Source organism: Juglans microcarpa x Juglans regia, chromosome 3D (genome assembly GCF_004785595.1).
Source record: "Juglans microcarpa x Juglans regia isolate MS1-56 chromosome 3D, Jm3101_v1.0, whole genome shotgun sequence".
Classification (NCBI taxonomy): domain Eukaryota; kingdom Viridiplantae; phylum Streptophyta; class Magnoliopsida; order Fagales; family Juglandaceae; genus Juglans; species Juglans microcarpa x Juglans regia.
The window spans coordinates 8,329,698-8,397,368 of NC_054598.1; the positions used below are offsets into that span (position 1 = coordinate 8,329,698).

The 67,671-nt window shown below is 35.3% G+C and overlaps 5 protein-coding genes and 1 non-coding gene across 7 annotated transcripts; 2 read left to right on the forward strand and 4 right to left on the reverse strand.

Annotated features, from left to right (window-relative positions):
- Nucleotides 1-11,267: 11,267 nt before the first annotated feature.
- LOC121255609 (NAC domain-containing protein 83) lies at nucleotides 11,268-13,240 on the reverse strand. The gene is made up of 3 exons (XM_041156003.1): nucleotides 12,536-13,240; nucleotides 11,976-12,262; nucleotides 11,268-11,797 (listed from the first exon to the last, which is right to left on the reverse strand). Exons 1-3 carry the CDS (start codon nucleotides 12,714-12,716, stop codon nucleotides 11,498-11,500), a joined length of 768 nt encoding a protein of 255 aa, XP_041011937.1. The 5' UTR covers nucleotides 12,717-13,240; the 3' UTR covers nucleotides 11,268-11,497.
- A 7,679-nt stretch (nucleotides 13,241-20,919) lies between these two features.
- Nucleotides 20,920-22,932, reverse strand: LOC121256338 (delta(3,5)-Delta(2,4)-dienoyl-CoA isomerase, peroxisomal-like). Its single transcript, XM_041157105.1, has 2 exons — nucleotides 22,302-22,932; nucleotides 20,920-21,431 (listed from the first exon to the last, which is right to left on the reverse strand). The coding sequence occupies exons 1-2, from the start codon at nucleotides 22,930-22,932 to the stop codon at nucleotides 21,241-21,243; spliced, it is 822 nt and encodes a 273-aa protein (XP_041013039.1). The 3' UTR covers nucleotides 20,920-21,240.
- Nucleotides 22,933-36,482: 13,550 nt separating this feature from the next.
- TRNAQ-UUG lies at nucleotides 36,483-36,554 on the reverse strand. The gene has a single exon. It is a non-coding gene; the product is annotated as a tRNA-Gln (tRNA).
- A 4,327-nt stretch (nucleotides 36,555-40,881) lies between these two features.
- LOC121255612 (bidirectional sugar transporter N3-like) lies at nucleotides 40,882-43,611 on the forward strand. 2 transcript variants are annotated; one of them, XM_041156007.1, is made up of 6 exons: nucleotides 40,882-41,088; nucleotides 41,945-41,981; nucleotides 42,145-42,355; nucleotides 42,503-42,664; nucleotides 42,750-42,869; nucleotides 42,997-43,611. In XM_041156007.1, exons 1-6 carry the CDS (start codon nucleotides 41,037-41,039, stop codon nucleotides 43,303-43,305), a joined length of 891 nt encoding a protein of 296 aa, XP_041011941.1. In that variant the 5' UTR covers nucleotides 40,882-41,036; the 3' UTR covers nucleotides 43,306-43,611. The 2 variants fall into 2 exon arrangements, with proteins under 2 accessions (XP_041011941.1, XP_041011942.1); XM_041156008.1 differs by having other exon boundaries at nucleotides 42,572-42,664.
- A 4,928-nt stretch (nucleotides 43,612-48,539) lies between these two features.
- Nucleotides 48,540-53,094, reverse strand: LOC121255611 (serine/threonine-protein kinase PBS1-like). The gene is made up of 5 exons (XM_041156006.1): nucleotides 52,577-53,094; nucleotides 51,699-51,916; nucleotides 50,569-50,758; nucleotides 49,580-49,971; nucleotides 48,540-49,433 (listed from the first exon to the last, which is right to left on the reverse strand). The coding sequence occupies exons 1-5, from the start codon at nucleotides 52,695-52,697 to the stop codon at nucleotides 48,948-48,950; spliced, it is 1,407 nt and encodes a 468-aa protein (XP_041011940.1). The 5' UTR covers nucleotides 52,698-53,094; the 3' UTR covers nucleotides 48,540-48,947.
- Nucleotides 53,095-58,422: 5,328 nt separating this feature from the next.
- LOC121254996 (exocyst complex component EXO70B1-like) lies at nucleotides 58,423-60,463 on the forward strand. Its single transcript, XM_041155293.1, is given in 2 exon segments — nucleotides 58,423-58,594; nucleotides 58,597-60,463. Coding segments are annotated over 2 exon segments (1,947 nt in total). The 3' UTR covers nucleotides 60,372-60,463.
- Nucleotides 60,464-67,671: the final 7,208 nt, after the last annotated feature.

The following is a 67,671-nucleotide window of genomic DNA, read 5'->3' on the forward strand; positions in this document are numbered from 1 at the left end:
GACTCATTCTTCTTCGTGCACCAACGCTAAGGAATCGGCCTAAAGGGAGACCGCCAAGTACAGGGTCAGCGTTTCTCCGCACCGGGGTTGGCTGAGGAGCGGTGGGCATGTGAGGTACTTTTTAAGGGTTTCGAACTCCTAGTCACACTCATCGTTCCATGCCTTCGCTTTCCGTAAGACCTTGAAAAAAAGGTAGGCATCTGTCAGTTGATCTCTAGACGAACCTATTGAGGGCCGTTATTCGCCTAGACCTTCTTGAGGTTGGCTTCGATACCGCACTCGGACACCATGAACCCTAGGAACTTCCCTAGACCTTCTCGAGGTTGTCAGTTTATTTTGTACTGTCGTAGTATCACAAAGACCTCCCTCAAGTCATTTAAGTGTTGTTCTAAGGTTCTACTTTTGAACAACAGGTCGTCTACGTTGACCTCCATGTTTCTTCATGTCTGGCCTTTGAACAAACGGTTGACCAACCACTGGTAGGTGACCCTTGCATTCTTAAGCCCAAAGGGCATCGCCGTATAGCAATACAAGCCTCAATCAGTGATGAACGAAGTTTTCTCTTCGTTTTCAAGGTTCATACGGATTCGATTATATTCAAGGTAGGCATCCATGAAGTTGACCATGCGATGATCTGTTGTTGAGTCGACAATGAGGTCGATGTAAGGAAGCAGGAAACTATCTTTCGAACAAGCTTTGTTGAGGTCAGTGAAGTCAAAGCACATTCTCCATTTGCCGCTAGACCTTCTTTACAAGCACTACATTAGACAGCCACTCTGGGTAGTGAGCTTCTTGAATGAATTCCGCACTTAGAAGTTGGTCCACCTCATCTGCTATGGCAGCATTCTTCGTTGACGCTTTACCGCTTCTACCTCACTTCTTTAGCCTTTGGGTCTACACTTAGGTTGTGCTGTATAATCTTGGGGGCTATTCCGGGCATATCTCCATGACTCCATAAGAACACATCTTGCTGCTTAGCGAGAAGTTGCCGCATGGCGCTTCGGGCTTCAAATGCCATATTGCTGCTAATTGTCACCTTGGCTTCTGGTTGATCTAGGTGAAGAGTAACAAGATCCAACGGTCCGATTGGCTCTGTCTTGCGGAGTTCCTACTCATCTCGAACCTCGCTTATGACCTTTGCACGGTCTGGAGCTGGCGGCAAGGTGTTGGCATTCTCTGCCGGATGTATCGCCTCGCCAGCGCGTGTATGGCTTCCTTCTATTGCGTCCTTCTCATTCCCTTATACTTGGTTCTCTGTCTGGCTTACTTCCATGCCTCTGGTAGTCCTGGTAAGCTTCTGAGTTGCTTGGAACGGGTTATCTCATGTGAGCGAAGTACACGCAAGATCTATAAAGATCCTACATACGGCACCACTATTAACGTCGTGTTTCGTATACCTTTGGGCCAAGTTACGACAACTCAAGTCTTTGGAAACGAACCTGCAAAAGATTGAGAAAAATGCAACTTGGAGAGAGAGGCCTTGGGGTCGGGTAACCTCCGATGCCAGTCAATAAATATTATTGGAAGTTTGTAAATAAGTAAAGCAGTTTAGGGATCAAAGAGCTTTTTCGTATCTAGAGCTGGCTATTTATACCATGTGTTTGGGAGGGGATAAATCGTTTTTGTCTCCACAAAGTCCGTGCCTTACTTTTTGTTTCTGTTGTCAGACCTTTTTTAATGCAGCGCTGTTTTGTGACAACTCCATAAATGTGGCGTATAACTCGGTAGTAGTGCCATTAATGCGGCGTATTTTTTGACTTCATGTCTAGTCTATATTTGCCGTGGATAGTCTGTTGCAGATGAATCGAGGGCCCTCCGCATTTCCCGCTGTGCCCTATGCAAGTCTCTGGGTTCTAAAGGCGACCATAGACTGTCAGGCTTATCTATCTTGTCAACTATTTGACGCTCCTCCTTGGTAGATGTTCCGCCCCTTGCACGAGCCTGGGGGCCCTCGGGCCAGGCATTGGGCTGAGGCCCAGTGGGTTTTGTGCAGTGGGGAAAATCCCCTTACATATCACCATTAAAAATATAAAATTTTAAATATGTTATTAACAAATTAATATTCTATCAATTAACTAATGTATAATATCAATTAACTAATTGTATAGTAATTATATAAGTTATGAATTTAATTTTCATTTAATTTATTATCATTGACCATATAAAATAATTTGTTATTGAGTTAGTTATATAATCTACATTAATAATTCACTTAATTTTAATCTAGCATTTTAAATCATTTTTTTTATTAATTTATTTAAAAAAAGAAGGAAAAAAGTAAAAATAATTGGGTCGGACTGATAGTTACCGATGTAGTCCGGTCCCTAGGGATGTTCGGTTCGGTTCAGGGAAAATGATGGACCGAAATTTCAATCCATCCCCCCAGACCGGACTGGACCGATTTACACCTCTTAGAAATGACACACAAAAATAAAACCCAAATCACAACACTTCCAATCCCAATCCAAAATCACAAATGCTCAAACAACCTCAGAGTCTTTGAAAATCATGCTCGTTCCAAGGTTTCCACAAAAGGAATTACGAGGATACTAGTGACCTAGCCAGCTTAGAGTGACGGGTTTTTTTGGTTTGAAGAACGAAAGCCATCGAATGAGGAAGTCGACATCAAGTGATGGGTTGCAGTAAGTTGAAGGAGTTGTCGTCATCGTCCAAACCAGGCCGTCGAGCGGAGGGTGTGAGTACAGTCCTATTTTGAGAAATGAAGAAGTTTGTTGAGTCACCTAACAAACTTTAAATAAAACAAACCGTTTCATTATGATGTGGTGACTACCCGACGGTTGCACGGGCGGTTGTAAATAGCATTTTTCTCTTAACAAAGAGCATACACCTCTAATTCCATGAGAAATATCATACCCGGCCCCATTATTAAGCCCTATTCCGATCTATTGAAGCCCACTGATACCTGGGCCCATAAAACGCATCATGACATGGTTTAGCCCAGCAATAGTCTAAACTCTCGAGGGATCTGGAAACGGTGCCGCTTTTGTTGTTACACTTGGTTGAAACGTGAAACTACACAGTTTTGAGAGTGACTAGGCCAGACGGAGAGACGGAGAGAGAGATTCAGACTCTGTCAGAGAGAGTGGAAGACCGATGGGGGGTGCGTTCTGGGGACGAGGGTGATGGAGATAGTGAAGAAGCACGACTCTGGAGGTCTGGTTTGGAAGCGAATTAAGCTCACCCCTACTCGCAAAGCCAACGCCAAGAAGCGCCTCCTCCGCGTTTGGCAGGTAGTACTCCCTCTCCAAATTGTATTAGGGCTTTATTGTTCTGATTCAAGTAAGAGTTGATGGTCTGATGCTTGAACATTTTTCTGTTGCTTATTTAACTTGTTCATATTCTTTCTTCATTTTCTTTGGGTGCTATATTTGATATTTGTTAGAAATATTTCGCGCGTGTATAAAGCTTCGTTTGTTTTCACAACACTTCTCAACTCATCTCATTTCATCTAATCATCACAACTTTCAGTAATTACCACACAAAATGAAATAAACAATTCAAATTTTTTCAAATCTCAAAATACAACAACATAATGGAGGCAGTCAATCAATATAGATTGATCCGAAATCTGATTCAAATCCAATATAACACCTGTGGGTACATAATAAATGTATTGAATCGATTCTTTTTAATGAATAGATCCGATCGCAGCTTCGAATATGGAATTCAAAGGGATCAAATAGGAAATGATACTCTGATCTTATTCATTTTTCAACTCTAATCTTAACTCAGCTCATGTGCCGAAAACAAATCAGGCAGAACGTTGCAATTTGTGATTATGTCAGCTGTGATACTTTTAATGATTAAATATATTGTTCCATTCAATTTTCTAGCCATGTCCTATTCCAAATTTACTTAGAAGTAGAAGTCAGACAGCTTCAGAGTTTTAGAACTCGTAGAATTGTGTATGGAGTGTGGAATTTGGAAATATAAATATGTTTCACTATACTTCAATAGAATTTAATGGGCTAAATCTACATAAATTTCTTTATCTTAATCTTCTATTAGATAGGCGTATCTTTTGTAATCTTCCTGTGTGCTTCTTTTGCACTTTTTAATGAAGAATTATTACTTAACAAAAAACAATTGGAAATATAGAACAATTCTGCTTTCATTTCTGAAACAAGTATGTCGATGTGGGATAGTGTGAAAATAACGTGGATCGTTAATATTTGAAGGTATAAAGATGAGGGAAGACTAATGGAGAGTTAAGAACTTAAATGTCATACTACTTATAAAAAAAAAATAAAAATTAAATGTCATACTGCAAAACAAGCAGATGAAGAAAAATATTGCTCACATACATATAAGGTTTTCAAGAGCTAGGTTAATTCTTTTTAATATGGCAGGTAGGAATATTTTTCTAACACAGAATGTCATGGTTGTGAATTTGTGGATTGATTAAATTTTTTTATTGATTAGTGAGAAATGAAATTTTATTGAATCAAGTAAATAGGCATAGTCCAAGAATACAGGAAATATACAAAAGATTACACCTAGTTACAAATTAGGAACTAGAAAAAGAAACCAGGAAATTGTGAACACTAGTTTCAAATTCGTGGATTCCTTACTGTTGTAGATGTAGTGGTTTGCAGATGGTCTTTTTAGAAATCTTGTGCCACAAATTTAATGATATAAAGGAATAACATATACCATAAGTGTCGCTTCATCTTAGTGGAATTATCAAAGAAAATCAGTGTTTGTTTTTATATTACATCATGTGTTTTGTACTGTTAGATGAAAGTTCCACTCTTTTACTGATATAATCTATAGGATGTGGTGTGAATTTATCTAAATGAAAAATAATGACCTTTTTTGCTCCTTTTATGAATTGAACTGACTTTGCATATATAAAAAAAATAAGGCCACATACAAATGGACTGTACTAAATATTGCATCAGGAACATCGAACTTTTTTAAATAGATATTGTAGGTATCTCTATCCTCGAAAGTGGTAAGAAGGTGGATTGTGGGAATTTAGATTAGTGTTACTTTAGTTAAGGGATTAGTAGGGGAAGGCCATACGTATATGGGCTTAAACATTGGAAACAGATGTTAAAGAGGCTCACTAACATCTTAGGGAGAAAACAAAATTAACTTTCGCTTTTATTGCCAGTTTGTGATACTTTTCTTGGATAGATTTACGGTTGCATATTTGTTATAAGCTGGGTTGGATTAATGTTAGGTGGTCTCCATTAAGTTTCTGTCACCCTTATGGGCCTTAGTTGGTGTAGGTCAACCTCCCCTGCTCAAGTACCTTGATGCGTTCAATAATTTAAACTTTTTTGGATGCTCTCTATAAAAAAACTGTCTGATACAAGCATAAATGAAATTGTTTTGATTACTATGGAACTTGATCGTATCAATGGGGACAAATGATGCTGGGTAGACAAAACTATTGTGTGCCGCCGCTCATCTGATTTAACATGATATACATAAGAAAGCCTTTTCTGCCATTGCTAGCTGCTTAGCATCAATGTGGCATCCTAAGTTTGTGAATTAAAGTTCACCAACTGAAGTTCCTGGTCTATGGATTCGAATATGCCAGAGTGCTGTCCAGCTCAAATTTATCTGTATTTGCCATCCGATTTGTACAAAACAAGAACTTACAATTTAAAGACTCTCATCTGAGAGGTACTTATAAAAATGACTCACCTGATTTAACATGATATACATAAGAAAATGATGCTGGGTAGACAAAACTATTGTGTGCCACCGCTCATCTGATTTAACATGATATACATAAGAAAGCCTTTTCTGCCATTGCTAGCTGCTTAGCATCAATGTGGCATCCTAAGTTTGTGAATTAAAATCCACCAACTGAAGTACCTGGTCTATGAATTTGAATATGCCAGAGTGCAGTCCAGCTCAAATTTATCTGTATTTGCCATCTGATTTGTACAAAATGAGAACTTACAATTTATAGACTCATCTGAGAGGTACTGAAAAAAAAAAGACTCATCTGAGTAGTACTTATAAAAAAAAGACTCATTTTGTATAAATGAGTATCTCATCTGAGAGGTAAGCGCATGCTAAATTGTCACCTTTGCATTTTTGCTAGCACTTCAAATTTTTGTCTCCAACAAACTTATGTACGAGATTATTAAAAGTGTTACTGGCCCGATACTTTTCCATAATTATTGAATGAATGAATAATCTAATAATTTTATATAATGCCATTCATGTGCATATATTGTCTTTGCAACTCTTAATTATGGTGTTGATTGTAGCATCCATTACTAGTTACTAACTTGTATCTAGGTGTTCTCTTTTTATACTTCCTTTGTACTTGGGCTACGCATATTTTCTTTTATCAATAAAATTTCATTTTTCCTATAAAAAAAAATTATGATGTTGATTGTAGTTGAGTTGCATCTTTACTTTGCTCATGAATAAAGGCAGCCAACATGGTTGTTTTTTTTGGGCGGTGTTCAAGTAATGGGTTGAACACCTAAGGTCCCGATTGTATTTAGGGATGGGTAGTTGGACATTGTCAACACCTAAAGTCCCAGAGATGACTCTTTTTTTCTGTCCTTCAGAATGGGGCTGTCCTGAGGGCATGTTCTGAACCACCTCCTTCAAAAACTTCAGGGGCTGGTACTGATATAGCTAGTGAGAAAGACATCAGGAGCAGCTAAGTCCGTTGACAAAATGAGTAAGAACACTAGGAAAGCCTGAAAGGAGTACTTTTGTGATTCTTGGCTTCATAGTGCAGTTTTTCTTTTCATTTGAAGTGTAGCATGAAACTTTAGCTGGATATTAATGATGACCGCTGTTTTGATCACTCTATAATATTAGTTATTGAGTGACTGCCATTTTGATCACTCCATAATATTAAACTTTTATACAGTCATGTCTCTATGATATAATTTCATGGTTATTACTTACTTTTTATCACACTATGAACTTTACTTGTTGTATGATCTTTGGCTTGGCAACTTCTTAACGAACGTCAGATGGTCAATAACAATATCTAAAACTTCATTGTCTACGGTGGGCATAAAAGATTTGAGGTTTACCAGTTTTGTATCTGTCTAGCTGTATACCCAATATTTGTGTGTCAATGATCATGAGTGCGATACTGAGAGCAGTAGAAGCCCTTTCTTACTGTGTAAATCACAAATGAGTCACATTTTCTGTTCGGGAGCCAAGTGTAAGATTGGTGGGAAGACTAGGACTCCGTTTGGATAGAGAAACACTCAATCCATTTCATTTCATCTCATCATTACAATTTTTTCAAATTTCTATACAAAATATAATAAACAATTCAATTTTTTCAAATCTCAAAACAATAAATAATATTTTATTTAATTCATCTAAAACTATCTCGTATTTTTTTATTTTATCTCAATATCTAAACCAGCATGATCATTTTGACTATGAACTTACTGGTCAAACTGCTGGTTTTTTGACAGTGGAAGTATGTTATTCGGTGTCAATTGTAATGTAACTTTGCTTCCATGTGATTGTTTGAATTTAGAGGTTTCGTGCCCCGTGCAAAGCCTAGATGTTTCATAGACGTTTCTGCTGGCCTTTAACTACAGAGGAAAACGTCCCCTCCCAAGCTGAAGGGCTGATGAGATTTTTTAATTTCTCTCACGGGGAATCTTAATCAATGGTCATAGAAAGGATAATACTTGTACGACGAGGTGGTCCTTTTTGTTGTTTGTTGAAGAAAAATGTGGTTGGATAGACATGTAGATACGAAAACCACCGAAAGAAAGGTTGAAAAATCCCTCCCTACTCCCCTTCTATATATACCCAGGTGACTAATTTTCACATCCAAAATATCTGAATATAAATAACTTTTAATTGTCAAGAATTGTATATAGCAGTAATATCTACAGTAATTATTTCAAGGGAAATCCTTTTGCCACTCTTGGTGAAGTTTGCCCTTTTACACGCAACTCTCACATGACGTTCTCACGCGTGGGCCCTTTCTAGAAAATAAGTTGTTCGTATGTTCGTCTAATGTGTACTTTTGTCATTAAGCATAAAATGTGACTTCCGCGGCTTGAGAATTTTGACATGTTTGTGCATGTTGCAGTTCTTTTGTTTCATCTGTTGCGTTTCCTTGGAAATGAGCTATTTACAAATATAGCGCATAGGGCAAGAAATCACAACCCCACAATAATGCAGGTTGTTGCCGTCCATGCATCCAACTGTTTCTGAGCTCAGAGTTCTAAATTTCTAATCCTTCAGTGTGTGTGTGTGTGTGTGTGTGGGGGCACCTTGGGAGGCAGCTGTCCCAATATCATTTAACATTTTCCCCCGCCCATTTATTTCAACTGTCGGGACAATTTATTGGTTTTTGGATTTTTTGGCCCGAGTTTGGCTATTATTTTAGGCTTAGTTTCTTTTCACAATTATTTTTATCTCATCTCATTTTATCTAATTATTATAATTTTTTTAAAATTTTCATATAAAATAAAATAAATAATTTAACTTTTTCAAATTCTAAAATAAAAAATATTAAAAAAAATATTCTAACAATATTTTATTCAATTTTTAATTTTAATATCAACTCATCTCATCTACGGAAAAAAATGAGGTTTTAGGTTACTTTTAGTTAGTGAGGTGATTTTAGATATTATATGATTAATAGTAAAAAAATAATGATAGAATATTAAATAGTAATAAAAAATAATAATAAAATAATAAATAATAAACTACTCAGATGTTTAGTTCATAATTCTCATTTGAGAGAGACTGAGAGAGAGATTCTTTTAACTTTGTAAGTCTTTGGATACCTTGCAGCTGTGTGAAATGGATGATTAAGATTGACAGGCATACCCATCTGGTTGGTGTAGAGGGAGAGAGTGAAAACCTTCAATTACAATCATGGCCCACAACCTTATATATTCATATTTGATCAGACCATATTAATGGAAATTTGGAATTAATGTGGTTAAAGAAATGGAGACGTCTTTGTTGCAGAGATACTAAGCAAGGTTTTTTTTTTTTTTTTTTAAATATTGATTTTGCGCAAACAAAACCACATATAAAAAAGTAGGTTGGCTTTGGGAACCGGTCAACATAATTGATAATTCATTGGCTTTCCTTTTCCCTTCCGTTCCATGCCTGTAAGGCAAAAATGTTTACAGAAGATGTCAAAACTGCACATCTTTGATACTGACCCCACATTGCCATCACCCATTTCTACACAGGTAGGGGTTTCTTTTATGTGATTGACCTAATCAGGTGAGCCTACTAAAGTTGATCCTGCGAGTGCGTGGTCTCCCATGACGGGCTGCCCACGTGATTGACAAAATATGTAGCCCCAGTCAGCAATCCACAACTCAACTCTCTCTCTCTCTCTCTCTCTCTCTCTCTCACATCTTGGGTCTCTCACGAAAATGAAATTTATATAGAAAAGGGTGACGTGAAGAACTCCAACAGCCTTAGATGGATTCTCTATACCACTGTCACAAGAAACTCTGGACCTCTGGTCGGCAATATTTTTCCTTATCTTATTCAAAATTTTAATCACTCTTTCCCTGTTATGTAATATAATTAATAGGAAAACAACTCAATGAGCTCGATAATACAAAACTAATCAAACTGACAAGGTTTCCTTTCCTACATGCCGTCCTTTGTCTGCCCGCTGTCCACTTGGCACTCTCTTGTGGGGTTTGTGTCCTTCCCTTTTAACCTATTTTTCACAATGATATCATCCTTGTTTGAGTGCGGGGACAACCTAACTTCCACCCTTTGTCCCACCATATTTTACAAATTGCCTGAATTAATTATCTTTTTTTAATTATTATTATAATTGATTTAATTTATTTGGACCTACATTGATAGATTAATAAGTATGGGATGATCATCTTGTATTTTCACCCTAATTTATATACCGATGATTGGGTGAGTCAACTATAGCCGGCTAATGGCCCATGCATGCGGACACGTCCACGACAATATGTACTTAATTTTAGTTTTTTTATATTAAGAAATGTTAAGGGCATTACTTCACGAAGAAATTAAAAAAATATATATATATAGATTGGGGTTTCGTTGGTGAAGTGCATGTTCTCAAGAAAATTTGATGATAGTAATTTATAAATACCTAGCTAGGTTACTTGCAAGCATTGAATTGGATTTAGAATTCACTCTCCTCGTCTTCTCTTACCTCATTCTCCACCCTTTCATTCTCAACACCAGTATTTTGCACAGTTAATTCAGGTCAAAGTTGCAGTATATATGGCTGGAAGATGGAGAATCTCTATGCCATGCAGATATTGGCTGTTTATTGTCCGAAAAATTCAATAACGAAAAACATAGCAGAATTGGGTCCACATGACATTCACCATATCGGGAATCTTAAAAAAATCATATGCTTTGTATGATCCTATACTTCTCTGAGGGTGCGGACCAATGCCCTGTCTTTGATTGCTTGCCATGTTGTACCATTGTTTACGCAAACTTACAGGAAGGTGCAAAGAATCATGTACTTGAAAGAATCCAACGCCATTGGATTAGTTTTCAAAGCCAGCTGGGACCCCCCATCTCATATTTTCAAGTCTCTTAATTTTCACCTACTGGTCTTGTAGATTCAAATTTTTAGTTAATTTTGATTCCCCACAGCAGCAATTTACCTACTCTGCTGGTTCCTTGTACTGGTATAAGAGCAAGACAAACGCAACAAATGTTGTGGAAAATAGCTTTCATGATGTCCGTGTCTTTGAACAAGAACAAGAACAAGAATCAGCCATTTTTCAATGCCCAGATTGGAGAGCATCTATAAAATTGTGTGAATTTTGATCAGGACGTCTGTTTCTGTGAACAAGAGTCGGCCATTTTTCCAAAGAAATAGATTGGTATATTTATGAAGGACGTGATATTATTGGACTTTGGAGACAGACTCTTATTTTTTGGAGATTCGTTCCATTTGGACACAAAGGGTTAGGGAATTTGATCTTTAAAGAGGTTTTGCCTTTCCCTAAAGGGAGAATGGAACCACGTGCGAAGCTGATCTAACAAAGATCATGTTCTCATTCTTGTTCTCCCAAGAGTTGGTTCTCTTTTGACAAAGTTATCATTACAATACATGCATATGCCTTCCCTTTCCCTCTCTTAATTTCCTCCCTCTTTCCGTCTTTTCTTTACTCTCATTCAATTATACTCAAAATTCATTTGCCTTTCGATAAAGAGGTGTACCTTTGCATGGTGTGCTTTAACAATGTCAGTTTATAATGTGTTCGTGAGAAACTTTGTTCAAATGCAAATAAGATCAAAACACCGCAATATTGTTGAAACTTAGGGAATTTCACTACATAGTAACCATATTGCCAATGACAAGTTGATGCCGGTTTGATTGTTTCTTGGTTACTCTACTGAAAATGGCGATAGTAACATACAAGAGACACGAAACTTCATGACCCAAGATCGGATTTCGGAGATGGTTATTCTGATTAGGGAATCAGAAGCCCAATTACTGGTACAGATTAAGAACGCCTAAGAAGATTACATAGCTTTGTTATGGTTTTCTTCTAAAAAAAGGAAGACTATTGCAACTACTGCTTTCTTCGTGATCATGATCCGACTCATTGGACGAGACCTCTGTGACTCCGCTTGAGCCAGAAGAGGATGAAGCAGGGGCAAGATTCAAGTCCGTCTTGTCCTTTGTCATGAAGTCATAGAAAACAGGCCCGGTAACCCCGAGTTTCCGGGCAGCTTTGTCGTTCCCGAATTGTACGTTTTCGTCATCGTTTTTAGAGCTTCTTTTCTTCAAAAATATGCGGCACAGAACCCAATTGTCCATTGGAACCGCAAGGCTCTGCAGAAGATTGAGATAAAATCGTTACCTTTACTAAAAAATTTAGGATAATCTACATGGCCAATGCTGGTAGTTTACGGAGCATAATTTGGGCATGTTTTTTTGACGTGGGTTTGTTGAAATTTGCATAAATTTGGTGTTCTGAATTGGGAAAAATGTAATAGAAATAAGAACTCACCTCGGTTGAGTTCTTCTTTTGTGGGGCATTGGCGGCTGTGGTTTCAGCATTAACAAAGCGGTATTCATGCATGATCCAATCAGTTCTAGAGCCACGTGGAGGCTTTCCTCTATAAAAAACCAGAGTTTTCTTCATCCCCACAACTTGGTTGCCCCTTGAAGTTACAATTTGCTTGTCGATTCCAGTGGCCTTCCAGTAACCGGCGCCGGTGGCTCTGTTGGATCGGTTCCCATTGGGATACTTGGCTTCCCTAGTGCTGAAGAAGTACCTCTCTTGCTCCAAATCACCTGAACCCCCAGAAGCTTCGTGAATCAGAAAAATTGGGAAAAAAATACAAACGAAAGAAACCGCTACTCCTAAAAACGTTGCAAGGCATTGATTTTGCAGTCATATGTTTTTGTAGATTGGTGATATATGAGAACCGAGCTCAATATGTTCTGCGATTGGGTAAATATTTTATAAAACTTACACAACTGCAACCCCCCTCCCCCTTCAAAAAGTAAAAGAAAGAATTGCAGCTGCAAAAGTTTTGATAAATTGTGTGTATCATGTAAACCAACCTGGCAAATCCCAAGGGTCATACTTGCAGACATCAACTTCAGGGATGATGGAGGCAGGCAAGGGGCAGGACAAAACCTTGCGCTTCAAGTATTGAACAACAAGCTCTTCATCTGTGGGATGGAAACGAAATCCAGGAGGCAGTCTCAGCACACCATTCTTAACAAAGTTGAGCTTCTCCATCTTATCTTGTTTTTATATACCTCTCTCAAACCCAAAAGCTCAGCTCAGCTCAGCTCAGCTCAGCTTGCTATTTTGAAAACAAACTCAGGCCCTTTGTCCCCAGAACCCGCCTTAAACAACTGAGCTAGCTAGCTGGCTACAACTCAAGCAAGCAAGCAAGCAACTCATGCAGACCTCTTAAATATAGCCCCTTCTTGATGAAGATATGCATATATATGTGGAATAACAAGAAAGGAAATCAACGGGAAAAAGAAAGGAAAAAAAAAAAGAGGGAGAGATACAGGGGCAATAAAGAAAGGATCGTGGTGGGATGGGGGGGTTGTGTTTGAGAGGGAAGAGTGGTGGTGTGTTTCTTTTATAGTAATGGGTGTTGAGAGAAAAAAGGTAAGAGGAGGAGAAGGAGAAGAAGGAAGGGAATAGGACGACCCATTTGGCGTAAACGAGACTCAAACTCCTTACCTTCGACGCTATTTTAACAAACGTCTAAAGAGTTTCATTTGGTTGTCCACGAAAGAGGTTGGAGTTTCTTATGCAAACGAAACCCAAACCCGAATACTTCTAAAAAACATGCCTAGTGGTCTTCGACCTTTGTGTTGTGTGTGGGAATCACCGGAGCTCTCTCTCTCTCTCCTCTACTATTAATTTTATTTTCCTTCCTTACCAAAAGACAACATTTTTTTTAACACAAAAACAATTAATTTGTTTTACCTTTTTAAAGCGTCGTTTATTATGCAATTCAGATGAATTTTCAATTTTTATTTAATTACTATTCATATTTCATAGCGAGTGAAAATGGATAGATCCTATGATATTTATTAAATATTTAACAAATTAATTGCTCATAATGTTATAGGGTCTATGAAATGTAATTAGATCTTAGTCATGTGTCTTTTAAAATAATAGGTGGAGGCAGATTTGGGCATCTGAAGTTACTGTTCAGATTTTAGGACAGTATAAAATCTCTGGATCTTATCATATTTATTGAATATATAGTATTGTTCAAAATATTTATTCGAATAAAAGAAATGGTATAAGGAGAATTAATTCACTTGCCTAAAATTATATAAAGAAATATAATTTGATATTTAGTCGTTTTTTGTTTTATTTTGGAGAAAAAGTTGATGGATATAATCGTCATTTCGATGTTACCCGCTAATGGGTTGCATGGTTGTAGCCTGTAGGGTCCTTATGCCATATGCTTACAGCTGGAGTTTACCGGTGCCTTTGAACGGCATGTGTGAATATACAAATATACCCTTTGAAGGTGCTCACATGAGGGGGAACAATCTCTTCTCTTTGGCCTCTCTCCCTCCAACGTTTTCGTTGGTTAAAACATAAAAATGCGGCATGCCTGCGGCTGCTCTCTCTATTGAACTACCTAACTGTTAAAAGTCTTAAAAAATAGTGCAAAAGTAATAGAGCTGGACACTTTTCCTTTCGCTAATATTCACAGAAATGATGAAAGATTCCTTATCCAAATGACTTTTTTAACATCTCAATATGGCTGTGTTTTGATGTTGAATTAAATTGAATTAAGTTAAGTTGAGATGATAAAATATTATTAGAATATTATTTTTTAATATTATTATTATTTTAAGATTTAAAAAAATTGAATTGTTTATTATATTTTATATTGAAATTTAAAAAAATTATAATGATGAGTTGAGATGAGTTTAGTTTCAATAGTAATACAAGAAGGTGTCCATCTCTCAATATCTAGATCAAGTAAAAAAAATATAGATATAATTTTCTTCATAAATATTCACAATTGAAAAGATGATGCTTTTTTTTTTTTTTTTTTTTTTACATTTGATATTGTTTTAATGTGATGGTGATAAATAAAAAAAGGAGAAAATTCATGGAGATTGGGATGGGAATTTGGGGTTGGGGTCCTTGACATTGACAATGCATGAGATGTTCTTCATAAATATAAGTGATTGTAGCCATTGGCATTTGGCATCACAATTTGCAAAAACTAATGGTATAAATTTTTGAATTGGTCGATTAGGGAGGGATAGATTGGTAAATAAATAGATAATTATGAAATAGTGGATGGGGAAGACACCATAGATATTAATTTTGGTTTTAATCTATATAATAAAATTTTAATTATACTAATAACCATTCAATAAATTTCTATCACTAAAACCCAAATAAATTAATGTGACTTCATATTTACACTAATGTAAAATAGATTCTGAACAGACAGACATTACGAAGAGACTTATGAAATAGAGACATTTTCATCTTTACTGATTTTGTGAATGCAATATTGGTTGCTTTTTGGGGGTCAAGAAACTCGCCTACTAATTAAATAATTTCGCAATTATAGGATCTTGGGTTTTATATATTTAAATCATGATGAGATTAAGTCTATTATTTACCATCATGTTATTTACGCCGTAGCCCCTAGTACTTATTGTGAATTTGTGATTATCGGTTCCTTTAAGCAATGGAAGATTCCAGACCAAACCAAGCCAACTAGCTCAAAATGAGTGTTATTGGGACAACAAGCTAGCAACTTTCAATTTTCAAATTCCTGACCCCTTTCAATTAAATATCGCAAAACGTCTAATTCCAAAAAATTATTGCTATACTTTTTGCTACTGTTTTTACATTTGCATCCAATAATATATATATATATATATTGCGTCGCATCATAATATAATTTTTTGTTCTGGTTTTCATTAATATAATATTTTCCCCATGGATTAAACTTAATATAATGTCCGCTAAAATAAAACATGATTACGTTTCCATGAGGCTTGAGCTCATTATGTCCCGTTTCGATATAAAAATAATTTCATCTCATCTCATATTATCTTTACAATTTTTTTAAATTTCTAAATAAAATGTAATACATAATTCAACTTTTTCAAATTTAAAATCAATAATAATATTAAAAAAATAATATTTTAACAATATTTTATTCAATTTTCATTTAAAATCATATCATCTTATTTCATTATCTAAACGGGGCCTTAAATTGCAGACATCTTATTTGACAGATATTTAATTTCTAGATGATCATGAGTTAAAATATAAAACATTGAACAATCTCAAATGTTAATTGACATCTAATTAGGAGACCCCCTATATATGTACAATTTATTAATTTATACTAATGGTATGATTTTCTTTAATACCGTAGAATACTCATGCACAAAATAATAAGAGGTTCAAAATTTATTTTTGAGTTGGCCTATCATTAATGCTGCATTTATTTTCAATTTAATGTAGAAAATTATCTTCGTCACCCCTTCAATATATATATATATATATATATATGCACGCGCGCACACACCTGTCTAAACTTAAAAACTTAAAAATGAGGTTGTTTTAATGAGATAATCTGAGTTAATTTGTGAATAGTAATATTTTTAATAATAGATTGAGATATGTGTTTAAATGTATAAAATAAGTTGAGATGAGTTTAATTTTGTATAGAAAGTTAAAAAAATAATAGGTCTCATCAATGATTAATTTGAGATAGATTGATATTGTGAGTTTGTATTCCGAACATAACCTTAGTAATTGAACAATTCATGTTTCCAAAAAAAAAGGGAAGAATAAAGCTAATTGAACATTCACATGATTTACACAATAAATTAGCAAACATGGAGTTATTGGATCCCATGTCATTGATGCACTCCCATCTCACGCGTGATGCACTCAAAATTAATAAATACATAACGTAAATAAATTAAGAAAAATTCTATTTATAGTCATGAGTGGGGGAGACTACGTGTGTAGTCCCACTGATAAATGATGGTAAAAAGAGAAAAAAATTATTTTAAAAAAAAATATTATTATAATTTTAATTTTTTTTTAAATATAATTGTATGAGCTTACATGAGCAGTCTCTAATTGGAGACCGTAAGTAGACTAATATATACATTTATATTGTAACATAAATAAGAAATAAAATGGAGAAGGCGGATGGAGTATATTTATTAGAATTGGAGTAGTTCTAAAAGAAATATGAGGAGGGATGGTTGTGGAATTTAAAAAAAGTGAAGTGGGAATAACGTGGGACGGTTGAGATGTTAGTTAAACCGGAGCCTCAAACATTGACAATTGAAGAAGCCTGATTCCGTAGGGAGAAGGGAAACACTAATTTTCCACGAATAATTTAAAAAAAATTGAGAAGACTGAATAGGAAAAGAGACAGACAGACACAGAGACAGACACAGAAAGAAAATCATGTGTATTGTAAAAGGATGTGAGATTCCCACAAGCAATTGCTCTCAACCCACTTGCATAATGCATTATAATTCTTCTATTCCATATATATTTTCTATGGAGAGAAAAAGTTGTGGGCTTTCGTAAGCCAAATTGCGGCCATGATTTTCATTACCTTTTCCTTCCTTTCTTTATTAATTTCTTAGCTTTATATATATATATATATATATATATATATATATATTTATTTTTTTTCTTTTGTTTGTTTGGAGGGGTCAAAGAAGTTTGCGTGTGGGTGTTGAAGAGGGTTTTAAGGAGCAAGAGGGAAACGTCAAAGGCTGCAATTATTGCGTTTTGAGTAAAGTATGTTTTTCAGTGGAAAATGTCTTTGTGCTTCTTATGATCGATCTAGCAATACATACCCCTTTTGATCCCCCCTTTGGTTTTGGTTTTGGTTTTCTGGCTTCGTTTCATTTGGGTTTCCTTCTTCTTCCCTCCTCTCATCTTTTTACTCTTCTTTTCTTTTTTTGGGACTTTTTGTTCTTAATTAATTAACTTTTCTTGGGGTTGCCCTCCTTTGAAGCATCCAAAAATAACATCAGATTGGATCACACATATACCTACTGAACATGTTCTCACTAACTTGTAGAGAGAGAGAGAGAGAGAGAGCTTTAAAGGACTCTGACATTTACTCCTGTTTTCGTTTTGTAACAACAATAATGAAAAGTTTATACTTGGAAGGAAAAGAAAGCCTTACAGTCAGTCATCATGTGGATATTAATTATATGCAGAAACAGTAGATGTTATCTTTTGTTTTTCTTTGGCAAGGGAAAGATCATTGGACATCTCTTATGAGAATATTGACTTTAAAAAAAAATAAAAATAAAAATAAAAATAAAAATAAATCTAAGAACAATTTGAATGATTGACTGCATTTGTTTGTTCTTCGAATATTGAAACGATTTTTTTAAAAAAAAAATTAAGGCTATTGGATAATAATTATGGGAACCAGCTGGAACATTGTTTGCTAATTATTTCTGTTAATTATAAACTCAAAAGAGGTGCAAACGGTAAAAGGGAGATTGATGTTGAAGAAGAAATAGTGCTCCGTCCTTTCAGTCAATCATAAATGTATCATACCCCTTTTCTTTCATCCATCATCATCATTTTCCATGTGTTAAAGGGGCTGGTGTCCTCATTTCAGCCACTTTAATTAGGTTTTGTTAATAATGCAAGTTTAGGTGGAACACTTGGATAGATTTTAATTTATGGGGGGTGCTGGAAACTCGATACTCCATTTAATTAGCTCATGTTTTCCAGGAAAAATAGATTAATAAAATATGTCATGCAAGGATTGATCATCAATATCATGCAGATCTAATTAATTAATTATGTACTGATTTATACTCAAACGTATTAAATATGCAAATCTTTAAACACAATGAGAGCTGTTTTCTAGAACAAGAGTGGAGATATTAAAAAAACGCCATAGATTTCAAAGTTGACCCAGTTAATCCTTATTAGATGATGCATATGACTTTCATTACTTTTCTTTTTTCCATTGAGAAGATCAATTTGAGAGACCATTTCTTCATTTTGAAGCTACAATTTTGTCAACATATATACATGCCTGCCATAATATTTCCAAGAGAATATATATATATATATATATATATATATATATATACATGCAAGCATCAAATAATAAAGATCATAAAAGAAATAAAAATAATAAAAACAATTAAACAGAGGCTAGAGCTGTCCACGATATTCTTCCACCACAAAAGAAGTTTTCCCAATAAAAATCGGAGGTGTTGTCCTCCTTTCTTTAAAAAAGTAATAAATAATAAATAAATAAATAATTGCTAGAGCTGTCTTTCTTCAGTACTGATGGGCAACGAAAAGTTGTATGACTTTAAAACATAATAGAGACCGAAGAATCGAAGATATGATCTTTGCCCAATTCTACTTGACTACGTAAGCTTGAATCAGACGTACAGACCTTAGGATGGCAATAAGGTTGCAACATTTGGGTTCCACCCAATTGGCTACCTGTCGGGTCCGCCCCAGCAACTTGCTATAAACCATCCAAAAAGTAATTCTGTGTGTGTGTGTGTATATATATACACACACATACACAATTGCAGAAACTGTAATAATAATATGGAGTAGTACTAGTGGATGGAGTTATTGGAAAGTAAGGTGCATGCATGGGGTTGGGTTTTTATTAATTTCTATATATCTGGTGATTAGATGGTTGAATATTACTACTTACTGCTACAAGTTGGATGGGTCCTTATAAATCCCAATTACTCGATGAAGAAATCATGTAGAATTTTCAAAGCAGTGTTAATCGACATCATGTTCCCCCGATATATTACATTACTTGTACGTATGGTGGTACATGAAACGTACCTTTCCTCCGTGTAAATCGCCATGAGCTGCATGTTTTATTAACTGTCAAAACTAGAAAAGTTGCTTTCAGTATTTGGTGGATAGGAATCTCTATGCCTCGGCACAGTACTTGAGAGAGAGAGAAACTTCCTCAAAAAGCCCATCAAAGTAACAACAAAAAAATGGGGGTTTGTCATTTGGGCATGTGAACCGAAGTAGCCCGCTTGATATCATCACTCCCACACACATTCCAACCTACCTACGTACGTACCGTCTTTAAACTCTTAACTCTCTCGTTCTACGAAGCTTACAAGGGACAGATCATTCCTGTCTTTACAAGCAAATTTCATCGTCTTTCTAACTTTATTCCTTTTTCTAGGGGCTCTTGGATCAGCATTTTCCTAAGTGTCATTGTGTAAGAGCTACCGCCAAATTAACATGGAATCTTATGCTTTCGTTTTTTACTATATATATATATATATATATATATTTATATTGGCGTGTTAATTTGTTTCCACATTACATGGTTTATCAATAATACTTGTAAGCCTGGCACATATCAACGACAAACCCTCAGGTGACTGGTTCAAAATTGGCAATACCTGCAGCGCGCGCTCACACATGTATATATAATCTAGCGTTGGAGAGAGAATATCTAGGGCGGGAGGACTCTGAGGACGTAATAATATTATCTGATATCACTTCAATTAAAGCTTTTATTTAAGGAGCTATGACTAAGTACTGTAGATTTTCCCCCACGTTATATCAATCACTCACTTTTTGTGATAATCATCCCACGTAAATATATATATATATATATATGTATATATATATATGTAGATATGGTTGGAAAAGTTTCGATTCCTTAGATTAGCTCAGTAAATCAACTAGTACGTAATGCCCATGAGTATTTTGAGATTTTTGTTTAGGGTTTGGGGAAAATGTCAGTTTATGGTTTTTTCAAGGATGATTTTCATTGCTAATTTGATGGTTTAGTTTTGCATCCGATTTGACAAAGAGAAGCCTCCAGACTTGGGCTGTTGGTTGAGTCATGCCTACTGGACCAGGTCTACAGATCAGGTTAAGAACCCCAGGATAGTTTTTTCTGGGCCTGTATATCGTTGTGTAGTGGCCCTTTAGTAGCATTCGAGTCATTTTGGATTTTTTTTACCGTACGTTCTTTTTGTGAAAGCTTTGGGAGATTTAAATGAGGGTCATTCTCACAAAACGAAATCACGAAGGAAATCTCTAAGGTTAAGACACCCCCTTGAAATCTCAAGAGATAAATCCATATTTTCAGAAGATGATCATAAGGCATTACCCAATGAGAAAATGAGAAATAACCGGATGATTGCTTTCATATTCAATAGTCTTCGGGAAGTAACCCTGCTTGTGCATATATTGTAGTATTAATGTACAAACAAAGAGAAATTGAGATAATAATCTTTTTTTTTTCAGACTTCCCTTCAAGTCCAACACTAGTTGTGTTTCGTTAACTGATTTTATAACTATCTATCATGAACGCTAGTTGAATTCTTCAACATATAGCTTTGGACTGATCCAATGAGGAGATAATTAACACACACACAAAATCCTAATACTTTCGTCTTTGGGATTCTCTTGCTCATTTGCAGAAACATGTCTATGGTTGTTATCCACTTATCCTGCAGACAGCACCTTAATTTAGACATCCCAAGGTTTAATTTGTCCTGAGAAACACGATGCAATAAAATAAGTTTTATAGACAATAATACAACAACAAATGAGATGGCAATCTGACCACATTCTCCATGATGGGGCACGGGGCCCTCTTATCTCTTCCTTATCCGAGCTTGGATTATGGGAGGAGGAGAAGAAGGAATCGATCGAGAAGAAAGCCACCTTCCAATCTGAATGAAACAAACCCATTAAGTGTTGGACAGTGAAATGCAAGGTGTTGCATGCAGCATCAGAGCTTGGCGAAAACAGGCTTTCTTTTTTGAGTCTGTGCGGAGACTGCCTCCTTCAGATCGTCGGACACCAGCATAGCAGAGTTCCAAGTGGCAACATAATCCAACCCTTGATCCAAACTCAGCTCCCTGCTTCTAAGTAGCACTGCTTTTGTCCCTGTGACAGCTAGGGGAGACTTGGAAGCAATTCCTGCAAGCCACAACCATTTTCCTCTCTATTTATAAAAACTAGAGGAAAAAAAGAGATTTAATGCCGACTCAAGGAACTCTAGACAAATATTTTGAATTGCCAATATATATATCTATGCCATTATCCATAAACATATGGTAAATTCCATCCTCTTTGCAGCTCAAGTTTATTGTTCCCCAATCTTCATGCTTGGGAGAATTCAAAACTCTGGGAATTTTGAATCCCAGACGTTCATGCTGTCTAGTTAGACTAGTGAAGATGCCAATGACTCGAGGGCCCCGGCCAAATTTTTTCATGCTTCCTAGGCTATTCATCCCACTTCTAAAAAATTTAGATTTTTATTTTTATTTTTTTCTCCAATCCAAAAATTTATTTTTGTTTAGTGACAAAAAATTATACAACAAGTCGGCTTCGTTTGGATGATAAACTTATCTCAACTCATTATTCTAATTTTTTCAAATTCTAATACAAAATATAATAAATAATTCAACTTTTTTAAATTCTAAAATAATAATAATATTAAAAAATAATATTCTAACAATATTTTTTCATCTCAATTTAACTCAACTTAACTCAGTTCAACATCCAAACGAATCCTAACCTCTAAATAATTCTAGTCTCTTCAAAAAAATTACCTGACCATTTGTCTTAGTTTTTTATTTTATTTTTTTAAAAATAGAAAACTGGCTCTATTTGTACGTCCAACACACTATTAAAATGGGTCACACAATAATAAAAGAATATTATTACCTTAATTTTTCTATAAATATAACGAGTTGACACCCAAAACTTAGAATTGGCAAAACAAAGGCAAGATATATCATAGTGTCAGAAGATGAAAAAAAAGATGCCTCGAAAAGGCAAGATTACCCTCGGCTAAAAGTCCGACTTCTTTGTCCATTTCATCCTTGGAGCAAAATGTTTTAGATACCAGGCCCAACTCCTTTGCCTCGGGACCCGAGAACCTCCGACCCGACAGTGATAACTCCATTGCGTTACCGTACCCGACGATAGCGGGCAATCTCTGAAGCGTTCCAAGGTCGGCGGTAATTGCCAAGTCCACCTCCTTCACCGAGAAGAACACGTCCTCCGTGCAATATCTTATGTCGCAGGCGGTCACGATGTCAATGCCAGCGCCGATACACGCCCCGTGGACAGCAGCGATAACCGGCTTCCGGCACCGCTCGATCGCGGTGATAGAGTCCTGTAGGAATTTGATATCTCGCCGAAGCTTCTCTCCAGAACGGCCGCGATCCCCTGATAGGGAGGTGATGGAAGCCAGGGCTGTGAGGTCGATACCGGCGCAGAAGTGTTTGCCGGCGCCCGATAGGACGACGACGTTGACGTCTGGGTTCCGATTGAGGGCGGCCAGGGCTCTGGGGAACTCGGAGAAGGAGTCAACGGAGAGAGCATTTCCACGGGATGGGCGGTTTAGGTAGAGATAGAAGACTTGTGAGTTTGGAGTCTTCCGGACCATTTCTAGGGTTTTAAATTGCTCCATTGTTGTGCGTTTACTACAAGCTAATTCTCTGTTCGAGACGATGGAGAGGTAAACGAAGGAAAATTGGAGTAACTATATGGGGACCCATTAGCCCACCGGAAAAATCACGAATTTACAGAAAGGTAATACGGCTCAAGTCTAAAATTTAATCAACTTTTAGTTATAGTATTAATTTTTAACTAAATAAATTTATATTAAACTAACTATTTTAAAATTAAAATAATAATATAATATAATATTTTTATTTTTGTAAATACAATTTATATATTTTCTAGATCGTCATATTTTGTAAAAATAATATGTCTATTCTATTAATATTCGCAATCAGTAAAATAAATAAAAAATTTTACCAGTACATGCCATGCATGTTTTATCATTCAAAGAAAGAGGGAAGCGATGAAATAATAAAATATTACTTTTTATTGTGAATAATACCTATTCATGTTTGGAGAGGACTTAAGATTTACTATAACTTAAGTCTTAAGCTTTGGACTATTGGCTAGTCTAATGTGGAGGCTTTTTCTCACATCTAGCTAAAGTTTGGACTTGCATTGACATTTGGTTAGTTCATTACCAATGCTCTCAGAAGGTCAAAATCAACAAGAGAAGAAAGAAAAAATTATTGGAAAATGAATTACACAAAACATTTTTCATAATATTTTATATAATTATGTTTTAAATGAGGGATATTTTTATAAAATATCTTATAAAAATAACATCATTTGATAAAAATATTCTTATTTTATAATATTGTAGTGTAATATGTTGTACAATGTGTTGTGTATATTATTACTTAAAATTATTTAGGTGAGGTTTGGATACAAATCCTTTTAGGCTGCGTTTGGTTTCCAAATTTAGTTGAGCTCAGCTGAGTTCAATTTAACTTTAAACTGAGTCTAACATCCAAACACTCAACTCTCAAATTATTAAACTCATCCAAACTCAAAACCTTCTTATACGTAAAACCCACAACTTTTTTCAACTTAAAAACATTTTTATACGTGAGACCTACAAACTTTTCAATTTCCCATAAAAAATATTAAACTCGTCTTAACATCCAAACACATTTTAAACTTAGTTTAAATGGGTCCCACATAACTCTCACCACTACTTAACTCACTACTATTCATAAAGAACTCAACTCAGCTGAACTTAGCTCAACATCCAAACGCAGTCTTAATTTATTTCAATTCAATTTCATCTAATTATTATAATTTTATCAAATTTTCATATAAAACATAATAAATAATTCAATTTTTTTAAATCGAAAAATATTAATAATATTAAAAAAAATATTTTAACAATATTTTATTCAATTTTTAATTTTTATTTCAACTCATCTCATCTCATTTCAACTCGCTATCCAAACTTACATTTAATGCAAGAACTTCTAATTATGGAATAGAATTGTATTTCATTGAAAATGAATATTACTTTTAAAAACTTTGTACTTACCAAACGTATTAAAATAAGGGTCGTGCTACATACAGTCCCAGAACTGGGACTCCTTTGCAATCCGCAAGTGTGAAGTATTAAATTGACTAAATTGCCCTCGATTCAAAACTAAATCCAGAAGAAGAGTTTCATTCATGGCTTTTGAATTTTTTTTCCCTCTCTATGCATGTTAACTCCATCCTCCACCATCAACGACCTCCTCTACCAAGCTCCTCCAACATCGACAAGACAACCTCGCTGGCCTCCTCCATAGGTAAGGATTTTGTTTATAGCTCTTCACTCTCATTATCATTTCTCATAAACTTGTGCTCAAATCTTACCGATTAACATCCAGCTCAAGTCATATTCAATGATCATTAATTCTCATAAAATTTCATCATCATCTGATTTGGGTATGTAAAATCTAGCATCTTTATACATTTCTTGCACGCTGAAAATATATGCGTAAAATATGAAATATATAAATTGAAAATATGCATAAAATCTGGGTAGCATCTTCTGTACATTTCTTGCTTTCAAATCTCAGCACTTTTATTTATTTATTTTTTATATATAGATGAGATAAATGTCACATGTCCAAGAGTGACTCATTCCCAATTTTATTAAAAAACCCTCACTTGCAACGAATGAATACCGTGGTAACAATCAAATACTTGGAGGAGCAAATCCAAACCCAAGCATACAAAAACCCTAACATATAAAAGACCAAAAAACCAAAACAAACAACAAAAGCCAGCATTTATTTCCTTCTCAAATATGGCAAACCTTCCTTATCAAGTCTTAAAATCCTCTTACCGTCTGAGTAAGCTCCAAAGCAGAAGAAGAAGTAAGATGACTCCCCTTAGCTCTAGATTTGACTAGAATGTCAGCAACCGCATTGCACTCCCTATATATATGTCTACAAGTGAAACGAATCTGACCAAGAAGGCTCATGATTTCTTCCCAGTAGTCTTCTAGATACCACAAACCACACCTTCCATTTCCAATCCAATCAATAATTAATTTTAAATCTATCTCAATCTCAATAGCATCACAACCCATATGCCTAACATGCCTCAAACCATAAAGTACCCATAACTTCAGCATGGTTATTAGAACAACAACCAATAAGAGCAGAAAAACCCAAACACAACTCACTAGCATGATCACGAATTACTCCTACTCCTGAAGCACCCGGACTACCCAAAGAACATCTATCCACATTAAGTTTATACCAACCAGACTTTGGTTTCTCCCATCTCACACTCTTATCACCCCTCATATGAACATTCGGGATATGAAGATTTAATGATCGAAATAACTCCTTATCCCTTTTACTGATATTATTTTGGTCTTTGAGTTTTAAAACAACCCAGGACAACCAATATTTAATAGACATCCTAACCGTTTCAATCGATTCGAGGGTGCCCTCCATACAAGCCTTACATCGCCTCCACCACAAGCGCCATGTGATAATAGTAGGAAGGAGGCCAAGAATCTGACCACTACAAGAAGAGCATTTGGCCCGACGAAACCAACACTCCATTCGCTGTTTTCAACTCCTTCCAATCAAATTTGGCATGCCTAAAAGAAGACAAGCTCGATACCATATCTGTGATGCAAATTAACCCAAAGCAAGAACATGATCCCAATCTTCATAAGCACCCAAAGCGCAACAATCACATTTAGAAACCAGAACAATACCCACTCTCCTTAGTTGATTATCCACAGGAAAATAACCATGCACAGCTTTCCACATCAAAACTGACATATTTTTAGGGATATAAGGGTGCCAAACCCAATCCATCAACAGGATCCTAGGTGACTAATCAAATAAATTATTTTCTTTTCTTGAATCAAAACACCAAACATATATCATCTTGCATAAAAAAGCCAAACAAATATCATATTGCATCAAAATAATTGATCTGTGGTGCTTTTCTTACAGGTGATAAAAAGGAAGCAGAACAACAAATTAGAGGCACAAGGAAGCAAAACAGCAAATGAAAAAAAAAATAGAGAAGACAAGGGTGCTGTGAGAAAATACTTCAATTCTCCCTCACATTCCACTTAAACTTGTTCAGAATCGTTTCTCGAGGGGACAACAGCGACGACGACAATGAGATTGGTGGAGACGAACTTGGGACAGCGACTGAGGAGGGGACTTCAGGACTCAGAAGGGGAGGGATTGGTAGCCTCGGGGTGGGGGGCGTTTCAATTTCCCTATAATGAAACACAATGTTTCACTTAAATGAAACATTGTGTTTCATTAAGCTTGCAATGCAGTCCCCCGAATGGGGACTGCAATAAGAATTATTCTTAAAATAATCTCACTTTCTTTAGATATAGCTACGTTGGGAACATAGAAGCAGCTGATCTCATCTGAATTGAGTTCAAATTTAAGGCTAACCCAACATCCAAACACACAACTCCCCAATCACTAAATATTACTCAACTCAATACCTTTTTACACGTGGGACCCACAACATTTTTCAACTCAACACCTCTTTACACGCAGAACCCACAATATTTTTTAACTTCTCATAAATATATATAAGCTCATCTTAACATCCAAACACATCTAAATTCATTTTAGGTGGGTCATTCTATTTGTAAAGAACTCAACTCATCTCAGTTTAGCTCAACATCCAAATGTAACTTAATTTAAAGTGTGCAAGTTACACACATTTATTTTGCAAAAGGGTGGGGCATACCATTAAAAAAATAATATTTCATATGGGTCTCATATTTAAAAAATGATATTTACAGTTCTAGGATATACAAGTCCTGTACACTCCCTTTAAAAAAGTGGATAAATCTGAAATCCACATGAACAAATCATTTTCTTAATGGTGAACTTTACTTTTTTCAAAGGAGATGTGTGAGGCTTATAGATTGTATCTAACATTAGTGTTCATATTTATTTACTTTTTTTAAAAGAAGTGCACGAAACTTGTATATCTTAGAACTTGCAATATCATTTCTCTTTTTTAAATTAAATAAATAATTGTTGTGTTCATTTGATTTCCCCTTAAATAAAATTAATTTAATCATCAAATTACTAATCTTCATATTGACCCAACTTACTACTTAATAGTAAAAAAAAAAAAAAATATTACAACTTAATAGGGCAATTTTTGGCACAACACCTCAGCATTGCCTCAATCCTGTCCCGCCTGCATTCGTTAAAGGGATGGGCAAACTTTTGCCATTTTCACCTGTGAGTTCATAACAAATACAACAAAACTTCCAATAAATAATAAAAAAAAACACATAAAATCTCTAGACTACAATGGTTAGCCACAAAATTAAGAAAAAGGATGAGAATGAAGAGAAAACATATGCTTGACCTCAAAAGCTATGCCATGACAACAACGAAGAAGACTCATTACAAGAAAAATTGTCCTTTTCGGCGCTAATCATCGTTGCTAATAACCCAAAAATCGCTGAATTTAATCTTTTCCATTGATTTTTATTGCATCGAACGTTCATCACAATTGTTTATTCATTTATAAGCTGAACCAGCGATAGGCAAAACTCATCGAGAAAAATTATATTTTTCGGCGATTTCTAAGCGTCAAAAATGTATAAAAACTCGCCCCAACTAGTGTGACTTATTTACCACTAAATCATTGAGAAAAGTCAATAGCAACGAAAAATTTCGTCGCAGATACTCAATAAATTGCCACAAATGACTAGACATTTTTCCAGTGATTATGAATTATTGTCGCCATTAAGTATTCTCAGTGCGTAATTTTTGCCGAAATAGAGCTTTTGCGGCAATTTTTTCGCTGCAAATAAGTTTAATGGACGAAAAAAATATTTCTGACGAATTTTACTCACCGGAAAGGGTTTTTAACAAAATAAAATTAAAAAAAAATGCACAAAAACCGATTACATAAATTACTTGAACTTCCCAACTCACACCCAAAAAGGTCATTATGATCCAACAACACATGCAATACCTCTTCAACTGAGAGGTTCTGCATATACTTTGATAAAATAAATTCTAGACAAGGAACATCATATACTTTACCTCCTGAACACCCAAAAGAATCACATTGCATATAGACTACTAATGATCTAATGCATTCTCACAATAAATATATTTTATATTTGGAAAACAAAAATGACAAGACAAGGCAATATTAGGTAATTACCTATTGCATATAATATTGATTTTCTTGTGTAGGATCCCCATTAAAACATAATAACAAAGGTATTGAGATTTTACAAATTTAATATATGACATTATGAATTGATCCAAATGCACAATTTAATTAGTCTCAACTAACTGCTCATTCATTAAACCAGTCAATGGTGCTCTTACAATAATGTTTTTGGACACATGTGATGGCCAGGTACCCATCCTATTAGAAACCATCCCCACAAGATACACATGTACTAGCATATACACATACTATAGGCAGTGGTGCATTCACATGGAAAGCAAGTATAAATATGATCCATCCCTAGACAATTATCTACATCATAGCCTAATAGATATATTTTTTGCATATTAAGTAAAAAGTAACTGCTCCTTTAATCAACTTCCGATGCTAGGTAGCAATAGTAGTATGCTCCAAGCAGGGGTAGGTGCAATATCAGCTTCAACATTAATGCAACCATGCAAGAACAATAGCTCTTTAAACAATAATCACCAAAATGGAGGTGGGAAACTTCAACGTGTATTTTTTGGACATCAATACTCTTGAATGCTTCTATTCGACCACCTTCAAAGGGAGTTTATATACAGTCACATCAGCATCCACTATTCCATCAATTAGGCGCATATCAAACCATTTGAAGTATGTAATCAATATTCCAACATGTTAACTCCATGCATCAGTACTATACAAGAACCAACAATTAAATGCATGATGCATTATGCTGAAAATGTATGTAACTTTTCATGAACACTCATATACATTTCGTTAATATATATTAAAACTGCATGAAAATTATTTTGAATTATTAGCTGTCAAACTCTATTAAATTAGCTAACCAAATGTATAGACCTTAAAAGGTAAAATGCACTGCTAGCCCTCTCTCTCTAATCTGTTTACCCATCCCCTCCTCTCCCAGAGTAGTTCTGGTATGTGCATTAGTGCACCCTATGTTTTTTTACATTCATACCTCAGCTAGCCAATCATAATTTACAACTATTAAACCCAATATCTCCAACTCCTTAATAAATATAGAATTTGGTTTGTTTTTTGTCCTTATTGCTTTTTCCTAATAAATTCCATTAATTTGGGAACAACCAAATGCTCCTAAAATTGTTAAGGTACCTAAAATACCTAAGCATATGCCTAGTTTACATCCATGCTCATTCATTATGCTATTAGCTAGGCAGTTTTGTTAATTAAGAAGTTGTAGCAACCATCAACTTTTCTCCAGTTCCATAGCAAGCCATATAAAGTAATTCACCATTATTTATAAGCTATAATTAAGATACACTACAACTTCACGCAAAATAAGTATTTTTTGTAGGGAGAATCATGACATCACCTGCTCGCAGAGCTTTGAGAATTATCCACAACGAATTTGTGCAAACTAGAAATCCAAGTGTAGACCAGTTATCCAACAACGAGCATCTCCATCCAGATTTTATGGAACCCTGCCAGCCCAGCGACCAAGATTCCAGTCATACCATTTGGTGATCTCGTATAAAAAAAATTTTAGTAAATTAGGGTGCATGCCAATACACATTGTAATAAGAGTGAAAAAAACGGGTGGCTGATATTATATGAGACTCACTTGCTCAAAAACTTTTTGACTTTGTTTCTATAATTGGTTTATATGGTTTCTTTCATCTGTGGGAAGATGTTAAAAGATGTTACAGATTCTAAGGCATAATCTTCAAATCCAACATTCAAATCCATGTCTACTTTCTCTCATATTTGAGAGAAGAAAAAATAATAGAAAATGAACAAGATATAAATCATCGGTGTGACTTATGAGAGAAAGACTAAAAATAGAAATAGAGGCGTACCTGTATATGAGTTTTCTGGAAAGACACAACACCAACATATTAGTAGAATAAAAAACCCAGAAAGCGAAAAGAGCATGAAGTCATATAGACAAGCGAAAGCCTTATTGTAGGTGAAGAATGCATGAAAACGTACTTTCCATAGTAGTTGTAACACATCAACATTAATCTTCCCAGGAACTTTAGTAGCAAAAACCCTTGCGATCTCAAGAAGAGTGATAGTTGCTCCATAAAATTTTCATATAATCATGTCTAATATAAAAAAAATTAAAAACTAAAGACGAATCTAAACTAAAGATAACATAACCCAAGTGCATACTAATTGCACATAGGCTTGATGAAATCATGCTATGGAGGTGGAGAAAGTACTAATTTTCTTGAGGAGCAGCCTCAATATTTTCCCCACCTCCATGATATACGATCTACATCAATTGTGTACAATTAGGGACATCAAACTACCATGAGTAGAATAGAATTAAAATTCTCTTTCAGTAGTAATGGCCACATTTATGTTAACCATCAGGCCGTTGGCACAAAACCAAAGAAAGTCGCAACATTCAACTTGATGCTTCATGAATCAATAAAGAACTCCCAAAAATTAATCATTTAAAAAATCCAGACTTGTTTCTAACAACAACAACTTTAAACGCTTCCATAGGACAAAGCTAAACATGAATAAGCAAATGTCAACAAGCCACAATATAAACTTGGGCAGAATAAAAAGAGTGCAGAGAATGGTGACGGTTTATTCCAAAACAAAAAAAAAAAATAGAAAAGAAAAAAAAGAGAAAGAGACCTTCAGGGCATGTTTGTATTGCTTGACATTGGGTGGAGGAGAATGGGCCCCAACGGAGGATTGGCGACAGTGTCGAGGTGTGGGTGGTGGCGAACGACGCTCCTAGTAGCGGCGATATAGAGAAATCTGAGAGAAAAAAAAGGTGAGGCCAGATTCGGGAAAAAGGAAAGAGAATGGCGGGGGGTTGTGGGAGAAAGAGGGGATGGCCATCGAGGTGAGGTGGCGGTGGCGTGGTGGGGTTGTTGGTGACGGGTTGTGGTAGGAACCCATGTGTTGTGGCCCATGGCCAAGCCACTAGCCATGTCAAGACAAGGCTGGACAGCCCCAAAACAGCCCCATGGGCATGCCATGGGCCCTGCCTTGACATGCCCAAGGAGGCTGGTGACCAAGCTAGCCCGTTTAGCATGGCCAGCGCGTGCCCAACATGCATGCCCAGTATGTGGGCCCCGCGCGCACACGCCTCGCGTGCGCAGCAGTCCCGCACGCACGGCGCCCATGCCTCGCTGGCGCGTGCGCCCTAGCACGCCCACCAGCACCCAAGCGCCCTGGCTGGGCCATGCCAGCTCCCAGACCAGCCCAGGGCCATGTCAGCCACATGCCAACAGCCATGCTAGCCATGCCCATGGCCCATTGCATGGGCTAGCCTAGCCCACCCATGGGCTCATGCATGCCATGGGTCAACTTGGCCCATGCCAACAATGTTATTTTTTATTATTTAATGATTTATTTTCTAAGAGACTTATTGGGAGTTTCCAAGTTGTAATCCTTATAAATAGGACCCTTAGTCTTTGCATTTACATCTTTTGGCAAATTCCCTAGTGGTAGACTATTTTGTTCTTGAGATCACCATTCGGTGCTAAGGCACTTGGACTCTTTGGAGTGTAATACTTGAATCCCTTAAGAAAGGATCACACATTGCAATTCGTGAATAGGTGTGGTTTAATCTATCTTGTTCTTTTCATCTTTAGGGTGCAATTCGTGAATCCCTAAGGATCCATTAATCTTATGAGTATTTTCCATTCCATCTCTTGCTTTCCATTTTCTATCATTTGATCTTAATATTTTATGTGCATTGTTCTTGAGTATTTATCACTTGTTCATCGTGTTCTTCATTTGTTCTTGGTGTTCACCCATTCCATTGCTAATTTGATCCATTCCATACCACATACTCAACCACCACCTTGTTTGTCATCCTTTCCATAAATTGACACACTTTACATAAAGCCTTCCCACCATCCCAATTGCCCTAGCCGAAATACCTAGCCACCATCTCCCATCAAACCCTAGCCATATTCTCCACTTACCATACTTGACCAACCCTAGTGTTGCCATACTTTCCATAATAGTTCACATTCCCATAATTGCCATTCATCACTCAAATAACGATTGACCTAGCCAAACCCATCTTGCCTCCCATCTTTCCATCTTGGTCACTTACCATAATTAGCCCTTCATCCACATAAGTCCTAGCAGTCCACCTCATGATTCCATAAGATGATTCATTCCTTTTAGAAGTCTTGAGTTCCTCAAATTCAAAATTTAAAATTCAAATTCAAATTCAAGTTTCAATTCAAATTCAAATTCAAATCCCTTAATTTAAGGAATTGCAAATCCTCTTCAATTCCTTAGATCACTCTTCCTACAATCTCTCTAAGTCAACTATTGACTTGTCATTTTAATTCAAATTCAAATTTTCCTCTTCACTAAAAGATTCCTTCTATCTTACAAACTTTCCATATCCACTCCTAAACTCTAACCCTAAGCCAACTCTTCCAAATCTTGAAATCCACCCTAGTCACCTCATAAAACCCTAACTACACTTCACCTTACCAACCCTAATCACCCTCCAAGTGGCCCAAACCAAGGGCAACCCCCAAGCCATCTCCATTGCATCAAACAACCCTAATCAACTCTTAGAACACTCCCACTCCATCAACTTGGCGCCACTCTCCAAGAACAAACCCCAACCTTATCTCTTTCATTCAACCCTAGCCTCCATCATCTTGGCACCTCATTCAAGAACAAGTCTAGCCACCCACATTGATTTGCCTTAGCCTAAACACTTAGCCTACCCAAGTGCATCATCTTCACCATTCCATTACTCAAACACCATTCCTTTGGTGAAAGCCAAGTAAGATAGCAAGATCACTTAGTCATCATCTTCACTAAGGCAAGCTCGTGGTCCTTAGTGTTAGGGACAAGACCGGGGTCCCTAACAGGATTGTGCGAGGCAGAGGCTTGAAGGAGAAGAGGGATTGTGGAGAGTGAGGGGGAGGGGGGTAGATAGCTGGAGGGAAATGACCAAGAGGAAAATGTGCAGGGTAATTAAATTTAATTAGCTTTTTGTGGAGATTAAAATTTGCCACAAATAGTCTAGTACAATTTTTCATAAATTTTGTAAAATGCTATTTCTGGTGCTTTTGATTCGCTGCTAATAAGCATTAATTGGCCGCAGAAGACTTTTACGGCGACAATGTTCGTTGTGAAAAGTATCTTTTGTGACAATTTTCTTATTTGACAGAAATAAGGTGTTGTTTCAGTAATAATAATTTTTTATGGCGAAAAAAGTCACCGCAAAAAACTTAACAGTGAATTCTCTCTCAGCATTTTCCAAATTATTGTTGGAATTCAGCAGCGAAATGGAAATCGTTGCAAATAAGAACAATTTGTGGTATTTTTTTTTGCAGAAATCTTAAAATTGCTGAAAAATGCTTGATTTCTTGTAGTGACTAAAGAAGAAAAAACAATAGAGGAGATTTTTGGAGTTTGGGTAATGATGAATGCAATGTACATTGTTAAAATGAGAAACATAAAGAACGAGGAAGGAAAATGTCATGGGTTGTAGTAATAGCTCGAGGCATGGAAGATGGCGAGAGCTGGGTTGAAAGGCTGGTGCATAGCAGTTCAGGAAAATCAGATTGGAAATGGGTTGTTAAAGTAGTTGATAGGTTGAAACGCAGTCGTTTGAGACATGTGAAGAGAATTTGTGGTTTTAGTTGTGTGGCGTCGTTTAGATAAGTTGCACGATGTCGTTTTGTGTCTGTAATTGAATGAATCATTTATTATCTTTCATTGTAAAAAGTACAATGATGTTTTAGTCTTTAGTTGTGTTGTAAACTGATATCGTTTAATTAAGATGGATAAAAGGAGAACTAAGGAAGAAGGAAATCACAGAAGTTCATTTTAGAACTATTTCTTCTTACTTCATCTTCTCTTTTCTCTTTTCTTTTTCTTCCTACCTCAATTCTGGAGATTGATTATCTCAAACAGAGTCAATACGTAGTGGGTCCATTACAGAGAACAAAAGAGATGAAGAAGGGAGAAGAATTGAGAGAAAGAGAGAAGGTGGACATGCAGAAATGGAGAGAAGAAAAATAAATAAACTACTAGGATCTAATGGTAGAATTGTAATTTTAGAGTAAAATTTTAATTTATGCGCGGATTGTTGTGTATGAGGGAGAGAGATTTAGAGAGACCGAGTTTTATAGTGGAGAAATTCAAAACAGTTTATAGGGCGGTTTATTTGACGAAACAATATAAAGATTGAAATAGTGTCTTTGGTTGGAGATTTGAATCGGTTAATATCTTTATATGTAAGAAATGAAATGAAACTTAAAAATTACAACAGTTAATGGGTGGAATGCCGCATCGGATTCATATGACTCTACTTAAAATACAAAACAATATAAATGTTAAATTAATGCTTTTTGGTGGAGTTTTGAATCGATTTGTATCTTTATATGTAAGAAATGAAATGAAATTTAAAAGTTATAATGGTTCATGATGAAACATTTCTTTTAAAAGGTTTATCGCTTCATAAACATAATATTTCAAATTTAATGGGTAGAATATCTACTTTTATGAGTAGAATACCACGTCATAATTATATGACTCTAATTTTATATATAGTAATAGATAGGTGGGCATGATGGTGGGAATAAACGGATGGATATTGCCCAAAACCCATCCCCTCCTAGTTTAAAAAAAAAAAAAAAAAAAAAAAAAATCCTAAAAGAATCCACTTGGATTCCCACCTGTTACCCACCCTACAACTTAAATTACAAGAATAATTTGTTCTTATTTTTTAGGACTTGAAATGATCAAATTATTCTATAAAAATAAGTCATTTATATATATAAAAAAATAATGAATGGTCGGGGATCAAGTATAAGTGCATGTTTGAGATTGCGGTAGAAAATATAATTTATAGTTTTAGGGAGTATAGCTTATAGCTTAAATAATAAGTTCTATTATTAAAAAATTATTTATTGTTGAGTAATCATGTGTTACAATTGTTTGGAAATAAAACACCAAAATGATACTCTTCCTCAAACATACCTTTAGCTTATTTGAGATTAGAAAGTATTTTAATATGTAACACCTGAACAACTTAATTTTTCTATTAAAAAACTTTTAAAGCTATCTAAGTACGTTTTAAGACTTCTAGCGCAACCCTAAACAGACCCTAAGTTTACATTCATTTATGATCTATAAGTTCATTGCTTTTAACTTAAAAATTTCATAATCAAGGAAGGAGATTAAAGATGGCCCTTAACAATTTGCGTATTATATTTAAACTTCTATAATTATATGGTGGAAGGAAAAAATAATTGATTTGGTAGGGGAAAACTAATAGATTTGTCTGGATGTGATCCATTTAGGCCTGGTTTGGATAGCAAAGTACTCATATCTCATCTCATCTTATTTCATCTTATCTTATCTTATCTTATTTTATCTCATCTCAATATACAAACACCATAAACACAAACATTTTTCAATTTCAAATATTCAACATTTTCATCTAATTATTACTTAATCATTACAACTTTCTCAAACATCCAAACGAAACATAACAAATAATTCAACTTTTTTAAATTTTTAAATAAAAATAATATTAAAAAATTATAACTAACAAGATTTTAATTTTATAATATTTTTATTCAACATTTTCTTTCTTATTTTCTAATATCCTATAAGTATCTTAACTCAGACCATTTTACTCCTATTCATAAACCATTTAACTATTATTTACAGATCATCTCATCTCATCTCACTATTCAAACCAGGCCATTACAAAACATGTCTTATTATTATTATTATTATTATTTTGATTATTCAGGCATGCATGCAGCATGACTTGAGGATTAGCAATCAAGTTCGTTAATATATGCAGAATGATCACATGCTATATTTGGAAAAACCTTGAACATTCAGACCAAAAAAATAAATAAAGAAGAATAAAGTATCAATCGGTTCTTTCATATTCGCTTTGAGCTCCATTTTATCGCACTATTAGACGTTGGAAGTGATCAAAAATTAAGTATCAAAAGGTCCTACCGGGAGTCGAACCCAGGTCGCTGGATTCAAAGTCCAGAGTGCTAACCACTACACCATAGAACCAAATTCATGTGGAGGGAACGTATTGTTAATCTTTCTGTAAGCAATTAGACCCACATCAACTTACTGCTGAATGAATTAACGATCAAGCTAAGACTTGTATATATATATGTAGTGGCCGCCTGATAAAGTGTTGGATCAGGAGTAAGAAATTAAAAGATTATGACATCACATCTTAATCAAGTTGTCTCTGAACCGCTGTAAAGTACTAAACGATTATTATAACACACTAAAATTCAATTCCGTACACGTGTATATATAGCTGTAAAGGAATACATAGCCACATCATATATCCAAAAAAAAAAAAATTAGCCACATCATATATATATAGTAATGTTATATTAATTATATACACTACAAGAAAAATAGACTTTTGTGACCAGTTAATTCCAGCAAAATGACTATTTGCAACTAAAATTAGTTACGAATAGTCTTTTGGTTGCAATAAATTGGTCACAAAAATCCATTTTTCTTGTAGTTATTCAGTCATAGAGTACATGACAAATAACGTGCATTCACTTTGAAAAAAACTAGGTTTTACTATTAAAAAATTAATTTTTTATTTTCACGTAAATTCTGTAATTATTCATTTTTTTTCAAAGTGATTGTACGGTGCTTACATAATTGCAATTGTAACTATCATTTTTCATATATATATATATATATATATATATATATATATATATATATATGCTCTTTAATTTGGTTGATATCGATCACTTGCTTTTGCTTACATCAAATTAGTTCCCTTTTGGTTTTATATATATACAACAAATTAAGGTATATTAATGTAACATTAATTGCACGAAATGTTATTGGAATGAGATGCAGATAAAAGATGGTCGCTGCTTGCGCCGCTTAATCGTACCAGTCGGACATATAGTTCCAACTCGCAACGATATATATATATATATATATATATATATATATATATATATATATATACAGCCTCTTCGGATTGATCACTAGCCAAAATATGTTTTATCTTTGTAATCAAGGAATGGTACTCCTTTTTTTCTTCATTTGTCTATGTTCTTAATGATCATCATGTCAGAACCATCGATGAATAATTGGGTGCTAATTAATTAGTACTGTATCAAGATATCTAAATTAAGATCCATGCATGCATGCATGCATATTTCAGAGATCAATGCTAATCATTGTCTTCGATCCTTACTCCACCTCATGGTTCTCATCGCTTTCTACATTGCTAAATCGTGACGTCCTAAAGCAATAAAAGAAGGAAACGTCGGGACCATGGATCAATATATTTCCGGGTGTCTTTGACTAAAATATGATCGGTTGGTTATCTTTTCAATAAAAAAAGAGAGAGCACCAAAGTTAAAGAGAGATATGTTCTTGTAATGCTAATCATGCATGGCCTTATCCCACCTCACTTCGCATATTGATCATGATCATCAGCTAATGAAGATAGGATTCCGAATGTTTTGAACCCAATTGTGCAAAGCCAAAGGTTGATAATACCCGTGCCATATGGTGGAGTATGGGGGCCTTCGGGGAGGCAGCCGAATAAAGATTCACCAGCATGTTCTTGATTGATTGATGGATAATTCTTATCTTCGATTCAAATATATGACGAAATCAAATGAATCAAAGAAATTCAAGAGAAAGGAAGCACGGATTACTTTTTAAAAGCCGTTTAAAAATTGGCCGGAAGTATTTCCTCGATCCAAATTCTATTCGCTAGCTAGCTAGGTATATTATTATATATATCATTCAAAGATATTATTCCTATATATATATATATATATATATATATATATATATATATATTTGTGCATGTTTTTTATTACGTACGTAGACGACCACTTTAATTAGCTACCTTTTTTTTTTTTTTTTTTTTTTTTTTTTAAATACTAGCAGTGTGATTGCATAATAGTAAATGAGTGACAAAAAGTACTGCATGCATGTCAATCTGTCTTTTAAATCGAAAACTTTGTCCCTAAAGAGCGCTGAGCAGAAAGCAAAGGCTAATAGTAGCGTTACGCGTCATCTACAATATATATGCAAACAAAGATCCAAGATCGGATCGCTAAAAAAGGGCAGAAGAACCAACGGTGTCAATCTTTATTTGCGTCATTTCAATATTTCCCCTAACCAGATATAAAGCAAACATAAACTTTATCTATATGATTGAAACAAATATTGAAACCAGTGACGCAAAATGGATAGGTTTGAATTAATTAAGGCATGATTGGGATCGATCTTAATTAAACACTAACAATTAGATGATATTGCATATTATATATATTATTCCTAATTCGCGCGTAAGCATGAATTCATGATCACCACGTACAATAATTAACAGAGCAAAATTAAAACGTTTTCTTTTAAGAGAAATATCTAGCTAGCTAGCTAGCCACCGTATTGATCATCATGATCTGCATGATGATCTAAAGGAGCCCTCTTTTGAGGAGATTATCATGTGCACTCCTTAAAGTAACTAATTAGCGACCAGATACCCCCAAAAAAAATCTTAAAAGAAAAAGACGATCGACTGTAGTACTACTACTGTACAGAGCACCTAGCTGTGGCCTTGAATCGCCTCCACCTAGCATTCCCAAGCAAATCCCAAAACAGGTAATAAAAACAAGGAATAATAACAACATCATTATTATTATAGCTCATCAAATTTGTCCTGTTTCTTTCTCTCTTTCTTTCTTTTATATATATATATATATACACATACGCATATATATATATATACACACGCATAACCGCAAAAGAACGAAGGAATTAAGGGCGAGCTAGCTTCAAGAAGAAAAAAGCCAGAACGTACGTACCCATATACCACACGAAACCTTTTAGTTTCCATGTAGACACTATCGGACAAATAAGCTGGGATTGGATGGAAAGTGGTGATTAAAAATAAAAGAGTGTGAACATCGTGTAAGAGTGAGAGATCTAGCTAGAGAGACTAGCTAGCGGTGGTGTGATTGACACTTAGGGCTGACGAGGCGAGGGATATAGAAATAAATTAAAAGAAAAAAGAAACGGCTCAAAGGAGTGTTTTTGGAGAGGTCACGTGAATCGAGCTCTACCCTTGACAACTAATTTGCGTTGTTCTAGTAACGTAAAATCCCTAGCTAAGCTCCTTTTCAACCTCGTTTCACGCTTTCTTCAGGCGCGTCTATTAATATTCCTCATCCTCCTGTTGAAATGGCCCAAATGCATGCATGTAACCGATCCTCCCGCCCGCCTACCTCATGATCATCACACATCTACATGAATATTCCAATTGAATGCCGAAATATCGAAATATTATTTGGAGAATGACCGATTTGATTTAATGAATTCCATAATTCAATTTATTTAATTAGAGATGATTTTAAACGTGATATTTCACTGTTAATAAAAGTTTATTTAATTAGAGATGATTTTAAACGTGATATTTCACTGTTAATAAAAGTTATTTAAATATATTGTATATAAAAGGCAATCCAAACATTTAAAATCATACATATGTAAAAAAAAAAAAAAAAGTTTAAAATAAGAGTTATTTTATTGGCCTCAATAAGAATATGATATAAATATAAATAGCTTAAGTACTAGGCATCCGATTTATGTACGTGACCTCAATTGTATTCACTTTTTTTTTTTTTGCCACAAATGTTCCTTCTATGTAAAAATAAATACCCTTTAGCTATATTTTATAAGGTCATGACAATGGTAGTACGTATTTTGTGCAAAATCACAAACTAATTTGATATAAACTTATTATTCATGATCTCCTATTTTCTTATTCATGACTCAAATAAAATAGCACTATATAATCTCATGTTGTATATATATTTCAATTTTTCTATCCTTAGTATTAAACATAGTGATGAAAAGTTAACATATATATGTAAATATATAGTTCTTATATCGCATCCTTGTACACGAAGCTAGTTTAAAAAAAAAAAAAAAAACTAATTTCACAAACACAAATGAATGAACGAGAGTTTTGAATTAGTTGGAATCAACTCTCTGAATGGCCCAATTGAACCGATTATATGAAAGGTTAAAAAAAAAAACTAAAACCGGTTTAATATTAACGGTCGGTTGAATAAGTTTGTACTATTAAACCGTTTTTTAGTAACCATTCCCCAGCATACTGAAATTTGGCGGCATTTGAGTGGGCGAGTTTTAACACGCGAGGGTGGGCGGCAGTGGGAGTGGGGAATCTGGGATTGCGGTTGAGTGAATGATTTTATGGTACGCTACCTACTAATGCCCCACCTGGCATGAACCTAGAACGAGTTCAATACGCACACATACTCTCTTCTGTTTCTCTCCTCGGAAAGTGTATATATATATGAAGCTCCATGAGCCTTATTTTTCCATCCTCACCAACCTTCACTCTCTGCATGAGATACTTCCTGGGGTTGGCTCAGACAGAGAGCTAGGGTTCTTCAGGCCCTGCATTTTTCATTTCAGAGAGAGAGATCAGAGAGGGGGAAATTTTTGCTCTTCATTTTCGATATGGCAATTATGAACAGTCATCACGTATGGACATTTACCTTTGGCGTCTTAGGTAAATGTCAAAATACATGCATGCTCTCATCGCTCACCTAGCTATTATGTTCATCTTTGTCTTTGATCTATAAATACATGATATATAGAAATTGAATAATTCTGATATTAGCTAGCTAGCTAGGTAATTTCGTCAGAATATGTACAGCTGCAACCACCAGCTTTATTTAGTTCGGACCAGGACCAATTCTCGTCTTTAGTACTCTTCTTTGTTCTTCTTCTTCTCCTTTGGTGAGTTCGTCCGAGTCTAGTTTGTTCACATAAAGTTCCAAGGTTTTTGTGCACTCTTGGTCTATACGTACGTTATTTTTGGCTTAAGTGAATTGGTTCGATCCCCTAATTGTGCTTTTAGCTTTTCCTCTTCTCTGATCTGATCTCTCTCTCTCTCTCTCTCTCTCAACGAATGTGTGCTTTTAGTTAAGTACTATAGTAGATATTAACTTTTTTAGTTGTAACGTCAATAATATATATTATATGATCTTCTATTACTTTTTTGTATGGTTAATAGTGGTGTGTGATGGCCGTCTAATGGATGATGCACCAGCTTCCTCACAGGGAGATTAGAATATATATATATATATATATATATATATGTGTGTGTGTGTGTGTGTGTGTGTCATGTGTGTGTGTGTGTATGTGTATTTCATTTCTCCAAATGAATATCATGAACTAGTAAGATCAATGAGTTACCACGTATGCATTCTATTGAATTTTGTTGATATGTATACGTAGCCGTGTTTCCGGTTATGAGTTGTTCTCCTGGTGTATGTTTACGTGACCCATTACACAAGGATACTACTTAGTGAGTTTTTCTAAAAACTAATTAATTAATTTCTATTCTGTTCAATGCTATACAGGTAACATCATTTCATTCATGGTGTACTTGGCTCCACTGTAAGTATTCTATTTCTCCACCTTAATTTGTTTCAGTTGCATGCATGCTTTATTATTATTATTATTATTATTATTATTATTATTTCATCAATAAGGGTTTAAGCAATATACATGATATATATATATATATATATATATATATATGACGATAATTATGTTGCAGGCCGACATTTTACCGAATTTTCAGGAAGAAATCAACTGAAGGTTTCCAATCGATACCATATCTGGTGGCATTGTTCAGTGCCATGCTTTGGCTATACTACGCGTTACTCAAAAAAGATGCCGTGCTTCTCATCACCATCAACCTATTTGGATGTTTCATAGAGACGATTTACATCAGCATGTTCATTGCTTACGCCCCAAAGGCTCCCAGGGTAAGCATGCATGCATCATGATATATATAGTAATTTTTACCAAGGCGGCCTATATGTGTGTGTGTGTGTGTGTGTGTGTGTGATTTTATTTAATTACCCTTTTTCGTGCTCTAATAATTTTTATTTCTGAATTTTAATTGACTGCAGAATTTTACCCTGAAAATGTTTGCTTCTATGAACATGGGGGTGTTCTCCTTGATCGTTCTCACTTCACAGTTTCTGGTGAAAAGTTCATACCGTGTCCAAGTTCTGGGATGGATATGTGTTGCAATTTCTGTGAGCGTGTTTGCAGCTCCCTTGAGCATTGTGGTGAGCAGAAAAACATTCAAAACTATAATTTTTCATATTTCTTTTGTTTAATTTATAATTAATTTTCTATTATTATTTCTTTTAGGCACAGGTAATTCGAACCAGGAGTGTTGAGTTTATGCCGATCAGCCTATCGTTTTTCCTCACATTGAGTGCCGTGATGTGGTTTGGTTATGGTCTGTTCCTGAAGGACATTTGCGTTGCAGTAAGTATATATAACTTCCATCGGCAAAACTCTCCCCCGGCTTATTTCCTATATATTAATTACGTAATTGTGATTAGCCATTAATTTTCATCTTACTTTGTGTGTTGTTTTCCTGAATAATTTCTAGCTCCCAAACGTCCTGGGTTTTATCCTGGGGCTACTTCAGATGCTGCTGTACGCAATATACAGAAACAGTACCAAGAAGGTCATAGGGGAGGAGAAACTCCCAGAGCACATAAAAAGCATCGTGATCATAAGCACGCTAGGGACTTCTGAAGTCTACCCGGTCGATGCTCAGCCCTATGCTGATGGTGGCGATGATCATGATGTGAAAAAAGATGGCGCGAAAGAAGAGCATGAAGAACAAAGAGAGGAGCCTGAGAAAAGCATGGAAAGCCCGGGTCCCGATCTCGAAGCAATCGAATGTGCAGTTTAATTATTCGCATGTACTGTCGCCATCTTGTCTCTAGAGCTCATGATCTGCCCAAAAAGTGACTATCTATGTCTCCTATGCTGCACTTTGTTTTCCTCTCCCTCTCCCTCTGTCTCGCTCGCTCGCGTACGTGCATGGTGCGTGATTGCTGTCATATATATATATATATATATGTATATGTGTGAATCAAGCAACAATGTTCATCGCTGTTGATCTTTATTCCATAAAACCTTTGTGATATATGTTGACGAAAAAAATCAGGTGGGTTTTGAGTGGCAAATGGCAATACTTATGAATATATTACCGTTATTAATTAATGTTTTGTCACATCAACATGCATTATTAATTGAGGCGATATATATATAGAAATGATAGTTGTAGTTATAAGTGTGCAAGTACTGCACAATTATTTTGAAAAAAAATGAATAAATATGAAACTTACATGAAAATAAAATTAATTTTTTTAATAATGGACCATACTCTTTTTCAAAGTGACTGTACGGTGCTTACGTACTCTACAAATATATCATATATATAGTTGATTTAGATTCAGAGATGAGATAAAATAGTTTTAGATAAAAGATGAAAGTTAAAAAAAATATTATTAGAATATTTTTTTTTAATATTATTATTGTTTTGATATTTAAAAGAATTGAATTGAGTTTTTAAAAAAGTTAAATTATGTATTATATTTTATATAAAAATTTAAAAAAATTATAATAATAGGATGATCCACTTTTCAAATCCAAACGGTTGATAGCAAAAGAGAGAGAGGCCGCCCACACAAGCACGATTGAGCTTTCTGCCAAAGGCGAAAGCCCATACGCAAGTCATACCTCTTTGAGAGGAGCCTTTAAACCCTCCAGAAAGGTCGTGATGCTCTTTTTCACCTTTTTATCTTCTTTTTTGAATTGTTTGTAGCACTTTCTCGAATCAATGGCCAATCAAATTAGATCTCCCCCGATTCCTTTGAACTTTAAAGTTAATCACAAATCACTTGTACCAGACCTCTTGATCAAGATCATATCAATTGTAACGCTTTTTATGGCTGCTTTGTACACTTAAAGCTCATTTAGAGGCTAAGAATATGTCAATACCTTTAAATGGTTCTTCTAGATACAAGTGGGTTGGTGGACGAATTGGCGGACGAAGCTCACGTGGAACTGCTGCTGTTAGAGTTATTTTATAAGAAAAGTAGAAAAAAAGAAAGAAAACGAAGAGAAGAAGACTACCAGATCCCCTTCGTCCATCTCCCCTTTGTCGATTGTCACTCTCCATGAGCGCCACAACCATTTGCCAATCCCAAACCCTTCTATTTTTTTTTCTCTTTTCCCTATTTCTCACCTCCACCACACTTTTGGTTTACTCTATTCTTCCATGGACACTCTTTCTCGAGCCCACACAAAACTTATCTGTTTGGTTGTCTGGAAAGTTATCGGGATAAAAAAGAAAGTAAAGTTTTCGATCTTTTTGGTGATCTTTTAACCATGGGAAAATCCCCCTCAAACGATTGCAATCCACTGTACATTATCCTTAGCACTACAATCAACATTGTACTCGAGCAATGTATTGACAGTCGAGCAATCTTCAACTCGAAGTGAGTACCAAGCAACAAGATTTACTGGTGTAATTCCATTCTGCATTAATAAGACATCACAAAATAGAGTTTATTGTCAGAAATCCAAATCCCAATTTTAATTTGAACTCTTCAAAAATGGATCATAAGGTAATAAGAAAAAGCACATTTGCTTTGGCTTCAATAATGGCACCATGACCAAAGCAACTGTGCAGCATCATTGCATCCATTCTTTGTTGCCATGTGCAAAGGAGTTTCTCCATATTGCAAAGCACAACAATTTGACACTCAGGAATCAATAACAAGATCAATAAGTCGTGAGCATAGGCTTAATAAATCCCAGGCATCATTGTAATGTACGCTCTTTTTCTAAAAAAAACCAATTACATTAGTACTTACCATGTTCTTGGCTTCCAACTCAACATTATCTGTCCCTTGCTGATCAAGAAGAATTTGACTATCTTGGCCCTGTTATAACCAGCAGAAACGTGAAGTGGCGTCTGTGCCATCTAAAATCAACCAACCAAAAGGAATGCATTAAATAGAAGAATAAACAACTTCATATACGATGCAAGTTCCGGAGTGGATCAAAGAACACAATGAAAAGCAGACCTGATTTCTTCAACTCTTTCAAATAGAAGCAGATATACATAAGCAAAAGAAAAATCCAATAACAAAAGTAAACGCTATGCATTTTAATCTTTTTTACTAATAGCATTACTGCCTACAATACATTGTTTCCACTCCAACATTTGCTGAAGTTACTACTCATATGTTCCATGTTCATCCTAACTATTCTAAACGTGCTCATTTTTATGCCTCAAGACCCTATTCAGTATTGACAAATTTTCAAGTGTATGCAATCGTTGCATTACACACATTATGAAACTCTAGTAAATTTACCTAACGAGACCATCTATATCCAATGCACGGTTAAAAAATGACGATTGAATTATAGAACAAAAATAAAGGCTCAATGCAACCCTTAATGCACACTAACATGAAGTTCATTCGTCCCAATAGATCCATTCGCATTTCTATTCTTGATATCAATAAAAACATCAATTTTTTTTGTGCATGTTTCCTTTCCAAACTGAACCACGAATAAACCGACCTGCCAAACACTCTCAACACTAACAGGTTTAAGAAAGAAAAACAGAAAAATAAAATTCTGGCCTTAGGCAATGACAGTCTGAATTTCCTTGAGAAACTAATACAACATCCCTTACCCACCAAAATTCATTCCCCTCGGATCAAAAGTATATGGTAGTCGAGCATATGGCTCAAATGCGTTCAATTCGTTCAATTTTTAGGACACAATTCACACCCTTTTCGAGGAAAAAAAAGGCATAAAATTGAAAGTACACAAGCGAATTATGATTTTGGGCCAAAGGAAAAAACCCAGCTCGTATAAAGAGAGAATGGGATCTTAAGATGGGTTGATAAGAGATGCAGGGTTGTCTCCGAGTAGCCATTCAAATCCAAGAAGGTCGCCGGACTGAGCGTAGCCATGAATAGCGGTTGGTTTGGCAGATCTTGACCGTTGGTTCTTTGGCCTCTATATGCCTATGAATCGGGACTCTATCTCTCTCCAAAAGAACAAAAAAACAGAGATAATGGCAACGAGAGAGAGAGATAGAGAAGAGAATGGAAGAGAGAACGAGAATCGACCGCCTGAAGAGAAGAGAATGGAGAGAAGGCACTCGAAGAAGAGAAGCATAGAAGAGAGAATGCAAAACTGGGCATTTCAGTAACTTTCATTTCAGATCCCGCCCAAAACTCATTTACTAAAAATAAAACCAAAACGAGCCGTTTCATTAAATCTTTCCAAATTAGCTTCGGTCGGTGCACTTTGGTGTGCAAAAATTTCCATCTTTAAATAGTAATGAAATAGTATAAAATTATAAATAGTAGTGAAGTAGTCTAATAATATCTTAGAATAATTGTGCTCTAAAACAACATTTAGAGTAACTCAAAATTTTATAAATAGTAGTGAAATGATTTGTAAATAGTAGTGAAATAGTTTGAGGTAATATTTTTTATTGAGTTTTGATAAATGAGAGAAAAAAAAAAGTTAAATAAAAATATTATAAAGTTAAAAAATTCTTTGAATATTATTTTTATTTTAAAGTTTTAAAAAGTTGTATTAGCAGTTAGAGGAAATGTTTGAAAAAAAAAAGATTTATGTGTTTTGTTTGGAAGTTTGTAAAAGTTATAATAATTAAGTAATGATAATTAGATGAAAGAGTTTAATATTTGAAATTGAAATTTGTTTTATATTTGAGTGATATTGTTTGGGAAGGAAATTATGAAAAGTTTTAAGAATTTTTCATCCCATCTCATCACCCAAACATCCCAATTCTTGACTGATTCTTCTCTAAAAAACAAATTTTATTACTTGAAAAGAACAAAAGAATCGATGTAAGGGAGGAAAATGGGGGCTGTGTAGCCATTGTCCTTCAAACGAATAATCTATGGCAAATCCACATACGTAGTTCGTAGGTCATGATCGAATAAGTGAGGACTGAAGTAAGGTAAAGTTAGAAATAGATAAAGGAAGTGATCTCACTAATAAAAAATAAAATTTTTTTATTATTTTTTAAAGTGATATTCACCTTTTAAGAAATACTTGCGCAAGATTTATCTATTGAAAATTTGTGATAGGTAGGCTTTGTGGTTTCCCTTGAGTCAGTCTTGAATTTGGGCAGCCAGGTTGATCCTAAGAGTATTGACATTGGATTGGTTATTTTATTCTTCAAATTTTGACTAATAGGTAACTTTTTTACTTTTAGCTAATCATTCAAAACTTAAAGTCTACATTGGATTAGTCATCACACTCTCTATAATAATAAAATATTATTATTTTTTATTTTTATATTTTTATAATTAATTAATTCTATTTTCATAACCTCCTATAATCTCCAATAATCATATTCATTTTTATTTTCACATTCCAATAAACAAAATTTCATCACACGATATCAAGGAAAAGAGCTGCAGGAGAGAGAAGGAACCGAAATATAATAAACAATGGGTTTAGACTTGCTACAGGATTTTTCATCTTTAAAAAGAAAAATGAAATTACTGTAGCTCATATTTGAAATGAAAAATCTTTGGCTAATTTAATGTGGGCAGTTATTGTTAAAATTAGTCAAATATAAAGATGAAAAGGCATTTGGCCAATCTAATGCCAATGCTCTAATTCCTCTCATTTTCTAGGAAAAAAAATAGTAGAAATAAAAGAAAAGATCAGGCTGGCTTTTCAATTATTCCCATATTAATTAGAAACAAGATCACCCAGCAAATTAAGTAGTTTCGTTCAGTATCTTTTTATTTTTTATTTTTCCTTCCAAATTTTAGATTTATTAATTTCGTGTTATAAATATTGGGTGATCAAAAGAAGGATAGAAGCTAAAAGGATAATTAAATAAAGTGAATAGCATTGTTATGTATAGAGGAAAGTGAATAGACCGAGAGCAAGCAAGAGCTAGCTGGAAATAGAGATCAATGGAATTTGCTCCCCTTCTCAATGAGGAATGCTTGGAGATCGAATTCATGTACTCCCAAACCCTTATCAAACAATTAGAGAGCATTATTGGTACGATGTTGGACGCATTGATAAACAGTCAATTAGTTTGGCAAGTTGCTGAAAAAGACAAGGTACAGGGTAACAGACGTGCTAATTGGTTCAAATAGAAACATCAAACATCAAATGACTAGACCTCTTTAAAAACGTCCTATTCTTCTGCTTCCATTCACCTGGCAGATAATTTACAATTTTTTTTTTCCTCTTTTTTCTTCTCCTTCTTTATGTTTGATAACAAAAGAAAATGGATAAGAAAACTTCTGTTAAAAAAAAAAAAAAAAAAAAAAAAGAAGGAAAAAGTCAAATTAGAAAACGTATGGGCACCAAGTCCTCTTGCAATTACCCCCATGATCCATCTACTCTCACTCACTTGAATGCATCAGGTAAGAGAAACATCAGATTCCGACATTTCTTCACATGGCGTGGCGAGACGGCTGGAGTGGAGATAAGGTGGAATATGGTGCCCCTGAGTGTACACTGGCACTATCCGTTATTACCATCAAAACTGCCTTGTGCACTTTGTCGTCTTTTCTCTCGCCAATTCTCTCCCCACATCTTGGCCTCAGCAACAGCTCGTTCTCTAATTAGATCCCTGTTTAACATCTTTGCAGTTTCTTTCGGGGAGTCATCTTTCTCAGATCCTTCGAAGTCCCACCTCCGACCAGATCCTCCACTTTCTTCATTCTTGGAAATCCTTCCACCTCTGTCATCTATGTTTCTTCTTTCATCCCTATCACTAGAACCTTTGTGGCCATGCCCAGAAGATGTTTTAGGGTCATAGGCCTGGTTTGCAAGATATGAGAGGGCAGTGACCACATCCCCAATGAGAGGACGGGTGGCAGCCTGTTCTTGGATGCACATGGATGCCACAGCTAGAGCCTGGTATAGACCCCGAATTGGATACCTCCCTTGCAGCAGTGGATCTGCCAATTTTGAAAATTTTCTACGGTCATTGAACAGTGGACGTGCCTGCATACACATATAAACTTCATCACTACTTGTGTCTCATATAAGTTTGGGAGGGGGGGAGTCTGGACATATATGAGACCCACACAGCCGGCATGAGAAGAAGATCAGTTTAGATGACTACACAAACAAGAAATGAAGGGTTTTACCCATGCGACAAGATTTTGTTCTCCATGGGGCCTGGTGCCATCAATGGCCTTACGTCCAGTAATTAGCTCTAAAAAGACCACCCCAAAACTGTAGACATCAGACTTCACTGTCAATTGTCCAGTCATGGCATACTCAGGAGCACAATAACCGTAAGTGCCCATTACTCTGGTGGAAACATGTGACTTATCTCCTACAGGACCAAGCTTTGCGAGTCCAAAATCAGAAAGCATTGGTTGATATCCTTCATCCAATAAGATATTGGACGACTTGAAATCCCTATAAATAACAGGAGGATTTGCTTTGTCATGCAGGTATTCCAAACCTTTAGCTGCACCAGCAGCTATTTTCATCCTTGTGCTCCAATCAAGTGGTTCCTTATCAGGTGGAAGATCTGCAGAAAAAGCAATGCACTATTGATGACAAGTTTTTTTTTTTTTTTTTGCAAGTAAAAAGAAGTTATATGAAAGCATACAGCTTAATTGTGATTTACATACATCAATTTCATCCAACTCATCAAACAGAATTACTTCTCAGTAGCTTTATAATTAAGTTCCAAAAGTATTCCAACATGCGAGTGCACTAGCAATTAATGTGATTTCCTATTTGGCAAACCCAGCATCGACTAGACAAATCTTGCCATGCCATAAAGCGTGAGATGGAGTATTCATTTGCCCACTTGCACAGCAATCAAATTCCATAATTAACTGGCAAAATCTAGATAAAGAGTAAATTATTTTCTACTCTTGTCGTTCCTCTTATTATCATCAATTAGAAAATTATTTTCTAGTCATTCTATGACAAAGTTCATTATTTGTGTTCTTCCTTTTGTTGAAAGCTCTCTGGTGACATGATTTAAATTGTGATTTCTCGATATCAATAAACTTCATTGGCTGCAATTACCATGGCCATAAACTCAAGAAACCAAACTAAATGAGAGATGACCAAACTCCTGATCAGAGAAAAAGAGTAACAAGCAACCAGATGTTACCATGAAGGTGATCTTCTAGAGAACCCAAGGGCATGAATTCATATACAAGAAGCCGCTGGTCCCCATCGGCACAATAGCCAATCAGATTCACAAGGTTAGGGTGATGTAGAAGGCTAAGCATGAGAACCTCCACCAGAAACTCCCTGTTACCCTGAAGACCATTTCTGTCCAATTGTTTAACAGCAACAATCTGCAAAAGACAAGAAACAGAGTTAAGGAACCACATATATGTATACCAAAAGAAATTAGGAGCTCCTAGAATTGGGGCATGTTATTAGGCCTTCAGCATTTCAATCATGACACAAGAATAAAATGGTTATTTGAACTTTGTAGCTTCCGTGACATTTATTTTACATTTTCCTCTTTAAATACACAGAAAAGTCAATATGGGAAGCAAATAATATGCTTCAACAGTGACTTGATAAAATGGTCACCATTCTCCCAAGCCCAACAAATCTATAGCTTCTAATCATGGCTCGCAAATAAGTGGTGAACTAGAAATGCATGGTACAGGAATCAGGAACGGTAGGATGTAACTAGGATGAGGAGTTTAACAAACATGCTTATTTCACCTTCCGTTCCAAATCTACCATGTTTTAAAGGCTTGTCACTGGTAATTTCATCCATATTTACGTCACCAGCACAACTGTTGTAACATTCTTGAACCGGTGCCTCATTTCAATATCGTGTCAGCACTGGAACAGAATGGAGTGATGTGATGGATGCTAGTACATATTGAGAAACTCAGTTATCCGGCCTGACCATTGAGTAAAAATTATATTGAAATCCCACCCCCCCGGGGTCTCAATTGCTGTTACTTGGAAATTACTATGACAATTATTATTATTTTTTTTACTTTATTTTATTGGCACCGGATGTTTAGGAACAGTGTCCCAACTAATCCCAGGGGTGCACAGGCCCTAGACAAAGAGTTTCCTGCATCGGGTAATTGAATGAGAAAATCTCTCAATCCAATGACCCTTAAAGATTGTTTGAATTCAAGGGATTTGAACCTTAGACTTGGGGGGAGCATACCCCAAGCCCAAGGCCTTTATCACTTGAGCAACAAAGTTTACTGACAATGATTATATCATATTACTACTAGACCAAGCAACAATAAAGAAATTTACCTGATCAGTAGTCTCAAGTCTGCCCTTGTATACACGTCCAAATCCCCCTTCCCCTATGAAAGACTCTGGCCTGAAATTCATTGTTGCAGCTGCAAGCTCACGAAAGGTGAATGTTTGAGCAGCGATATGAACACCAGGATGAATACCAGGTCCATCCTTGGGACCCGGTAATTCCCTTTTGGACCCTGCATTACCTCTTGATTTAAGTCTGTCAGCTCCTACAAATTCCATCACAATGAAGAAATGCAGATCCATAAGTATCACGCAATTCCCAACCAGACATTCAGGGAGTTTGAGACCTGAATTAGTTTAGACTCCAAAAACCAGAAAAATCGCCTCCTCAATTGCACAAACGAAGGGAACTCCATTAAACTAGAATCCCAACCAGTAAGCAATCACTCTGCTACGCTTTGACCTTAAGAGTTTGCAAATGATGATTACACTATATTCACCTATGAGTTAAATAATCAAATCAAAACATAGGTATCTTCCACTCTTAGTCATACACTTATTTGAAGCCAAAATCTTAACAGAACTAATAACCATTCAGATCGACCAAAGCAATCAAAATCACCATAAGATCTCAATTTGCAAAGAAGAGATGTTAACTGGATCGAAATCTGGTGGGGTCTACTTAATCTATCCCCAGAAAAAATGACGTTTCATAATCCTTAGAAAAATAATTAATCATGTAATCATGTTCAAAATTAAATTTATGAGAACAAGCATCATGAATACGTTGTTGGAAAACATAAATAAATCAGAAATACCCAGATCAGATCAAGCAATCAAATGCTAAAATACACACACCACACGCATAAGAAATGAAGATCATATTAAGAAAATTACAAATAAAAACGAGAATAATAAGAACTAACCCGAAGGCAATCCGGAAATGGCAGAAGGGACCATGGGTTGGCCTTGTTTTCGACCATCGCTTTCTTTTACGGGATTCAGCTTCCCCTCCTCCTTCGTGTCGAAACACGGAAAGCAACCCATTTCCTCAAATCAACTAAAAAACCCGGCTTTTCTATAACCCTTTAATCTCCAAGACCAAAAACATTACCGGATGTACCCAAAGCCAATCTACCGTTTCATATTTCAATCCAATTATCACCAAAATCCCATCGTATAGACATCCAAGTTCTGGGTTGCTCTCTCTCTATCGTCTATCCGATGAGTTTGGAGACGAGTATTTCAAAGGATAAAAGACAAAGCGAGCGAATCCAAGTCCCACGCAGCACCACCACCAACAACGATAACAAAGAGAATTATTATTATTATTTTTTTAGATTGCTTCGAATGGAACAGAGCTGGGAAGGAGCCGACCTTGGCTTCGGCTTCGTTTACACTTCACTCAATATTTCATACACTCGGCAACACACACCCTCCTTATATCAATCTTCTCTATCTCTTAGTTTGACCAAATTAAATATGGAATTTTCTATGCGCGCGTCTGCCTCAGTCTCCGAGTTTTTTCCCACTTGACATTTGACAAGACCTCGTTTTTAACTACTTAGAACTAAAAGTTTTCCGAGTATTTACCGTAGTAGTAGTAAAATACCATGTTCCTTAGTTCTTACCAACATTTAACGTTGTAGTTAGCCGTACTTAGCGTAGAGAGCCGGTGAGCACAGTAGGAGAGACATGTCAAATGGCGAGACTGGCGGAAGATAAGGTAGACCGTCGATAGATGGAGATCCGGTTCCGTCGTTTTCAATTCTGTTTTTGCCCATGATTCACGCCACCCGTGCCCTCTACGATTTTAAGGATACTTTTTGTGACTTCCGTCTGAATACTAGGACATTCATGGACTTGCGTACTGATTTATACTTCAATCCTTTTGACTGGCGGTGTTTCATACTTATATCATCTTTTGACGGTGTTTGACAAATTAATATTTTAGTCCTTCAATATCCCCTCAAAACTCATATTATGGGATGTAGGATTATTTTATTTTTCATTAATTTCCTAAACTAAATTAAAATCTTCATTTATTTTGACTTAATTCCCAAAACTGATTATCGTACTTATCCTTCCGAATAAGAGGCCAATGCATGCATGTGGGCTCAATGTAACTTTAGGAGATGCATTTATTGGAGCTACAATAATAGCCTTTATCATATCATCATTATCGTTTCTAATCCAAATTTATTATTATTTCTCAAAAAAAATATCCAAATTTATTTACTATATACATGTATATTTAGGAAAGTTTGGATTTAGAGATGAGTTGGGACGATTTGTGAATAGTAAAATAAAAATTGAATTATTTATTATATTTTGTATGAAAATTTGAAAAAATTATTTTAGAATTTAAAAAAGTTGAATTGTTTATTATATTTTGTGTGAAAATTTGATAAATTTGTAATGATGAGATGAGATGGATTGAGATGAATTAAGGTGAGTTTTGAATACAAGGGTATACATACAGGCTCTTGGCCTTCTGGATAAGCACAAGAAGTCTCCCGGCCATCTCAGATGCCCAGATTTGAACTTGAAAGTACTACCAGATCATACAATTTAATATCAGTAGCTTAGTACCAATATTACTTAGGTGATCATTCATTGAAAAGAATTAATTGAAACAAAGCGTGGAAGCCTACAACTACGAAGATTATTATATTAACACATTGATAGTGATCTAGAAAGAGGTTACATCACGTATAAATACAATATCAATTTGAATGTGGCTGTATATCAGTTGCACTCTCCATACACTTTATATGATATTTTGTTTTTATTTTTATTTAACACATTAGATGTAATGCGACTACAGCTAGACTGATCTGTAAATAATTTTTCTATCAATCTTCACAAGAAAAACAAAAACAAAAACATCACTTGGTGCTGTCTGCTCTGCAGCACCTTCTTTGATGCCCACCCAGCCTTCCCCTTTTCAGACAGGTGGAAGATGAGATGCCATTATTCCCACTAATCAAGAATGCTTTTCAGCGCACTAATTTATGTGACACATGAATTATGATGGGACAATTTCAACTTTAATTATGCAAGAGCTTCTGTTTTTTCAGCAGAAAAACAAGGATATTATATGCAGGAAACAAGCAGCATATATGGTGGTCACTTCTGAAATTATGCAGACGTGACATCATTGGAAGTTACATGAAGAAGTTGAGAGGAAATTTTGTAGATGTATATTGACATTGACTTCATACCCTTCCTCTTCCAATAATATATTTCCAGTGAAAGGTATATTCCGCTCACGTTACGCAGGATGGGATTAATGTTCAATTCTGCAACCCCAAATGATAAAATCAAATACCGACAATTACAATATTCCAAGCAAACGCACCGTGTGTAGTTTACACTAAGATGATACAAGCAACGAAACCCCAAGAAGGTTCTATCGTCATTACATTATCATTGGTTAGTGCATTGTTTTCTTATATTTTTTGAACCTTGTACGCTACATTATAATAATATATTAACGCAAATATTTGTGAAGCATTTTATAATAAAAAAATTATTATAGTTATAAAGTTATTATATAAAAATAAATCTATAAATTAATATATTTCCATTTTATCTATAAAATTATTTTTATTTTAAAATAAATTTAAGAAGTTTTTTAAAATCACGATGCATTAATAAATTTATTTTTAGATAACGCGTACAATCGTTCTCCTCTATAATATAATTAAATAACAGCTGGTGCAATGGTGATTGGAATGCTATATTTCTTCATCATCTCCTCTTTAATTTCACTGACTTCAAGAGAACCGTGCCCAATCAATCAAAGCCGACTCAAATTCTGCAAAAAGTATATTGGATTACCGCGTTTGGTACAGCAGTGTCTTCCCATTATTAATCTTGAAAATAATTCAATTAACTCAACCATATTTTCAGCTCCATAACTTCATTAGTTATTATTATTATAATTATTATAATAGGGTTTCTAGTTGTTTTACTGTACCAGCTAGCCTATGAAAAATGATAATTTTATCATTAATTCCTAATTATTTTATAATTCTATTTTGTTAATAAAGTACCACAATAATTAATATAAAATAAATTATAAAATAACTATAAAAAATTATATAATTGTAAACGGGTCCTAAACATTTGGCCTCGTTAGCCGACATTACAAGTTTTTCAAGAAAACCGAACATTTCCCGACGACCTAAAATCACCAATCAAGGAAAAAATCGACCAGAATTAATCTAAGAATGTGAGCTGAGTTTTCAGTACTCTCTCACACGATCATTCACATCACTATTCTGATTTGCAGGTCGTATGCACTAATTGGCTGCTAAATTGACAAAATGAACCACAGTTTCACTGTCAATTTCGGAACATTTGGTTTGAATTATTAACTCATCTTAATTTATTATTATAATTTTTTTAAATTTAATATAAAATATAATAAATAGTTTAATTTTTTTAAATCTTAAAATAATAATAATATTAAAATATAATATTCTAACAATATTTTATTATCTTAACTCAATTCAATTCAACTTATTTCAACATCCAAACACAACTTATCAACTCCATAGAAATAATATTATATGCACGAGGCCAGTCACGTGGTAACCAAACCACTCCATTTTAAAAACACGTACAATTTCTTGTTTTCTTAACAAAAATTATACGCGTGCCTAAAAAAAAAAAAAAGGAAAAAGAACTAATTAAAACACAGTAGTACCCTTGCATTATTTTTCTGCAAAAAGACCTAAAGATGATGACTTTATTAGTCTACAACTCTATTTAAATTGAAGGATAATTATGTAAATTAAAAATATTTATTTGATGAAGTGGCGCAATTACATTAGTTAATTTGAAATAAGTAGTAAAATAGTTATAAATGAATTGTGGGCGCATAATTATTTATTATCCTATCTGTTTATGTCCACTGGAGATGGTGGACATTAGGTCGGTGCCATTTAGAATCGCTTTCAAATATATATATATATATATATATATATATATATGGGATTTATTTTGGAGTCTCACAGACAATGTATTCTGAATATGGTTAGATGTCTATTCCATGATTTTGGGTGAGCAGACATGACTTAGAATGAGTAGCGTCTAATTAATATATCCGACTTAAAAAGTTTGGGATTTTAAATAAAGAGAAATTCTATTTATAAGCCTAAGTGAAGGATTGCGTATACAATCTCATTGATAAATAGGAGTAAAAGAAAAAAAAAATTATTTTAAAAATAATATTATTGTAATTTTAAATTTTTTTTAAACATAATTGTATGAACTTGTATAAACAATCCTATTTAAAAATGGTATGTAGACCAAAATTATTGCCATCCTCTAACATTGGCCAGGAATATTAGTTGCCTTAGCTACATATCGTGCTATAAATCATGATGGTGATGACGTTGCGTTTTTTCTTTTATTGAACAGGTAAACATGTAAAAGATGTTGGATTTTTTTTTTTTAATTCATATTACGATTATATTACTTTTATGAGGCTACAAGTTGATCCACTTGAGCGACACCTGCAAGTTCGGCCCAAGCTGAATCCAGATATTTAGGGCATAAATGATAATTATAGGCTCGCTCATCAATCTTTAGGCCCAAATAGCATTCCACCAATCAAATATACAAACAAAGAAATGAATAAATAAACTCAATTTAAACTTTTAGTGAACAAACCAAAAAGAAAAATATTACTCTTCATCTATATCATGTCGAATTTTAGATAAATTTTCATTGAAGTTGTCGACAGTATGAAATCTTCTTATTTTACTATATAATTTAGAATGAGAATTGTTACAATTATAAAAAAATTTTACAAAAGTAAACTGACATTATTTTATACAATACGTTTACGTTAAATATAAATTACAATAAAAATAACATTATAGTTTAATGTAATATATCCAACATATCATATTAATTTATAAATTTATTTTTGTGACAGATCTTTATGGTCAAATAATCATTTATCATTTACAATTAAACCACATTAAACAACGGAATAGTAGTACACATGTGCGCAGTAGCATCACAACACTGAACAACAGATGGCAATGAATCTTAAAAATAAATAATACTGCATTCTAACAGGCTCATCCACGATGGTCCATGATCACCTATGGGACTTCTCCACGTTATCATTCCAAGCAACCCCAACATGATGAGTGGCCACAAAAATCCAAGAGTTTGAGGTCGTGGGGAGCATATACATATGAAAAAATCAACACAATCTCTTATTATTTATAAATATTTAATATATAAAAAATAAATAAGAGAATTGAATTAGTTTAAAAAAATAAACTCAAAAAAGTATTTTAAAAAAATATTAAAAAATTTAAAAACTATGATATACGGAGATTGGTGAAGTTGCGCAGCATTGTGCTATGTACATGTATGCACATTCACAGAAAATAAACGGGAGGGAGCTGAGGGACCTTCTCAAACGGGGTCAACGTACCAGCTGTTCCCACCCCCAAAATTAGCGGCCACAGCACAGAAACTCCACCACGTCCGTAAATGATGCCCTTTCATTTCGTCTTGCCATTCCGATCTCATTCAAAAGACAAAATTAATTTTATTTTCTACGGTGCATGATTATAGGAATAGAAAAAAAAAATATTTTAAATTATGGTTAGAGCATGATTGTGAAGAAGATCAGAATGATTATTCACGTCTTATCCCATTCACTTCTGCAACCCAAAATCCATCATTTCTTTTGACACAAAACTGAAAGACCAACCCTGAAAAGCCTAATATTCTACCGGTCATGGAGAAAAATGATCACCATTCTTCAGAGATGTCCGGAAGTTTTTCAAAAAATGGCAACAAGAACGATGACGATCCAGAGACCCTTGAAGCCAAATCGGATGGCCGCCAACAACAACATGCAGAAAACGAACAAGCGGAAACTGTGGAAGTTTCACCGCCATCGGACCCGAGCCGAGCCTTGAGCAGATTCTGAACGAGGTTGACCGGTTCCTCGAGACCATAACCATTAATGCTGGAGAAGATAAATTAAAACTACCGGATCAAGCTCCCGATTGCGTGGAGTTGTTGTCAAACATGGTGGAGAACATGGTTGATGCGTACAATGCAGGCAAAACGAATTTTGGCGGAGACCAAGACGACTCGTTTCTGAAAGCCGTGAATCGAATTTCGAAGCTGTCTAAAAGGTTCAATGAGTTACCATCAAGCTCGACATTATCGTCTTCATTGAACCGAACAAGCGCCGCACTACATCGAGTAATGTCGTTTTTGGAGGACAAGTTCCGCATCCTTCTGCATGAAGAGTCCAAAGCCATTAACAATCAGGAGCACGACCGGTGTCTCCTGCACGAGCCCGAACCCAACAAAGACGAGGAAGAACTCGCAGAATTTTCTCCAGAAACCATTTCCGACATCAACAAAATTGCCTCCGCCATGATCTTCGCAGGATACGAGAATGAGTGTTCTATGGTTTATAGCATCTCAAGGCGAACCGCTTTCAAAGCCGCATTGAACAAGCTAGGGTACGAGTATATAAGCATCGACGACGTACAGAGAATGCAGTGGGAATCCTTGGAAGGAGAAATCGCCTCGTGGATCAACGCCGTCAAGCAGTGCTCCAAAAAACTATTCTCCGACGAACAAAAATTGTGTGACTCCATTTTCTCCGACGACCCGCCTCTATCTAGAATCCTATTCGGCGATCTCGCACACCCCGTCGTTATACAACTTCTGGATTTTGCACAGGCGGTTGTATTGACGAAGCGATCTGCCGAGAAGTTATTCAAATTCCTCGACATAAACGAGACTCTGCGCGATCTGGTTCTGGCAATGGATAGCGATTCGTACCCGGAGGAACTCATATCTGAGGCCTCAGAGGCCAAGACACGGCTCGGCGAGACCGTGGTGAGCATTTTCTGTGATCTCGAGAACTCGATCAAGAGCGATCAAGGGAGGACCCCGGTCCCTAGTGGCGCAGTGCATCCATTGACGCGGTACGTCATGAACTACCTGAAATACGCCTGTGAATACAAGGACACCTTACAGCAGGTCTTTCGGCAACACCTCAAGATCGAGAAGATTGAGAAAGAGACCTGTGATGGTGGCGAATCCGATGATGTTCCGACGTCGGAAACATCGCCGTTTTCGTTAGAGTTAATGAAGGTCATGGACTTGTTGGACGCAAACCTGGACATGAAGTCGAATCTTTACCGGGATCACGCTTTGCGCTACATTTTCTTGATGAACAATGGGAGGTACATCCTACAAAAGATAAAGGGTTCCACTGAGATCCACGAGTTGATGGGCGATACGTGGCGCAGAAAGCGGTCGTCGTTGCTGAGGCAGTACCACAAGAACTATCAGAGAGAGACATGGAGCAAGGTGTTGCAGTGTCTTAGCCATGAGGGTCTTCAGGTGAGTGGCCAGGGGAAGGTGTCGAAGCCGGTGTTGAAGGAGAGGTTCAAGAACTTCAACACCTTGTTCGAGGATATACACAAGATGCAGAGCACGTGGGTGGTGAGCGACGAACAGCTTCAGTCGGAGCTCAGGGTGTCAGTATCGGCGGTGATGATTCCGGCATACCGATCTTTTCTGGGGAGGTTCAAGCAATACTTGGATCCGGGTAGACAAAGCGAGAAGTATATAAAATACCAGCCAGAAGATATTGAGACTTTGATTGAGGAATTGTTTGATGGAAATCCAACGTCAATGGCAAGGAGAAGAGCATAAGTCTCACTCAAGGGAGAAGATAGGTTTCCTGGTGGTGCAATATCAATTTCTGTATGTGTTGTATACTTTTGTATCCTATATATGCCTTAATTTTGTGGTTATTTGATTTTTGATCATATAATGTTACAGATAATTTGTGCATAAATGCGTGCACATCTTTCTTCCACCATTTGTCTCCATTTAATAATTACTTGCCTATAAGAATTTATAAATAATTGGTTTATGTTGTAAAACTAAAGAAAAGCATGAGAATTGAAAGATCACAATATCTAGAATTAGTTATTTACTAAATATTATTTCTCTCAACTTCTTTGTTTTTAGTCTACTACAAATACTTATCAAGACACCCTTTTATAGGCATGGATGATACATGATATGAAATGAGTACATGAACTCAGAGAATGATAATACATGAATCAAAGGGATACATGAACATGAAAAATAGGGATACATGAATATAAAAGAATTCTAATGGTCATCCATCAATTACATTTCATGTATTTACAACACTTCCCCTTGGATGACCATACACAAAAAATATGTCTCGTTAAAACATATTTGCGGCCCCACCCGCACCGCAAGAGACCTGCAGAGGCAGGGGATGGAGGGGGCAAAGCCCCGCTCTACTTTTCCCGCCCTGCTATATTATAATTATAATTATATATATAAACCCCATAAGTAAGTGAAACGGCGCCATTTCTCTTTTAGTTAAATTCCCCCCTCCCCCCACGTCTTTCACTCCTTCTTGAACCCTATTCTCTCTCAGACTCACTCTCTCGCGCTCTCTCAGTCTCTTTCGCTTGATCTATTCTCTCTCTCGCACGACTGCACGAACACCACCGGGACACCAGTCCCTCCACCATCGTTTGGAGAAATTATTTTGAAACTTCGTAATCACCGCAGCTCATAGGTAAGACATTCGAGACCCTAAATTTTATTTTTTTAGTTTTGGATTGGAGATTGGAGGAAGTATGGGTTGAATCAGAGAATGAGGATGAGAACAATTGTGAATTTGTGTTGTGGATTGATTTGTGCATGTGTTTGAATTTATCTCTTCTCTGAGTTCTCTTCATTTGTTTTTTTTTTTTTTTTTTTTTGTATTTTGTATTTTACTATTTTTGAGTGTTCGGATTTGGAACCCTAAATCAATTTAGGGTTCCAATCCGAAACCCTAAATTGAGTTAGGGGTTTCAATTGATTTAGGAGTTCAATCCGAAACCCCTAAATAAATTTCAGGGGTTTCAATTGAAACCCCTGAAATTTCTATTTAGGAGTTCAATTTGAAACCCCTAATTTCAATTTAGGGGTTTCAATCCTAAATCAATTTATTTAGAGGCTTCAGATTGAACCCTTAAATCAATTGATTTAGAGGTTACAATAAAAAATCCCTAAATTGTGTTGGGTTTGCACTTTGCCTTATTTTTTCATGTGTGGTGTATTATTATGATTTTCTTATATTATGTGTTGATTGATTTTATAATTTTTTATTGTGTTGTGGAATCAGGAATGTCTTCTCGAAGGGATTTCATTGATAGCTTTCCTACCCCTACCAGTACCCCTATCCCAGAATCTAACCCTACTCCAACCCTTAGGAGTGAGAGTACGCCTTGCCCCGCCCCCAAGCCCACACAAAGCAAAAAACTTGTTTATGTAGTTTGGTCCCATTTTACCAAATTAAAGGGTGGTAACCATAATAACCCCCAAGCTAAATGTAATTGTTGTGGGAAAATATATGGATGTCACTATAGGAAATATGGTACATCCCAGTTAAAGGTCCATTTAGAGGAACAATGCAAGAAGAATCCAATATTAAGTTTCTTACTGGAGAAGAGTCAATCTAGACTAGAAATTGAACTAAAAAAATGGTGGATGAGAGTAGTGGGGGTCCAACGTTGAAGAGGTATACGAAATATAATACTGATGAGTGTAGAAAGAAGTTAGTTTGTCTGGTTATCATAGACGAGCTACATTTTCAGTTTGTGGATGAGAGAGGGTTCCAAGAATTTGTCCAAGAATTGGAACCTAGATTTACACTCCCTTCTCGCCACACTGTGGCAAAAAATATTAAAAAGATGTACTGGAAAGATAAATATGTTTTGATGGGCCAATTGGCGGGTTTGGTAGTTTGCCTCACTTCCGATACTTGGACTTCTGTCCAAAATTTCAATTGTATATCTTTGACTGTTCATTTCATTGATTCTGATTGGATTCTTCATAAAAAAATTATTAACTTTTATCAAATAACTGATTACAAGGGTGGCACGATTGGGAAGGCCTAGGGGGCCTCAATAAAGGAGTGAGGGTTGGCACAGGTTTTGATAGTTTCGGTTGACAAGGCCTCGTCTAATGATGTCGCCTTGGGATATCTGTAAACTTATTTTAGAGAGACAAATAAGACATTCTTGGATGGTGAATATTTGCATGTTAGATGTTCTGCACATATCTTGAATCTAATTGTGACTCAGGGGTTGAAAGATATTTATGACTCAGTTACACGAGTTAGACTGGCTGTGAAATTTGTGAGTTCTTTTCTTTCTAAATTGGGCAAATTCAAGATTGCTGCAAAAACTGTGGGCATAACATCAAAGAATGGTCTTTGTACTAATATTCCTACTAGATGGAACTCAACCTTCTTGATGTTGGAAGCAGCTCAAGAATATAAGGCAAGCCTTTTAATTATTGGGTGATGAAGACATTCAATATGTCAAATACTTTGATGAGCACGGGGGATTAGGAAAGCCTAATGATGATGATTAGGAGGTAGTTTCTACTTTTATTGATTTTCTCAGACTTTTTTACGATGTCACATTGAAGTTATATGCTTCTTTGCACCCTACATCCCATAAATTTTGTCAACAAATATGTAGGGTGAAAAAAGAATTAGACGACATGTGTAGGGGTTACAATCTAAGGACGAGGGGATGACATTGACTATGAGGGTCAAATATGACAAGTATTGGGGAGATTTGACTAGACTAAATATTTTTTTATATGTGGTTGTTATTCTTGATCCCTGTCTGAAAATTTCAAGCATGTTATATGGTTTGAGACTTGTGCACGATCAGGCATGGACTGATCTTATTGGTGAGATGACCCGAGATACCTTTTATAAATTATATGATGAGTTTAATGCAATTATGGGTGATACTGCATCTACTACACCTACACCTATCCCAACACCTCCTCCAGACACCGGGGCAACAAAGAAGCGTAAATTGGCATGGATTAAGACCCTCGCACATAATCCCACACTAGTTCGTCAATCTATGGAGGTGGTTTCAGAGTTAGACAATTATTTGTCAGGGGATCTTATTCAAGACGATGATGGTTTTGACATATTAGGATGGTGGAAGATAACATTAAAGAAATATCCTATCCTTTCTGAGATTGCCCGTTGTATATTGGTCATCCCAATTAGCATCGTTGCCTCGAGTCTGCCTTTAGTACTAAAGGGCGCATATTGGATCTTTTCCGTAGTTCATTATCTCCTACAACTGTGGAGGCATTGATATGCATACAAAGTTAGACGATGGAAAATGATATTTATGTTTCGGATGTTTTAGATTTTAAAGAGACCGACGAAGAGGGTGGTGATCAGTCTGGATCTGGACCATCTGGTAATTGTTGTTTTTATTTTATTATTTTGGTTTATTTATATTCATTTCAATTTTATCAATATTAATTTTAGTATTGATTGTTGTAACTACACAAAAGACGACTCAGGCAATGTCTACCTCCACTAAAATATGAATATGTGCTCAAACCTCAAAAGACTACCCTTCCAGGCCACCCCAAATGTCACAGTCAAAGACCCAAACAACTCGCCTTTATTTTTAGATTCTTAATTTCTTAAAATATTGAAATCTGAATTAGTTGTACGTATTATGTATTTGATTTGTAATTTTGTAATGTTGATACAATGTCCCTTAGACACTTTTTTGTTTGTAATTTTGTAATTATTTAGACTTTCCATTTTATTTTAACAATAGCTTAGTTATTATTATTATTATTTATTAGTTTATTAGATAGTAGATTATTAATCTGTAATAGTACTTCAATGGAGTCTTAATTATATAAATTTATATCATGTATATATTATTTTTATTCATGTAATTTTTTTTTTCTTTTTTTAACTCTTTTTTTATTTTTTTAAACTTCTAATTTTATGGGCCTAAAATGGCCCAGAAGTTGTTTCTGGGCCAATTTAGGCCCATTTCAGAGCCAGCAACCTCTTTTGGGCCTTTGGCCCAGTAGGGGCGGACGGATGACCCCCCCCACCCGCACCCAGTTATCCGGGACGAGGTATCTCGCCCCCGCACTGCGGGGCAGTGGACGAGGACGAAACTCGCCACCCCGCCCATGCGAGGGTGGGGGCGAGTAGCACCCGTACTCACAACCTCCTATCTTATGGTGTGACATCATAAGAGCAACATGTTTATCAGCAAATTCAGTTTTTCATGCTCGTACAAAACATGTAGAAATTGGTTTTCACTTTGTCAGAGATATGGTTGCCAAGAAAATCATTGAAGTCAAGTTTTTGTCCTCCAAAGATCAACTAGCGGATATATTTACTAGGCATCTGTCTTCATCAAGGTTTACAACAATTCATTCCAAGCTCAATATAGTTTCTACTTCATTAGACTTGCGGGGGCGTGTTAAAGATGAGGAACCAAGGTAGCCGACTGAGTTTAGAAGACTAATTCAATCAAACTTTGTTATGTTTTCAATTACTTTCTGATGTATTAGAATTTGTTCTGATTTAGAATTTGTTCTATTTCACTACTACTATATTGTATAAGGAAAAATCTTATTACAGGCCTTTTTGCGCACCGAAGTGACCAACCAGTTAATATGGAGTTTCTTTTAATGAAACGGTTCGTTTTTGTGCTCTAAAAATTCACGCCAAACAGAAAAAAACAAAAAACAAAAAACAAAAACAAAAACAAAAACAAAAAAACAAAACTCAAAGCAAAGCAAATCAAAGCTCCTCCTATGTGTTGCGGGCTTCTGTTGTGATGCAATCACCTAGACTTCCCTAATGATAAACACCCCCCATAAAAAACTACACGTTTGCATAGAGCTTATGAGAAACGCAAAAATGCCGGTGACATGTCTCTTCGTTCTTGCACAACCTCAAATCTAACGTGTGGAAACCAAAAATAGTAAAAACCGTGTTTGGGCAGGAGGAAAATGAGTGAAACGAAAATGTCTTTTTTTTTTTTAATTTCCTTCTCTCTCGAAAGATTTCGATTTTAACAATTGTTTGGGTGCTGTGAAAAAGAATGTTGGGTCACCAGTTGAATGTGCATTCCGTTAGAATTGCCAAACGAGGGAATAAGATAGAGATAATGGCGCAAGAAATTTTTTTACTTTAATTTTCTTTTCAAAGGTGCAACGTACAACACATACTAGCAATAATGACTGAATAACAGTGAGAAGTCTAGATAGATATCTTAGTTGCAAAAATAAGGGAGAGCTTGGTTATCTATGTACAAAGACGAAGTAGTCATCATCGGCGAATCCATTCAACAAGTCAGCTAGCTTTCTCCAAACTAACGAGATCTGCTTTCTATCTCGATCGAAACCCAAAACAAAGGTAAAAAACTGAGAAATAAACTCGGATACTGAATTTAACGTCCGAAAAACTCGAATCTTCGCTTATGATCAGGTAGAGTTTGAAGAAATCAGGCAACCTCTGGCAGAGGAAGATTGAGGTCAAGGTTGAGCAGTCTTTGGGTTGAAGACTGGTGGAAATCGACGACGGAGGATGAATCGGAGTTGAAATGGGCTCCCCCACTGCCAGATAAAAGGGTGCAGTCAAGAGACCATTTATTCTTTGGGAAATAAAATGAGCACTTCTAAAACTGACTTTGGAGGAGGAGCAGGTGAAAGATCTTTTGTTCGTTTTTTCATTTCTTCTTTTGGCTTTTTTTTTAATTGAAAACACTAGGTCAGCTTGGTACACAGTTTGGTTCCCAAATCGCTTCTACTTAGCAGAATTGATTGTATCAAATGAGTTTTGCTATGTAAGAGTAAGTTTGCGTACTAATTTACGTATTAATGCTATTATCTTTATATTCTAAATTTAAATTAATATTATTTTTAATAAAATTTATTTTCTAATCAATCATATTGAATTGAGTACACATATTAAACAAAATTACTTATAATTAAATTTTTCCGTACCACATACTTTCTCTATTAATAAGATAAACAATGCACAATTTGTGGTTGATATTTTTCTCAACAATGACGTATGGATGACTGCGCAACACGACATGTATGCTCTTCGGGATCCGTGTTGTATATGCTATGTAGTAGTAGCTTGAATTAATGACTATTTTTGGCAGTTAAAAGACACAATTCGTGAAAATTTTACCGAACAGTTTTTAGGTAATTAAATAACTAAAATGCAATTTAAATTCAAAAATAAGTTGAGATTAATTAAGATAAATTATGAATAGTAATAAAATTTATGAGTTAAAGTTAATGAATAGTAATGAATAATAATGAAATGAGTTGAAATAAATTGAGATGAGTTGAGAATACAAATCAGGCTTAAGAGACCTCTAATAAAAAAATAATAATAATAGATATAATCGTAAAATATATAAATATTATGTAATTTTTTTTTAAAAAAATAAAATTTATTATTAAAAAATTAATTAATTTATTTTTTATATAAAATTTATAATTATTTATTTTTATCAAATAAATTGTGCGGCACTTAACACCCAGTATCATTTATCTAATAATAATTAGAGACGATGGAGATATGGAGAATCTTCAGAGACATTTCTGTATTGTCCTGTGCTTGATCATCAGGCTTAAGATACGTACGGCAATTAGCAAATTGCAGGTTTCTTTCGTTGCAGTAACCTGATGAAAAAAGATCGATACATGCAGTTGTTTCAAACAGTAATATTTTGTATTAAAAAAAAAAAAGCGTTTCTCCACAGAACTTTGGGTGAATGATCTTATGAAAGCAAAGGATCGAGCCTTCAGAGATTTGGTTGGACGCTTAAGAACCGTGAGAGAAAAAGACAGACCGATCGAGAAAGAAATACTGATTTTCTCCCAAACAGAGAAGACATGCACTTTTAGCAGCTAGAAAGTAAGGTCGGTCTGATATAAAAAATCATATCACCTCATCTCATCTCATATCATTATTATAATTTTTTTAAATTTTTATATAAAATATAATAAATAATTTAATTTTTTCAAATCTCAAAATAAAAATAATTTTAATATTTCTAACAATATTTATTCAATTTTCAATAAAACATCTCATTTCATTTTA

Bases quoted from the DNA above. Each gene is read 5' to 3' on its own strand.
- LOC121255609 (XM_041156003.1), bottom strand. From the start codon at position 12,716: ATGGAGAAGCTCAACTTTGTTAAGAATGGTGTGCTGAGACTGCCTCCT. The intron at 12,263-12,535 runs GTTGGTTTACAT...CTGGGGGTTCAG, and splicing joins TGACCCTTGGGATTTGCCAG to GTGATTTGGAGCAAGAGAGG. The intron at 11,798-11,975 runs GTGAGTTCTTAT...AATCTTCTGCAG, and splicing joins AAAAGAAGAACTCAACCGAG to AGCCTTGCGGTTCCAATGGA.
- LOC121256338 (XM_041157105.1), bottom strand. From the start codon at position 22,932: ATGGAGCAATTTAAAACCCTAGAAATGGTCCGGAAGACTCCAAACTCA. The intron at 21,432-22,301 runs GTAATCTTGCCT...TGTGGCTTGCAG, and splicing joins AGTCGGACTTTTAGCCGAGG to GAATTGCTTCCAAGTCTCCC.
- LOC121255612 (XM_041156007.1), top strand. From the start codon at position 41,037: ATGGCAATTATGAACAGTCATCACGTATGGACATTTACCTTTGGCGTC. The intron at 41,982-42,144 runs GTAAGTATTCTA...ATTATGTTGCAG, and splicing joins ATGGTGTACTTGGCTCCACT to GCCGACATTTTACCGAATTT. The intron at 42,870-42,996 runs GTAAGTATATAT...AATAATTTCTAG, and splicing joins TGAAGGACATTTGCGTTGCA to CTCCCAAACGTCCTGGGTTT.
- LOC121255611 (XM_041156006.1), bottom strand. From the start codon at position 52,697: ATGGGTTGCTTTCCGTGTTTCGACACGAAGGAGGAGGGGAAGCTGAAT. The intron at 50,759-51,698 runs GTAAATTTCTTT...TGTCTTTTGCAG, and splicing joins GACTTGAGACTACTGATCAG to ATTGTTGCTGTTAAACAATT. The intron at 49,434-49,579 runs GTAAAACCCTTC...ATGTGTATGCAG, and splicing joins AACAAAATCTTGTCGCATGG to GCACGTCCACTGTTCAATGA.